This window comes from Schistosoma mansoni, chromosome 1 (genome assembly GCF_000237925.1).
Source record: "Schistosoma mansoni strain Puerto Rico chromosome 1, complete genome".
In the NCBI taxonomy this organism is placed as follows: domain Eukaryota; kingdom Metazoa; phylum Platyhelminthes; class Trematoda; order Strigeidida; family Schistosomatidae; genus Schistosoma; species Schistosoma mansoni.
In genome coordinates this window covers 50,810,667-50,882,755 of record NC_031495.1, presented here as the reverse complement: position 1 = coordinate 50,882,755, position 72,089 = coordinate 50,810,667, and the positions used below count along the sequence as shown (strand labels likewise).

At 33.6% G+C, this 72,089-nt stretch overlaps 1 protein-coding gene across 1 annotated transcript; it reads left to right on the top strand.

Moving 5' to 3' along the window:
• Positions 1 to 21,827: 21,827 nt before the first annotated feature.
• On the top strand, positions 21,828 to 63,798 carry Smp_161400 (jumonji domain containing protein-related including hairless; the record flags this gene model as incomplete). Its single annotated transcript, XM_018794760.1, has 13 exons — positions 21,828 to 22,959; positions 31,389 to 32,569; positions 35,112 to 35,223; positions 35,980 to 36,408; positions 39,607 to 39,785; positions 39,930 to 40,147; positions 44,104 to 44,204; positions 45,693 to 46,139; positions 47,495 to 48,252; positions 54,412 to 54,604; positions 59,055 to 59,296; positions 62,118 to 62,403; positions 63,536 to 63,798. The coding sequence occupies 13 exons, from the start codon at positions 21,828 to 21,830 to the stop codon at positions 63,796 to 63,798; spliced, it is 5,541 nt and encodes a 1,846-aa protein (XP_018649140.1).
• Between the last annotated feature and the right edge of the window lie 8,291 nt (positions 63,799 to 72,089).

Genomic DNA, 72,089 nt, shown 5'->3' with positions numbered 1-72,089 from the left:
TAGACCATCGGCTCAGTGGTCTAGTGAGAGACTTATAGTTCTTGGGTTCGAATCTCGCGAGGCGAGATCATGGATGCGCACTGCTGTGGAGTCCTACAATAGGACGAAACGGCCGTCTAGTGTTTCCAGATTTGCCTTGGTGGTATAACTTCAATTGACTCATGATTTCAACTATATAAGATTGTAATGGTTGTTATTTTGATGTCATAATCTGTTCATTACATGAAACTGCAGTAGGTTTATAATTCTATCTTGTATGATAGCTTAGTGATATCATAAGGTTATCGAAACCTCATGTAGATAGATGCAAAGGTGGTTTAAATAGACAAGATAATGATAAAAAAAATTAAATGGTGCAACAAAAATTAAATTTTACGCTAATATTAGTTGTCAGAGTCTACCTTTTTCCACGGGGATGGTGGTTGGAGTTAAAATAGAGCGATAAGAAAAATTGGTGTGTGAAAATTAGTGTAATCAGTGAATAGTACTCAATGTCATGTTTTTCTCGTACTGAAGTTAGTGCGACACAAGATTTCGGGTAGCTTTGCCGATGAGTACCAATTGACCTGAAACCTAAGTCAATGACTCTGACAATTACTTAAAAAACTTGATGGAATATTTAGTTAACGAGATTAAATTTACATTTTTTGTGACCAGTCTATTTCACGATTTAGATGTTATAATATTTAATCACTAGTCTTAGGCATTTCAAGACAGTTCTACTGTACGGGGCGGAGACGTGAGAACTATGAAAGCCATCACCCAGAAGATACGGGTGTTTATTAACAGTTGTCTACACAAGATACTTCGGATCCGTTGGCAAGACGCTATAAGAAACATTCTACTGTGGGAGAGAACAAACCAGATTCCATCCAGCGGAGGAAGAAATCAGGAAGAAGCTATGGAAGTGGATAGGACACACATTGAAGAAATCACCCAACTGCGTCACAAGGCAAGCCCTCACATGGAATCCTGAAGGTCAAAGGAGGTGAGGAAGACCAAAGAACACATTACGTCGAGAAATGGAGACAGACATGAGAAGAATGAACAAAAATTGGATAGAATTAGAAAGGAAGGTCCAGGAAGGGGTGGGTTGGAGAATGCTGGTCGATGGCCTATGCTTGATTGGGAGTAAGAGGCGTAAGTAAGTAAGTAAGTCTAGGCATTTCAGTTTAAATTGAACCAATAAGAAAACATTTGGTGAATGCGATTTTCACCATAGACTAACACCAATTGGAGAATTATTAAAGACAAAATAGTGTTGGCTAGTTTTATGGTTCCTGTCTAAGATTTCTCATTAATATACCTTTGTTGAGAGTGATTGGCTCTACCGACATTTGACTGTAATTACCTGTATATTTCCACTTGTAGACAGGAATCTTCCGTTTTGTATAATGAATTCATCAATTAATCCAAATTAATCATCTAGCAAGCAGTTAAACTAGACAAATATCACAGCGATATATATATATATATATATATATATATATCAAGTAACCAGAATCCATCTAACTTCGTATATTAAGATGGTAGAGAAGATTTGTAGCTCAGGTGGATGATTTTGATGGAGTTTTGTTCTTTGAGCTGGATGGTTTTAATAATGGAACCTTCATTGTTATTCTGAACGACATCATCAGCACAAACTCTAGTTCAGAGAACAAAACTCCATCAAAAACTCTGTATATTCTCAAGTCAATTGATCAGGTAAATAGTTTTAGAAACAGGTGAATTCACTCACCTGTTTAGTTAGATTGATTATGATAGTATGTTGTATGAGGTTCATGCGGAAGTTTTGCCAAGTAACTTATATATTAGATAAATATAAATACACTCATAACATAATGAAGTTGAGTATTGTAGGTTAAAACAGTTTAAAATTTAGTTCTTTGGATTGTTATTACTGCTTTTAATAAAGAATCTCGTATAAGATACAATGCATATTTAATAACAAATAACAAACCGTATTTATAACGATTAGTTTTATTTTATGAATGGAAAATAACAATAAATTTTAATGCGTTTTTTTCATCTTCACCATCGTTATTATTACCATTTTTCTTGTAAACGTTCTTTGTTTTCTGAATGATATTACTGGCACAAGCTGTCAATAAACAAACGGTGTGGATAAATATATTGAATGATTTCTTTTTAAAACAAAGAAATTAAACTATTCAAAACATGGTGATTATTGTCGTGATGTAAGCACACACGAACACACACACACGACTAGTTCTTACATGAATTTGTTGAAATATGGAAGATTGTAAATACAATCATATGGTTATTCGAAAGGAATGTTATTTTCATGTATATATTATTATGAAATACAATAATACGTTTATAAGGATTTACATAGTAAAATGAATATCTTAGATGAATGAAAGTTTTATGGGATCAGTTGGTCAGTCAGTTAATCAGTCAGTCAATTAGTTATAATCAATCTCGACTAGGAATCACTGAATGAGATATCAAGTGATACAGAGTTCAAATCTCACTTACAGGATCCATCAGTTTCTTTTGACTTTGTGGGTATGTTTTGCTAATGAGTACTGATTACCAAGAGACTTAAATTTCGAGCTTCACGACGAGTGATTTCAATCAGTTTAATACCAACATCTACTTTGGTATACAGTGACTTGATTTAGATTTAATTGATGAGATTTAGCAAATACATGTTCAATTTCGTGGATAATATTTCAGATGAACGAGCATTTAGTTACTTTTCTATTCTTAAAAACTTATGTAAGTATGGTATTTTTAATGCAAATACAAAAGCAATATCTTACTTCTTTGTATAATGGTACCTACTTTCATTCATAGTCAGAATTAAGAATTAATGGAATTAGATTTAGTATATTTTTATCAACTATATGATTAATAATTTTATTATTTATACATTCTTGACTAAAATTAAGAGTTAAGTCTTTAATGTTGCATGAGAGGTTTTCATTTACAAATGAAATCCGAACACAGAGAATCATAAATTTTACTCATATAATGCGTGTGGTAGAATTAACTAGATCAAAGCTTCTTTAATTCAACTCATAATTTGCAAGTTCAGTGATTTATGTACTGTATTGAATGACACGAAAACAAAGTGATCGATTAAAGTAGTATCTATCTTATTTCATATATAGCATTAATTGACATGGTAATTATTAGATATCAAACTAACATCGATGAAAAATTATTTATGTGAATTAAATAATTGGGACCACATGAAAACGAAATGATCAAGTATCACATCTTCCTAATTAGTATTTGTTCATATTATGAGATGATGGGATGAAAATACAAAGGTTTGTTGCATTTCTTTTAGTTTACAAACAATGTCTAATAGTTGGATATATAGACAATGTTATTGTAAAAAAAATTCAAGAATGTTTGCTAGAGGTATGTAACAATTTTCTAGTTAATCTATCAATTGATGATAACAATGATCTTTAAGCGCATTTCACTTCTTAAATCCTTAACTTTCATAAGAGATTTCAACCTTTCTTTTGATAAATTCATATAATAACTTGATGGATTTTTGTTCTCTGAACTGGATGGTTTGGTCGTTGAGCTTTCATCGTCCTTCTGAACGACATCATCAGCACAAACTTCGGGTAAGATATGATAACCTACATTCTTCTCAAACAATCAAATATTATGTTTCCATTCACAAAAATTCGTTATTATTCTTTATTACTTTCTTATTTGTTTGTATTCTTATTAAAAACAATAGAAATGATAATAATAAATTTCAATAGTCTGACTTCGAGAGGAAAATCCTGGAGTTCTAATGAGAAGCAATGACCAGTGGAGTTCAAACCACGTCTGTTGTGAGATAGGAACTCACTGAAGACAATTGGTGAACGGTTGCTCAAACTTCGTGGATTGGATGCCGGCTCAGTGGTCTAGTGGTTAAGTGCTCTGGTGCGAGACTGGTAGGTCCTGGTTTCGAATCTCGCGAGTGCGAGATCATGGATGCGCACTGATGAGGTGTCCCACAATCGGACGAAACAGCCGTCCAGTGCTTACAGGCTATCCATTGTGGTGTAGCTTCAATTGACTCACGCTTTCAACTATGAAAATATTAAATCTCCACAAAACTCTTTTTAATAATAGTCTATTAATTAGCTAGGCTTGATTTATTCATAGTATCTAAAATTGGTAACGATTTTATTGATTGATCATCTGTTTTAAATATTTTTTTAAGAAAAAAACAAACAAACAATTAATGTATATAAATGAATTTAAATTTTTTTATTTCTATGGCTTATTGATATAGATTTTGAAATAGTATTGATTTGAATGTAACCAAATAAAATTAAATATATACACACTGTATCTATATACATATTAGTCACTACCATCTTGTTACATCCTAAAAATTAACTAGATAATTATGTAATGAATGCTCTCGTGAATAATTATTGATCGATTTATATATATATAAACTCAAGGTGAAAATTTTCATTGTTCAATTTCTTTTTAATTCAAACATTATTGCATAGAATAATAATTGAACAGACTAAAACTTCTCAGAAAGAGGTTTTTGTGGAGATTTTAATAATTTTACAGTTGAGTTCATGAGTCATTTAAAACTAGACAACAATTTAGAAGCTGGAAGAACTGTATGGCCGTTTCGTTCTAGCACGGGACTCTTCAATAGTGCGCATCTACGATCTCATCCGCGGGATTCGAACTCAGGGCTTGCCGGTCTCGCGTGAACGTTTAACTTCTAGATCAATGAGCCGGTATCCAACAGTGTTAATGTCTAACTTCAACCAGTCCACGGAATTGCGCCACTGTCCACCATTTTCTTCAGTAAGACCGATAGACCCTGGATTCGAATCCCGCGGGCGGGATCGTGTATGCGCACTGTTGAGGAGTCCCATACTAGGACGAAACGGCCATCAAGTTCTTCCAGGTTTTCCATGGTTGTCTAGGTTTGATAGACTCATGAACCCAACTATTAAAAAAAAAAACTAAAACTTGTCAATAATAATATTTTCGACCATTTAATACAAAAACTGTTGATTTTTAAGTTAAGCATTTCAATTATTCCATTCTAAAAAACAATGGAAGTTGACTATTCATCATAAGTGAGATAAATTTTAATTTTATTTCTCAATCTTTAAATAATTCTTTGAAATAGTCTTCTAACACTTGGTCCATTTCCTTAAATAATGTCTAACTATCTTAAGTAATAATAAAAATACCTTTATTAAAATCACTTTTGAAGAGAAGTACAAACAATCAGTATGACTAAATTCACATAGTATTGTTTGTTTGAATCTTCCCATTCATGTTTAGGACTGCAACTGGTCAGTCTCTAATTGGCATTTGTGCATATTGTGTGTATTGCCTCAATATAGCCTTATTTCACAAGCACTGTACAAGCAAGTGGCTATCAGGACTCAGTAGATGAGTGGATAACGTGATGACGTTTGAGGTGAAAGGTACTGGGTTCGAGTCCCTGAGTGAACATCAACTCTGAGATGCACGTACACCCAGTTGACGAGTCCCGAATAGGATGAAATGTGCATCCTGGATTCTACTACTAGCCACTATCCATCTTTGCTTCCAATCAGTATGACTCATTTATCTATGAAGGTAACTGGAATTCATCTTGTAATTCTACCTCTTCATATGTCAAAGACTTTTTTTTTCTAAAAAATCAAATTTGAGTCACCCAAATTATATTTGTTGACTTACAAATATGTTTATTACTTCAGCAAAATTTCTATTTCAACAATGTTTTATCATTTATGACAAAAATTAGTAAAAATGTATATCCATCTCTGTCATTTATTATTTACACTCTATTAATTATGGAATTTTAAGACTAATATTCAAAAAAACGTTTGGTATTTGGATGTAAATAATAAAATTTTTTTGGTGGAAATGTAAATGATTTATATAATGGTTCCTATTTTTTTCTATTAAATTCTTTTGGCAAACATTCCTTATCATTTGATATTAACTTTCTGGTGTGTGTTTTTCTTTAAATCGGTTATTCTAAGTATCTATTGACCAATATTGATATTTATCAATTATGGCATGTAAAAGAATTTTGCTGCATAAAATCGGGATTGAATTGTCTGATGACGTAATTATATTTGTATAAATAGGTGATGTGTATATTACTTATTTAAATGTACTAATATTTGTATGGAGGCTTCAATCAATATCTATCCCTTTGGTAAAAAAAAACTACTCCAATGAGAATTTTACACATTTTCTATAAGTACTTTTTTATACGATTAGAAATTTTTGCATTGTGTTGAGGGGATTGTGTTGAACTTTAAGTTTCATATCACTGACTAATTCAGGGTTAAAGTTAGTTGCTAGCAAATAAGAATTGTAATGTTCGTTGGTATCTTAGTGATTATTTTAAACAAAGCATCATCAAAATTATTCGGTTTCGTGTTGGGTTTTTTTCGTTAACTGCAGTTTATGTAAGAGATGGGCAAAATTCTAGGGAATTATTTTCTTCAGAATAAAATCTTAGAAATATGAAATTTGAGTTTACATTTAATGTTTATCTGAAAAAGTGGGAAAAGTTAACTATCCTCATCTTTTGAAAGAATCTTCCCAAAGATTTAATCACTAAATTTCAACGCTCAGTAGTAAATATTCATGATGCTTTAAAGATCATGCAAGTAAACGTTCATTTTACTAATAAATGACACATGTTAGTATCTTAGTTAACGATATTTTGTATGTGAGATCTAACCGACATAGTATTTTGGTTCACGTGACTCTAATAAGAAGATATTTGCCTACCTACATTTTAGATTTCATTGATAAGTCAATTTAAGTAGCTGAAGTTTTACAGGTTAGTGAATGATTGTTTGGTGTAGCATTTACTAGTGCGTATGCACGTGTGCGTAGTAAGCTCTACATACCACTCCTCAAAAAAGAGAATTTGTTTAGTATTTGAAATAAATATGTTAACAGGTATAACTTCTCATTGATTCAATCAAATTTTTCAAATTAGCTTTATGATTAAGTAAAATCTCTTTGTGATTAACAAAATTCTATTAACAGTATTATTTGTTCATCAAGTTTTAAATATCTTCCAGTAAATTGCAAATTGATCCATGAATCTTTTGTATTACTCACAGATTCATTTATCATTTTAATGTTGATTTCACCTTTTCCATTTGTATGAATCAAATGATCTTTGCAACTCTTATGACTTATTATCATACTTTCTTAGTTTCATCATATCACATGGTGATACGAATTAATGACCTGTTCTACTAACTAGTTATTCTAATAATCGATAACTGAACTTTGACAAAAATAGAATTTCATTATTATATCGATTCCTGATTAATAAATCAGTTAGTGTATTATGAATAATTCTAGTCTTAGTTGTTATTTTAATTTGTCTTGCTTAGTTTAATTTTAATCGAGATCATGAACTAATCAATGTTAGACCACCATTGAAAGCACGGAAGCATTAAACGTCCATTAAGCCCTAGTGTGGGACTGTTCAGCTCCCCAATTTAGTTTGTTGATCATGTTTTATTGATTTTTTTCATTACCTTGAACTTATTTAATTTACACATTAGGTGAATGTCGTTGCGTTTTTTTATGAATGACTTCAATTACATACAGTAGGAACACTTTTATTGTGGCATAAGAAGGATAATTGTTCAGGTTATTTTTATATTTCGTTAATTGTATTTTGCTTATGAGACTTCTGTGTGCGCATGTGTGTGTGTGCCATCTTTGGTTGGTACTGACATAGACAAAATCAGTTTGAAAATAATTTTGAATTAACAATAAACCAACATATATATAAATCTAATACCTGTCCATGTCATATTCGTTTTATTTTTACTATCTCTGTAAACTTAAACTTTGACTAGCATCTCCGGCAAAATGATATGTGTACACTAATGAAGAGCCTTAAAAGAGTATATAACAACTGTTCACCACAGAATGGTATTTTTCAATGGTTCACCATCTATCGGTGTTAGTTCATTATATACATTATTTTCAGATTGGATAGTCTTAACAATTCTATACAACAGAAAAACGTTAAAAGAAGTCATATTCAAATGTGATAAACATAACTTTTTTATGTATATGTTTTATCACTTGTGTGTTTTGATGATAGCATTGTTCATTTACATTTTCGATATTTATGAATGTGTGTGTGTCTGCGTTTGTACATTTATAGGTAAGGAAATAATTTGTATATAGCTAGATTAATCCATTTTATGCGATAACGTATCCATATATTGTACGTGAATGATAAATGTGTGAAAATTAATCAATAATGTCAGTTAAAAGGGATCGTTGGTCAATAGGTGAACAAATCACCCACAAAAAAAGAAAAACTTGTTTGTGATTGAATTTTTATGAGAACTAAAAGGAAGAAGTAAACATTTTTAATTATGACATTTGTATCTCAGCAGAATGATTCTAATGTGGTTGCATTCACCGAGCTCCCTGATTTTATTATGAAGTTTTCATTGTATTTCCTGATAAAATAATCTACGCAAACTCCAAATAGAAACGAGCTATTAGATTTTATCGACATATGACTAACAGCTTGTTTTGTAAACCTTGAACTTGATTGGTTCGAATCATACAAAGAGTATTCGTTCCTAGAAAACTGCAGGTGTGCGATGGTGAAAAGTTTCAGATAGAACGGGACGTAGGTCACATAGTTAACATTTGTAGTTATTAGTTTATAAATATATTGTTTGTCAAACTTCTTGAAACAAGTACAAAAATGTGAGATTCTTTCAATACTAACATGAACTAATGCAAACTTAATGGTACATCGAGTAATACACTCAATGCTTCATTAGTTATCCCCATGATGAAGCTCTGGAAGAAGTCAGAATTGTCTTAAAAGCTTGACATTTAATAAATTCAAGAAGCAGAATTTGAAATGAAACAACTTTTTATTTATTTATTAATATGCCATGATACTGAGACACATACAACTAGCAGGTCAAGTATCAACAAGTCAGATAACAGGAAAGGTCTTTGCGGAAATATGACTTAGGAAACTATTATCTCAGTTATTCTAACCTACTAGAACTATCCACTATCATTGAAAAAGTCTAGACAGCTTCAACTTATCTCAGCATTTTTACCATATATTTACCAAAAAGAGGTGGTGTAACAAAAACTGTAAAATTTAAAAAAAAACTGCTTGCGCTGGAACCAATTTGTATAATACCTATCGCGTATCCATTAAACAACTGCATTCTGATATAACTATAAATTTGTAAACTTTCATCCAATACATTTTTAATTGTTTTGACACCTTTTGCTTTCCATGACTTACAATTAATCACCTTTAAACGTGTTAATCAACTTTAAATGAAATTTGTTCAAGTCATGTATATGATGAATGTTTTTTTTTAACATGATGTGTGACTGCATTGTTGTCTTGCATCATCTACATAACCATATGAGACTTTTTAGACCAATACAAATCAGTACAAATTGTTACTAAGCTGATCTTTCTGGTATTCCGACTGGTTCAATTCAGTAATGTTATTGATGAGATCATTGTTATCAAGTAATATAACAGTATACATATAGAAGAAAAAAATGAAATGAAACTGTATTCAGTTATACAAGTTGAATTGTACTAATAGGCTTTAAGATAAATACCAGTAGCAATTGATCGGTTTCTCAAAACTGGTTGTCTGTTATCGATTTCCTTTTTTTTGGTTTAATAATCATCAAACTAGATGGATTCACTAGTATCTTAGTATACTTGGTAGACATAAAGTGGTTGAAGGCAAACAGTTAAGTTCATAAGAAACTGATACTTTAAATACACCGTATGGTATAGGACATTATGTCTTCTAAGGATTTCTCATAGTAGCTAACTGCCAAAGCCTTTGCATTCAAGTGATAGAAATTTTTGACAGACGAATTCTTAATAAACGGTTTAATGATAAATGTAACTAAATCTAGTTTATCCTACTCATTTTAATGTATGATCTTAGTACTTCTTATAATTCACTGTTTATCAAAAATTGGTAAAATATTCAGTAGATAGACAAAAAAATCAATACTTTCAAAGTCAATATTATCTATATTCGCAAGTATACAAAAAGATCAGATATTTGTAACATACTGATTACCTTAGAATAAATATTCTTAAGAACCCTTCCAACTAACATTCAATCAAATATTTAAAATAAATTTTAATATGAAATCTCAGTCACTGAAATAAGTATCATTTTTCGTTCAGTAATATAGTTCCAGCTCGAATCATACATTCAACGCTCAGCTACAGTGTAACATTTCATTCAAAAGTGAATGAAAATTGTTTTAAATTTGACAGTCAATTATTAAAGACAGAATTCAATTGTGTGTAATTAATTATTGCCTATCGATTGGCTGTGAATATAAACTTGAAGGAATCATGCGTACTTCAGAAAAACAAGATAGAATACGAACTATTCAACTTTATAGATTTACATCACGGGCTGACTTTAGCTAGACAATCATCGGAAACCAGAAATCACTGAACAGCTGTGTCGTCCTTATATGGGAACCACAACGACAGACATCTGAGACCCCATGAAGAATTGAGCCAACGACCTTCAAACCTCGCGGCAAGCGTATAAACTTCAAACGATTGGTTGGCATCAATTTGTTTATATTTTCATCTTTAGTCACTTGGTGATATTATCAGACCATCCTCTATTGTTAATAATGATGATTTTCTTATCTATCTGGGTTAAATCCCTGGAGAGGCCATGAATACTCACTACTAAGGTGTCTCCTGCTAGAATGAAACAGCTGTCTAGTGAATCTCGAATTTCAATGGTTATGTGATTACTCTTAATCTTTTACGTATATTGTTAAATTCGACAGTCCACACAACACCCCATACTAAAAAATTATTGAATTCGTGACGAAATCAAAGACTTAAAAAATGTTGATGCTCAGTAATACAACTTAGAAATAGTCCAATGGAGAGAACAATTTTGGATAGTATTGTGTAGTGATTTTTTTTCAAACTGATGTAGCCGCACATTTAGCAGGTGAATCTTTTTATTGATCATATAAATAACATTATACCATAGCAATATTTGTGAAGGAAAATTTTTGGTTTATGTATTTAATCGACCTTCAGAGTAATAAAATAATGAGTAGTAGATATTATTCATCATACACTTACCTTCTTAGCCATGAGTTTATTTTACTGGATCATTTGAGGTAAAAGGTTTTTTCTTTTAGATTATTTTAATCACTATCATAACTGTCTCAGTTGATAATTAACTTACCAGGTTATTGTTTTCAGTCATTTAAACCTTAACTAGTTTTCTCTCTCCCTAATAAATTACTTTTTCATTATAAGCTTACAAGATGTTAATTAGCCACTACAGATCAATTTCTAGTCAATCGTTAACACTAATCGAATAGTTCTCACCCACCGTTCAATATATTTTTCTGAATAACGGAGGCCTTCTGAAGGCCTTCTGAAAAATTTCATTTTTGTTTTCACATTTTTTTCATCGAAGTGATTGTTCACTTCAAATGAACTGGTTTAGATATATATATATATATATATATATATATATATATATATATATATATAAGTTTATTTAGTCAGTAAGTTAGGACCTAAATGACTATGTACTATTATTAACAGTTTATCAAATGAATAATCATTGTTTCAGTCATTTACATATTCACTTCTAGTTCAACACGACAACATATATCAGGGTTTTTCATTTCTTACTACTGATATATATAAGTGAATAGATGCACTGAGTAGCGATCAATGTGATGTTTGTTTGGTCCTTAGTGCCGATCGGTGACAACTACTTACATGACGTCGAAGTGTGGCAGATTAACACTGTGAATATGATTTAACTCAAAAATCGCCCGCAAAAGTATACTGTTTGGTCTGGAAAATAATTGATTGAGTACAATCAAACTTATCGCATAACTTGGAAACAATACCATCTACAGTTTTTGTCAAGTAGATTTGAAGAGTCTTCAACTTGGATGATACAACTAACCACTAGTTATCTTCTTATCAATCATAACTATCCTACAGGTGACGTCTTTTGGTAGTAGAAATTTCAGACAATTATTTCTAAGTGAATAAGTGGCGTAAATAAACAAAAATTTTTTGGATGGTTTCGTAACGGTTTCAGACTATGTAACTGGAAATCTACAAATGCAACAGTGAAGAAATTAACAGTTGTTCTATTAAATTTTGAAACTTCTCTTTAGTATACTATGATAAATTCTCCGGTGGTTGAACGCAAGATATATAGATCTGGTTCTGAGCGTGTCGCTATTGAGTTGTGGTCTAATGATACACATCTCCAACTTGCGTTCACTTTTTATAAAACTCAACAGTCATCGTCATCCCGTTTTCATCTGTCCTGCTTCATTCATAAACTCCATTGGTAATGACTTTCCACCAATATTGTGGGAATCCATCTGTAATCTAGTTACTAGTAGGTCTGTGTTCATCGTCTACTCGAGTATTTTGTGAAGGTCAGTGTTATCGAAAGATAGTTTTCATTAATATCCAATGATCTTCAATGATTCTCCAAAGGATGATGATTCTTAATCAGTCATTATCTTCAAATTGAACTATTCTCTACAACCTATTGAACTAGATGAATAAGAATGGCACTTTGACATCAAAACATTTATTTATTTATTTGAACACATAAATATTGGCACAAGGAGGCATCAGATATATATGCGCCACACAAAATAATGTCATTTCATTCAATTGTGTGAGGGCTATGATGCTGCCCGGGTGCATAGACAGAAGCAGGTGGTTTTCTTAGGGGTCCATGCCCGGAGACTTTGACCTAAAGGTCTGATCCACAAGGCAGTGGAGCATCGTGAGGAGATGCAGTCCCATGGTAGCCGGTGACCAACGATTGATTCATACACCATTCGTTCTCTCAGGATACTGCAGCCATGTGCACCATTGATTTGGAATCAGGGTTTTCCAACTCCCCTAGGTGGACTTTCTGTGTCCACCAACCCGGTTAAAGCGCTGGACATTCGCTTTTCGTCCTCTCAATTTCGTAAACAACACCCTGCCACGAGAAGGCAGTGAGGAGGACTTCCCTGTCAGAGGTTATATATTCGCGTGGCCATGTGAGAGCATTTCGAGAGAGAGCGGACCCTCTCCACTCGGCTGTACCAGAGCATTTGGGGGCGACATCAAAACACATTAATACTCATTCAATACCTCTTCAGGTATCGAATTCTGGACATTCAGGTTTCACTTGGAGTTAAATTACTAGCTAATACTCCTTACAGAAAATTAATCTATGAATAATACTACCTACAAATTAAATCAATCTTTCTTTACAAAATTGTTTCATTAATTCATAAAAAACCCTTACTTATTTTCATTCAATAGTTTAATACATTTTCATTTAATCGATAAAATGAAATTGATTAGATTATTGTTCTTATTTTTCTCACCCATTCAGTTTTATATTAACATTATATATATATATATATATATGGAATCATTCATTATTTGGACCATGTCATGTATGTTATTGACTATTTGAACTAAATATAAATAAAAGATTTTTTTGTGTATATTATTATGGTTACGTTTAATAATCTTCATTTATTTCTTTTATTTGCTTAAGTAACAAAAAAATAAATAAAGACAGATAATCGATACTTAGAAAAAAAGGTCATTTACATAAGCAAATATTATTATTATTATTATTATTATTATAAAATGTATTCTTATAATGGTTTATATATGTATGAGCATGTTTCTCTCTCTGTGTGTGAATTCATGTGTGTACGTCTTTGTGGAAACGTGATTTTTAGATAAACATGAATTTTTTGAAACTCCGCCTGTAGCTCCTCCAGGGGCTACTGCCGGTCCCAAGCCCGGGTAAAGGAGGAGGGTTGGGCATGGGGTTAGCGACCCCATCCCGTAGAAAATCAACTCGCTAAAAAAACGCTAACCAGAAAAAATCATTCAAACCATTCAAACTCTGCCCTGGGAGTAGAAGGAAAAATGACGTCTCATGATGAAAGCCGAGTTCCTTCGGAAGTCATGAGGCCGATGCACCTTCTTACAACCAGAGCGACAATTTTTATAGGTACATGGAATGTCCGGACAATGTGGGAGACCGGCAGAGTCTTCCAAATTTCTGCGGAAATGAGGAAATACAACCTGGAAGTGCTTGGAATCAGTGAAACACATTGGACGCAGGTTGGACAACAACGACTGTCTTCAGGGGAACTTCTGTTATACTCCGGTCATGAAGAAGAAAATGCCCCACATACACAAGGAGTGGCACTGATGCTGTCTAGAAAAGCACAAAATGCACTTATAGGATGGGAATCTCATGGACCGAGGATCATCAAAGCCTCCTTCAAAACAAAGAGAGAGGGCATTACAATGAACATCATCCAATGTTATGCGCCGACCAACGACTACGATGAAGACGCTAAAGACCAATTCTACGATAGGCTGCAGTCGATCTTCGAGAAGTGCCCAACCAAAGACCTGACCATTCTGATGGGAGATCTCAATGCCAAGGTTGGAAAGGACAACACTGGATACGAAGACGTCATGGGACAACATGGACTGGGAGAAAGGAACGAAAATGGTGAGAGATTTGCAAACCTATGTGCCTTCAATAAACTGGTCATAGGTGGCACCATATTCCCACACAAAAACATACACAAAGCCACTTGGATTTCACCGGATCACACTACACAAAATCAAATCGACCATGTCTGCATCAACAAAAAGTTCAGGAGGACGATGGAGGATGTGAGAACCAGAAGAGGAGCTGATATAGCATCCGATCACCATTTGCTGGTCGCCAAGATGAAACTAAAACTCAAGAAGCACTGGACAATGGCGCGGACAACATCACAAAAGTTTAACACGGCCTTTCTTCGAGATGCTGACAAACTCAACGAATTTAACATAGCCCTCAGCAACAGGTTCGAGGCCTTTCATGACCTACTCAATGGAGAGGGAACCACCATAGAGAGCAGCTGGAAAGGTATCAAGGAGGCAATCGTTTCAACATGTCAGGAGGTTCTGGGCCAAAAGAAGCACCATCACAGGGAATGGATCACTGTTGGTACACTGGATAAAATTGAAGAAAGAAGGAACAAGAAGGCAGCAATCAATATCAGCCGAACAAGAGCGGAAAAAGCCAAGGCACAAGCCGAATACACAGAGGCAAACAAGCAAGTGAAGAGGAGCATCAGAACCGACAAACGTAAATATGTGGAAGATTTAGCGATGACAGCGGAAAAGGCTGCAGGAGAGGGAAACATGAGACAACTGTATGATACAACCAAGAAACTTGCTGGAGATTACCGTCAACCAGAAAGACCAGTGAAAAGCAAGGAAGGCAAAGTAATCAACGATATTGAAGAACAACGAAACAGGTGGGTAGAACACTTCAAGGAACTCTTGAATCGACCAGCTCCACTGAACCCACCCAACATCGAAGCAGCACCCACAGACCTCCCAATCGATATTGGCCCACCAACAATTGAAGAGATCAGCATGGCCATTAGACAAATCAAGAGTGGCAAAGCAGCGGGACCAGACAACATCCCGGCAGAGGCACTGAAAGCAAATGTAACAGCAACTGCCAAGATACTCCACATCCTCTTCAGTAAGATTTGGGACGAAGAACATGTACCAACAGACTGGAAAGAAGGACTTCTCATCAAGATACCAAAGAAAGGCGATCTGAGCAAGTGCGACAACTACAGGGGCATCACTCTCCTCTCAATACCAGGAAAAGTCTTCAACAGAGTATTGTTGAACAGGATGAAGGATTCCGTGGACGCTCAACTTCGAGATCAACAAGCTGGATTTCGTAAGGATAGATCGTGCACAGATCAAATCGCAACTCTACGTATCATTGTGGAACAATCAATCGAATGGAATTCATCACTGTACATCAACTTCATCGACTACGAGAAGGCATTTGATAGCGTGGACAGGACGACACTATGGAAGCTTCTTCGACACTACGGCGTGCCTGAGAAGATAGTCAACATCATACGGAACTCCTATGATGGACTAAACTGCCAAATCGTCCACGGAGGACAACTCACCGACTCGTTCGAGGTAAAGACCGGTGTTAGGCAAGGTTGCCTACTCTCACCCTTTCTCTTTCTCCTGGTGATCGACTGGATTATAAAGACGTCAACATCTGGAGGAATGCACGGGATACAGTGGACAGGCAGGATGCAGCTTGACGATTTAGACTTCGCGGATGATCTGGCTCTTCTATCACAAACGCAACAACAAATGCAGGAGAAAACGACCAGTGTAGCAGCAGCCTCAGCAGCAGTAGGTCTCAATATAAACAAAGGGAAAAGCAAGACTCTCCGATACAATACAATATGCACCAATCCAATTACACTTGACGGAGAAGCTTTGGAGGATGTGGAAATCTTTACATATCTGGGCAGCATCATTGATGAACACGGTGGATCAGATGCAGATGTGAGGGCGCGGATCGGCAAAGCAAGAGCAGCATACCTGCAGCTGAAAAACATCTGGAGCTCAAAACAATTGTCAACCAACACCAAGGTTAGAATTTTCAATACAAATGTCAAGACAGTTCTTCTGTATGGGGCAGAGACGTGGAGAACTACGAAAGCCATTATCCAGAAGATACAAGTGTTTATTAACAGCTGTCTACGCAAGATACTTCGGATCCGATGGCCAGACACTATCAGCAACAAGTTACTGTGGGAGACAACAAACCAGATTCCAGCGGAGGAAGAAATCAGGAAGAAGCGCTGGAAGTGGATTGGGCACACTTTGAGGAAATCACCCAATTGTGTCACAAGACAAGCCCTCACATGGAATCCTGAAGGTCGAAGGAGAAGAGGAAGACCAAAGAACACATTACGCCGAGAAATAGAGACAGACATGAGAAGAATGAACAAGAACTGGAAAGAACTAGAAAAGAAGGCCCAGGACAGAGTGGGTTGGAGAAAGCTGGTCGGCGGCCTATGCTCCATTGGGAGTAACAGGCGTAAGTAAGTAAGTAAGTAAGTAAGTAAGAATTTTTGAAGATAAAACTATACATTGTATAATTGATGAAAAAAAAATTATTCAATTTAGTTTTTAAAGAAAGTAATAGTAACAGAAAAAAACGAATTTTACAATAAAACAATAACAATTTGCTTACTTAAAATTATTTCAAACTAATTTGATTACAAGTGTTGAAAAAGTTACATATGATAAATGTACTATGGGTATTTCATTACAACGCCTATAGTGGAAAGCAGTGACCAGTGGAGTTCAACCACGTCTGTTGTGAGATATCAACTCAATGAAGACAATTGGTGAACGGTTGCTCAAACTTTGTGGATTGGTTGAGGCTAGATATTAACACCGTTGGATGCCGGCTCAGTGGTCTATCGGTTAAGTACTCTGGTGCAAGAGTGGTAGGTCTTGGGTTCGAATCCCGCGAGGCGGGATCGTGGATGCGCACTGCTGAGATATCCCACAATAGGACGACACTGCCGTCCAGTGCTTTCAGGTTTTCGATGGTGGTCTAGCTTCAATTGACTCATGATTTCAACTATGAAAAAAATGAAATCTCCACAAAACCCCTTCTGATTACAATTTAATATAGACAGAGTCCAGCTCAAAATTCATCCATTACAAGCTTACTAATCAGAGTACTGGAAATTCAGAGAAATGATGGAATATAAATTCAGAATCATAACTAACGGGATTATGTTTTGTAAACTAGGCTGAAGAGTATCAGATAACAATGAGTATCTATTACCCCACCAAATAATAGAAACTAAGAACTAAAAACTTCACAACGACAGCTTTACATTTAAATCAAAAAGTTGAGTCCCAACGATACCAGTTTATAGCTACAGTCAGTTCGTGATATTGCTCTGGGATCATTTCCTATTTTCATAGATGATGTGTATCTCATATTCGACTTAGTTAGATTCCACCAGCCACATGTTCTCACTAGAACTTCCGGATTGCTTCTTTAACTTATTTACCAATGAGCAGATCCTTAACATTGACAACAATTCCAAACCATTATCTGTCTGTAATATGTCCGTGATATACACTACAAGTTCACCTATCTTATGTGCAGTCACTTGCTCATTAAACAATTATCTCGTTAGAAGCTGTGATGAGTGGTGTTGAACCATGTCGTGTTCAAGGCAGTTACCCACCAATGAGATTAGATGATAGTTGAGCGATATGGAGAACTGGTTGAAGTTAAGCAATGCATATCATAGAGTATATGCTCAATGATCTGATGGTTAGGCCCTCACATATGAAACTAAAAGTCCTGTGTTGAAACCTTGGTTATGTCTTAGATCCATACTTCTGAGGAGTTCCACAGTAGGATGAAACAACTTTCCGATGTTCCCTTGTTTTCAATGGCTATCTAGCCAACATAAGTTTGTGATGTAAACTATGAAAATTCTACAATCCTCACAAAACCCCTACACTGATAGTAATGTAGAACAAAAATAAACAGAAGTCCAATAAAAGATACTTGTAATTTGAGTCTAACTAATGATATAAATTAATCTTCATTGGTAAAAATCCTTATCAATCAAGTCCAATACGTATCATTCACCATTTTACTGAAACCCTGAGGATGTTGATTGATACATTATCATGTATGTGAGCAGGGATACTACTCAAATGGCTAAAATGAAGAAAGTGGTTTGCTTAATATAGAGATCTGACAGTCTTCGACTCTAGGTAGTAGGGAAATTCGGGAGATGTAGTTTTGTGGTAGCTCGTAGCTAAATTATTTCTACACATCATCTGGTTCTTTAGGCTCATTTACACTTTTACTTTGGGATAACGAATTGCCGAATTTATTAGGTAGATCTGCTGAAAATAACCAATCTAGTTTATAACAAACAATTTTTTGTCATATCCTAGTGAGTAGAAAAATTGTATTTCTGAAGTTTCATGACAATGTAAGCCACTTCTTTAGAGTGAATAAACAACCGAATTAAATTAACAAGTTTAAATAGTACAAAGGAAGCAATGTAGAATATTTTTAGTACAATCGAAATCATATTCTGTATTGTTTCCTTTGTACTATTTAAACTTATTAATTTAATTCGGTTTTTTATTTACTCTGAAGAAGTGACTTATATTAAGTCGTGAAACTTCAGAAATACAATTTTCTACTCATTGGGATATAAAAAATATTTATCTATTATTAACTCTCTACCCAATACTCAATTTATTCGAAACTATCAAGTCCAACTTTGGCATTTATACCTACAATCTAGTTTATATCCTGCCCATCCCCTTTTTATCATCTCACTTTTGTGAAACACCCCTTATCGTGTGGGTTAAGTGAGTAAGACTTCACTGATAGAGGCTGTAGACTTGTGACTGTATGAAATCATTTCGAGCAGGAGGGACGGGATTTCTCATCCTCGTCCTTACTAGGGTGTTTAGGGGCAAGTACAAATACATACTTCTTCATGTATTGATATACTTCGTCATTAAGTTAATAAATGTAGACTGATTTTAAGTTTGTCAAATAGAACTGCTTTCTTTCGAATTTTCAAACATATATTGAGTGTTGAGAATCAAGTATTTTCTCCATAAAACCAACCCAAACTATTTAACAGATATCTTGATTTTGTTTCACTAAGTTAATTCAGTGAATAATTACTAGAACAATTTATTTTTTGCTCGAATAAATCTTAATTTGAACATAGAGAAATGAGTAAATCTGACCTGTGATCTTGTCGTGAAAAGGTCATTTACGTTTTATACGTGTTTGTTAAATGGTTACCTAGATTAAAAAGGTCAAGTAAATGACCTTTTCAGAAATGAATAATTTCCAAATGAGTTGTAATGAAAACTTTTAGAAATAAGTATTTAGTGATTTGGAAATTTAAAACGAAGGGAAAGAATGTTCAATATGATATGCAAGTATTTTATAATATTAAATTCTTCCCTGTTCAAAATGTTATTCAAACCCTACCGATCATACAACACAATATGACATTATTAATCCAACGGATTTGAGATCGTTGAATGTTGTGGTTTACATTGCTGACTAACGTTAGTTAACTGAAGGTTGGAGGCCAGAAAGTACTGAACAAACTGTTTTATCCTCATGAAATCATAAACAATGCACATCCACGACTACACATTCGATCTAACACCTGACCTTTAGTTGGACAATTAACCTTAAAATCACTGAGTAAGGAATCTGATGTTTACATTTTTAATTCAAATTAATTGGCGATATATCTCAACCAGGAATCAATACCAAAGGTGGGTAGCTGCCTCAAATACGACATGGTCCGGCTTCACTGACCACTGCTTCTCATTAGAAATCCTGAAATTTTCTCTAGGCACTCGTTAACACATGATTATTATTAACATGAAGAGTTTGTAGAGGTTTTTATGGTTTATAGTTTACGTTACAGACTGATTTGATTTTAAAGACCATTCAACTATTATGATGCAATCTATTTCTAATTATGAAGTCAGAAATTGATTCTGGAGGTTTTCATTCTTTTGGAACTTGTTAACGTAGTTTATCTATTAAGATGAAAAAATTAAAGTGTTCACATCCACATCAATAGTACACTACAGTTTTATATATATATGTCTGTGAATTTAATAAGATTAAAAAATGTTTTCAAAATGTATACAGATTTAAGGGGTTGATTTCGATCAATGTCCATAAACTCATACGATTATCTTTTATTATTTAAAGCCTATTACATGTTTCTAATAATAATGTGTAGAGGAGATTGGTGCTATGACGGTATAATGGTGATGTTATTGTCCATAAAGGTAGTGAGATTTTTATGAATAAAGTCACCATGATAGATTTTCCTACTCAACGACATATTCCCAGCATCCACGTACTACGGAGTATATTAAATATCAATTCAGAAGTATATCAGATGTTTTTTGTTACAACAAACCGTGTGTGAGTGATTATCTAACTAAATTATGAAGTCAATTTTGTGATTCTATTATCTTCAATCCATTAGGTTAAGACTATATTTGAAAAACCTAGATTACGACATCTTATCATCTGATATTTCTGCAGACTATACGGTATAGTTAATATTCCCATTATCAAGTTTATCCAGTATTCAAACATTTTAACAGGTTGGATACATTTTTTACTTATTTAATTATAGTTGAGTTTTTGTTGAAGGGGAATCAGTAAAAAGACACATTGTCCTTATAAGAAACCAATAAAAGAGCTCATAAGTTAAACAATTCGTAGAAAATTTTCTAATTTTCTGATGTCTATTAACAATTTCTTTATCATTGGTAAATAGAACTAATTTTATGATTGGTTTAAAATAATTGACCTTGTCCATTACATGAATGATTCATTAACTGTTGGTTAAATTAGAATATAGACAGAATTTTTAATAAACATTGTAATGGGCTGATAGACAAATGGTCGAAAGTTCATTTTTATTTTAGCAAAAAAAAAGACAGTGGAACTAAAACGTATTATAAAATACATAGAGTAATCATTGTGTTATTTTATTCATATTTAGTTGCTTACTAAGGAATCATTGAATATTAACTTCTTTATGAATAAATGATGTATTAATAAAGATTTATCAATTATTTATCGATTAATCAATATGCATAGATGTCAATATTTTAATGTTGAGCTATTTCAATGATAGTGAATCACCTTACCAACATGGATTTGTAAATTGTTGATGGTTTACTATTTAACTGAACTGGATTAATTTGATCTATTTTAATTATATTTATAATTCATCCCTCAGTCTGGAATTATTTATCAAATTAAAAACAAATCTAACAATCATTTATAATAATGTTACCAAAGAAAAAACGTTGGATGGCGTCTGCACATACTTCCTCCACAAATCTAATTTCTTCTCCTTCTACAGTGAATACCATTTCAAATATTGGTTCAAAAAAGCTATGCTGTGATACACCTATACAAACAGTTGAATCACTTTCTAGATCATTACCAAATTCAGTAGTTTCTACTCAACTTCCGGTTAGAACCTTAGCAACTGGAAATTTAATATCAACTGGAGATCCATATAGTTTATCTATGCTCCAACAACAATCTCTCGTAGATCGGTCAACATCTAATTTGACTACCGAGTATTTACACAGTGACCATAAATCACAAGTAGTGACATCTAGACAATCTAGTCATCCTGTTAAGTCTACTTTACCTGGACGCCGAAATGATGTGAATCCAAATTTGATAACGACAATTTCTCACTATCCTACGGAATTATTGCAACAACAGCAACAACAACCTGGATTACTACTTCAGGTATTACCACAGGAATATCTAGCAAATTATGCTCAGAATTTGGCTAAGCTTAATGTCAATAAAAATTCTGGAGATTTAATGCATCTTCCTTCTAATAACTGTTCTACTGGATCTAAAATAAACAAGATGGACACATTATCTTCTGTACAGAATACTGGATATTCTCAAGGTTTATTACATCAACCTGATACTCAGGGACGTCAGACCCATATATCTACTCATAATAATTTACCGAATCTACCACTCAGGATAAAAAGTCCAGATAATTCAAAGATTCAGCGGACATCTCAGTCACTTAGGTCTAGTCCTATGCTTAATTCACCTGTGTTCCAATATCCAGCACCTAACAACTCACAGAGATTTTCTCCTCCTCCACATCCACCTCCTAGACGTTTAAGTGGTTCTGGCGAACAAACAAGACATAATAAACCTTTGACACAAAGTCATCAATTGCCGAGTGGATTTGATTTACCAACAATATCTGCTGTAGCTAGGGCAGCAAGTATGTTATCCCCTTCTCAACTTGAAGCTGCAGCTGTATTACTTTCCCAGTGGGATAATGTTAACCAATTAGCATTATTAGCTAATAATTCCTCATATAGAAATCTAAACAACATTGTTGATTCTTCCGGGAATAAACAACCAGTCAACTCAAGTCATAATTTTTCTCCACCGGTTTCTTCTGAACCAAATCCTGTTACTAGTGGTGGTTACATTGAAAATCATGTCCACGTCATGAACAGAAGCGGGTAGGTTTTTATTTTATCTTTTCATAAATGAATGATTATCAATATATTTGAACATCACAATTTGCGCTTTTAGCTCTGCTATTATTAAGTAGTTCTAGTTATTCAGTTATTTTTAAAACATTATCTTTGGAGAGTTTAAGGCCTTACAATATTAATTCATGAGAATCATTAACTTATAATCTATGCAATGTAGTGAGATGTAACCTTGATGGTTAATAGCGATGATAATTAGGAGACATCATTGGTCAGAAAGCTTAAATGGTTCGAATTAAAATCACACGATGTTATTAATGCACCTATTCCCCATCAATATTTTTTAAAATCTGAAATATTTTGATTAATCGATATCCATTTGCTCTTTGTTTAATCACGTTTTATACGTTCATCTTTTTCACATTTACTTTCACTGGTTTGTTAAGATAGTAAACAATTTCAACTGGTTTTAAATAACTAATCATTTAGAGTTAATCATAGGCGACGACTAATCGTTACGATAGCATTTATTGGTAGTGTGTTGTTTTGGTTTGCTTTCTGTATTTTGGTTCATTATGCATGTTTAAAGTTTCATGAATGTACTCTAGTAATAATGAAAATTTTCGGACAAGAATCGAAACTCACCATCTGGATATCAGTTAATCATATGTGCACTGATTCAACTTACAATATCATATCAGTACGGCAAGATCAAAGTAATAAGATGATATAGGCAAACAGCAGTCGATTCTAATGACGTTACGTTCTCGGAAATGGATTGCTTTTTTAAAAACATGTGTCGTTTATGATAATGAAAACAAAATTTTAAAATTAGATCGTCCAACTTCATGAATGGATTACCATAAGATTTTTCTTTATCAACAATATTTGTCTTCTACATACTGATGGATAATTCTAATAGTAATTTCGACTCTTTTTACGTACTTTATATTGTTTACAAAACTTTGTCCAAAAGCCTTTGGTGTTATTTTTCATTCAAGTCTTACATTGTTTCCCTTTCTCTTAAGACTATTTAATTACTCCGGTTAAGGTGTATCAAATTAGACTGTTCTATCGTTGGTGGAAGTCTTAACACACCTAGTGAGAATTTGTCCAATATTTTGTCAACATATCCCACCAAAATCTAAATGCCGGTAAAGGAATAAGCATACTATGTTGTAGTCTTCGTGCTAGTTTATAACTTTCAGACATAGTTATTAGGAGTGGGAGGTATGCGTAGATTATTGGTATTCGGTCATGGATATCTTTACCACAATGGATGAATGAATAGTGGATCGCTGACTGAGTAATACTGAAATTAACCGAAAAGGTATGGGGGAGGAAAGTGAATCGATCGATAACTAAATTAATTTACACTTACTGAAGTAGCTGGGTAATGTTTTACATACTAAGTCATATTTTATTTCGATGCATGATACCAATCGAAATAAAACAATCAGTTTAAAAAGTAACATCGGCACAATGAAATCATTGACTGGTTGATCTGGATTTTGTAGAGTCGTAGATATCCCTTTTTCAAATCTGAAAAGATAAAAATAGATTGCTAGATTAAGACATGATTTAGAATCAGTCACTATAACAGAAATCCATTCATTCCTAGACTTTTTACCTTGAATATATTATTATTAAGTAATGGTTTATGTGTGCTTTTGTTGTGGGTTGTAGTAATGTGCAGGTGTCCGAGGGAGTTATATATTATGCGGGATTATAGTCTGATAAGTTTATTTAGCCTGCCTATCATTCAACTATATTCATTTTATTTACTTCTAATCCACTCAGTCAATCAGTGTATAGTCTGATGCAGATATGCGTTTGCTGAAGTTTCCATACCATACTAAAATAATGAGATGAAACTAATAAGATGAATAGTAAAGCGGTCGAAATATTGTGATAACAATGGTAATGAGAAAGACTAAACATCGGGTATGTGGCTCGGAAAGACACGTACTTATAAAGCAATACTGGAATTTATTTATCTCACCGATTTAATGTGTCAGATTGAAAAATATTCTTTATTATTAAGTGCAGTTTTATGCTGATAACTCTCCACTGCCATATTACATGTCATTTTACATTCTTTAAATAGATAAGGAAATTCAGAATTTTAGAGAAAAATAATTAGGTATATCATCGGATGCAAGAATCTGTAATGTTAAAGTAGTAATTATGTATAGATTAAGTTGTAATTTTTTTGGTCGTGGTCTGTTAAATCTAACTTTGTCATATATGTAATTATCAGTTGTTTAATAGAGAGATTCTTTAATTATCAAGTTAAACAACCAAGTGAAAACAAATCATACTCATCTTTGGTAGGAGGGAGAGGAGCTTGCTTGTTAAGAAGTAATTTAAGTTGTTGTTATTAACTATACTGATCAGTATTGAGATATAAATTTCGACTATCTGGAAATTTTTGAATTTTTAGTAACCAAATCCTGACTTTCTTATTCTTAGCTTCGAATCTCAGCATTGTTTGATTTCACTGGTTAAAAAACTTGGTGGAACAGATGCATTCACTTCTGTCTTCCTCTAAACAATGAACTTCAGTATGATTACGTACTCTTTATTCTTTGAATCTATCATTTCTTTTTAAATAGTATTTCGCAGTATTTAATCTTTCTCACCACCAATGATACTATTATTATCTCGTTTACTTTTGTATTCAGTGTATCAATTTTATCTGACCGTGCTGATGCAGTGTAGCAACCTGAGTCGATGCACACTTATGCTTCGCTTAATATTGATTATGATTGACTGAGTAACTGATAAAAGTTGTAGCATTTTTCGGCAGTATGATTATTACAATTTCATGGTAATGAACTAGAAAATTATTAATCGTGCACAAATAAGATCATCATGTAAAGATCCGATAATACTGAATCCATTCTATCAGGCTACACAAAAACACACACATAAACAATATTGATCACATGTAATAAATACATTTTTGTGATATCCTAATGATCAGAGGGGGTTTTGTGGAGAATTTAGTATTTTCACAGTTGAAATCATGAGTCAATTGAAGCTAGACCACCATCGAAAACCTGGAAGCACTGGACGGCCGTTTCGTCCTATTATGGGACTCCTCAGCAATGCGCATCCACGATCCCGCACTCGCGAGACTCGATGAGTAGAAAGTTGTATTTTTGACGTTTGATAAATATTTACTCTCGAGAAGTAGCTTACATTAAGTCACGAAACGTCAGAAATAAAATTTTCTACTCATTGAAGTATCATAAAAAGTATGTTTATTATTAGCTTCCTACCAACCTCGGCACTGATACCTACAAATTGATTATACGTGTTTTCACTCTAAAATAATAATGAAGAAACGCGTTTTTTCGATCTGTTGTAGGCCTAAATATCGAAAAATAGTATTAATTTCGAACATATCAACCATGCATAGTATTGTCTGTGAGTGAATAAACGCCTATGGAGTCTGCTTTTAATTTTGCATATACATAAATCGTTAGGAACAATCTGTCATCTCCTGAATATTCTCGAGGAAATTTCTAATATTTATTTTCTTTACTCCAGCTTCAGTGTTTTCCTGGCATATGAAGTAAACATTCAAACGTATATACCTTTCGTGTTTATCAATAATAAAAATAGATAATGTTGATGGTGAGGATTGAAGCATCTAAGTTTGAATATCTACGTCACACTTTATGATAACATTAGTGCTGAAGTAGTTAAAACATACATTTGAATTTTCTCCCCGTGAATGCTCAAGAAAGAACTAACTATTCTTAAGGTTACATGCGTATAAACAAATGGGGATTGTCTGGGTGTTTATTTACTCACAAACATTCCTATACTTAATTGATATGCTCAAAATTGATGCTTTTTCAATGTTTACTCGTTTTTTCGATAATTTCAGCTGGTACACTTCATCGGTATTGATTGTTTATTGCATTTACCATGTACAAATGAGTGTACTTTACTTCTAACCACACTGTAAGCATGACGATTTGTGATACTACCCGCTTGTCCCAAATAAATTTATTGGGGAGGGATACCAACCCTCAGCTTAATGACTGAAAGTAGAACATAATCACTGAGCCACTACTTTACTGGATAAGTCATCTATTTTATAATAATAATAAATCAACAGTAATAATTATTATTATCCATAAGTTAATTAAAACCTCTCAATAAATCCATGTTATTTGTTGTCAAAAAATACCAAATTTGATTATTCATTTACGGATCAAAAAGTTCAATTAAGAAACGTCATCAGTTGTACCAATGAAATTGAAATAAGACTTTATCTTTTTGGATGTAAAACTGGTTCGTATCTGTGACCCCACCAGGGGTTGGACCGGTGGATTCGGAGGATCACGGAGAGGACTTGACGTTTGATCTTTTAATATTTAATCATCGATCAGGCAAAAAAAGGTGACACTTCATTCTTTTTAGTATGGGAATCAGATTTCCATTTTACTTTAACTTTTCATATATGTATAAGGCGTGGTTCTTAGCCTAGCAAGTAAATATTTACATGGTTACTGATTTCATTTATTTATTTCACTTTTCAATAAAAAAAAATTTTTTTTAGTTTTTTCTGTCATTTGTTCTATTTTTAGGTTAAAATATATCTGATCTATGTTTTTTTTTTAATGGTTAGGTAAATAGTGTTTTTTAGTATGGGAGTTGTAGATTATGAGATTCGGCCAGTCATTACATGGTTATTAGCGTCTTCGACTTCCAGAGTTCTAGTGCAAAGCCCTGACATTGGGAATTTATTGATGTCGGACGAGATGCCACCAATGACTATGGACAATAGTCACGCAACATCACGAGCTGACTGAAGTTGGAAATGTAAAAAGTTTGATTCCAACTTACTGGTCTGAAAGTTATGCGATCACTGTGATACATCAAAGGCATTTTTCTAGTGCTGGTGGTGTAATAGTGCATAACACTGGGAAGTCTCGTACTAGGACGAAACAATTGTCCAATACTTCCTGATTTTCAATAATTGTTTAACTATAATGAGTTTTTGATGTTAAACTATGAATGGTGGTTTATTTTTTTCTAAATATTATTTTCTTGAAGACTTATTCAATGTATACTAATGAAACAAAATTGGTGGCATACTGAATAAGGTTTAGATAATTTAATTTTGTAATCAAGTGGATAACGTTACGGAGTTCAAGACAATGTGTTTCATTTGGGATACCATCATACCCATCACAATGCGAACAAATCCAGATGATGAGACCACAACATAGCCAAACCTATTTTTTGAATTTTACTATTTAAAATAGCTAAATGCTATCGATTTAAAAAAAGAAATCAGTTTTGTCATGTACGTTTGGTCTACATAGAGATTCTTGTTGTGTCTAGGTATACAGGTATAATAAACTAATTTGATATAGTGTCATTCATTTGCACAGTACAGATTTACATACTCATTTTTGGCCCAAACACTTTGTATGTAGGCTTTCCAGGTCGAATTAAGTGGGGAGTGACTTGAGCCTACAACTTACTGGTTTTACCCAAATATTCTGGTCAATAAACCATCTATTTGTTCATTCTGTGTAAATAATACATGAAACTTATGAGCGAGGTAGAATTTTTTCACTAGTTCATCTTATTTAAGGATAAGGAATAAACTTGAACTCCTGATATTATAAGTAAGAGTCTAGTATCTTTAATGAATTTAAGGATAACCGAATAATTAGGTATAATAAATTCGGTTCCTGTTGATCTAACTTTTATTTTAAAGAATATACTTCTTATCTAGACGTTATTTAGAATATAGTAAAATAAAGAATTTACATTCACTCTATATTTCTGTCTAAATTTTCACTGTTTTATTTCTATGATTATAAGTGTCTGTTGTTTATACATTCTACATGTCCTTTTCTGCAGTTTTATTTTCATTATTTATCCATTTTGTTGATTAATTGTTTTTTCTTTTTACTATAAATTATGGGAACTAGACTTGAAACTATGTCATATGGAGATAGTTTTAAGTGTTGTCTATCATTAGTACGTAAATTCATTGGACACACACACACATACCGGCTTATTTGATTTATGAACATGAGTGAACAGAGTTCATAAATGTAGACAATTTGTAAAAATTTCCATTGAGGAATGTAAATGAAAACATATTTTTCTGTATTTAAATTAGATAATCATCGTATAATTGGTGAAAGTAAAATTTATTCATCAAGAGTACAGACTTATGTGTACTAGGATTTGAGTTAAAAGTTCTTGTATGTGTGTGAGTACGCGCATATGTGTATGATGAGGACTACGGATATTATTCAGTTGTCTAAACCAAATTAGATGGAACAGGAATTGTGAACTTGAGACTTAGTGGTTAAATGTTGAGTTGTATAATTAAACGAACAGATCGGTACTAATTTATATATATATATATAATTATGCACATATTGTCACGCCACGTGATCCTCTCTCTGTCTATGTACATATTCATAAGTATGCAGTAGTGGAGCGACTATAAAGTATTTATTATTGTCTATTAACTAGTTCAAAATAATATTCATCATCGTAATAAACAAAAAAATAGGGATGAAAATGAGAGATAAATTAGTTTACAAAAAGAACTAAGCCATATTATATATATGTTTAAATCTTCTAAAAATAGTATTGGGGTTTTTTGTGATTTATTGAATATGGTTTGTTCGTTATAGTTATTGATCAGATGTAGACTTGATATATACATTTATTTATCGGAATTTATCGGAAAAAAAAATACTTAAACTGAATTTTTCACACTGTCGTCACGTCGTAATCATTCATTCCACTTATCAATCAGGAAATTAACCGTATCCGAATGAATGACCAATTTATTCAGCACTATATTCATCAATGATGATACTGTTTAAACTGTTTCTTCAAGAAGAATGATGTCTCTGACTAAGTATATAAATAATACGTATTCTGATTTCATAGAGTAGATGGACTGTACTTATGATTAGAATTCATGATATACATTTCATCCAATTTAGGACTTATCAGCCATATTTAACTACATTCTAGTATGAATGTTCTCATTTGGGCATTAACTAAGTACCTTTTTCAACGGGCATAATGTTTATATCGTTATTAGTAAGGATTTGATCACGAAAATATTATTAGTATTGTTATTGTTATTACTATTATTATTACTACTAGTATTCAGATTGTAAGAACATTCTGTGTATTACAAATCATAAACATTTTAAGAATTAATCCACACCACTATTTTTTCGATTTTTGTTTACAAATTAATTAATAACATGTAGATTTACATTAGTTAGATTACTTATTAAATTGACCTGCATTTAAGTTATGGTTTGAATATGTATTAGTCTTCTTCATGTATAAAACAGCCTAATAATATGATCATATTATAAAATATCTGCCCTGTTAATAAGTTGGTTAGTTTATTAGCTTGGTTATATGTATTTTGGAGTAATTAGACTCTAGGAGGTGACATATTAGAATAATGTTGGACTCTCTACTGTTCCCTACTTTCTACGTTTGCGTGTGTTTTCTATGTCTTGGATTGATTGGCGTTATTTTTTATAATATTTCCTGACGAGTTACATTTCCATTTTTGAGAGAACGGATTTCCTATCCAGTGTTATGGTGAGAGAATTCACCAGTGAGCTATTCAGTAGCGTAATTCATGTTTGAAGACTGAGATTTATACACTATTCATTCATTAAATCAATAACCATTGTGTTGTATCGTCTAGTCCTTTGTTTTGATAGGGTTTCTCTGATCAACTTTAAGGATAATAATTAATTATAACTCTTTTATTGATCTTCAGGATAATTAAATTATGGTCTACAACTGTTATTATAGCATGAGATCCATCTATCTATTCGGGTCAAGACAAAATATTTCAGGCGATTCTTTAATTACAGGATAAATTTAGAAGTAACTCTATCCTTCTTTTAGATACGAATGACGTCGCTCAAATATTTGTAAATTAAGTTATCTATATACATATAACTATTGCTAGTGGGTTGTTTATCACGGGTTCAGGTCAAAGTTAAACAACGGAATATAGCACTTATTTATGTAATTGAAGAAACAAATGTTAAATTATAGTTGTTGATATTCATGACAGTTATCAACTTTCACAGTTCACCTGTGCTTTCCCCATTTCATTTAGGTAGTAAAAGTAAGTTCCATTGTTAATTGTACTGGTAGAGGCTTTCAAAGGGTATTACTGATTTAAATTTATAACCTGTATTTTCTTGATTTTTACTTCATTGCCCCCACCCCAATTTCATCCCAAGGACTGGAACCGATTGCAAATCACGAAGAGTTAATGATTTATCAATGACCAATACTAGGACAATCCCATCCGTCTCAACAGGAACAATGTCTGACTTAAGATATCCTAGTATGAAAAATAGTCTTTCTTTACCAAGATCAATGGATCAGTTGACAAATCGTTTAAATTCACGTTCTTCAACTCCTGGCAACGAACCAATGAACAAATACGATCATATGTGTTGTCCACCCTGGTCAACAACTGATCAAAGAGCTTACTCAACAGATTCTTCCCATTCTTATAAATTACAACCTAGTCCACATGATCATACAGTTGAGTTAGCCGATTCAAGACTGGCTATACTACACGATGCGAAATTGGCATCTTTGAGTGTAGATTGGCCTTCCTGTACAATGCCTCAAAACATACCTATGAGTAAAGCAAATCGAATTAGATCTTCAGGTTCTTTGTCGTCACCAGTATGCCTGACGCCGACTTCTTTTTCCAATACTACTTCAGAATCTTCATTTTCTACAAACCAATTACATACCAAAGCAGCAACAACCAGTTCATCCCAGTCGTTATCATCTGTTTCATTTGTTACTTCTGAATCTCTTGTTAGAAGTCCGACTTCCGATCATTGTAGTCCTACCATTCCTGTGAATTTCAATCCGAAAGGACCCACCCTACAGACTGAATCACCCATTTCATCTTGTTGTCAGACAATCAAATCTTTATCTCCAAATACCGGAATAACTAGAGTTCTCAACTCTAGCCAGTCACAATTCTCAGCGATTTCTGGAGGAAAATCTCCAACTGGTTATTCTTTATGTGGACAATTTTTACCTACGAATACAAATTCAATTAATAATAACGATACCATTGAATTGTCTAATCACATAGAAAGTAATCGAATTAGTAACTGTCCAGGCAAGCTATCTACGCTATCTGAACAATATAAACGACATCCCTTAGTAGGTACACCAAATGTAATGCCAACTTTGTTGCCACAACCTAAACAAGAGTGTATACGAACAAAGTTCACTGTTGATACTAATATATCAGATCATCGATCGCAAAACACTTCAATGCCATTGAAAAAACGACTTATTCAACGTTATGAAGCTGATCGTGTAGATATGAAACCATCAGAGTTATCAACATGTAACCTTGTTAAGACTGAACTACCTATGGATAATTCTCATAATAGATCAACTAATGCAGATGATTTAAAAAACAAACAGTATTCACCTGAAAGCCGGATCGCAATGAAAGATAATGTTGTAAGCTTTTATCTAATTTTCCGTTTTACGTTAGTAGTAATATATTTTTACTGTATTAAAACCAATTATGTATGGTTATCTCACATAAACAAACACATTATCTCACATGGTTTACTAGTTATCGTCGGACGGGTTGAACATCTAATACACTACTTGAGGATTCATATAGATGGTGATATATTAAGTTATGAACCAGTGAAGTTACGTACAATGTTTGCTTTACAAGAGGGGTTGACATCAACTGATCTTGAAACACAACAGATTATGGATAAGGTTTCTGGTACACTAGGCTAGTCGGATAACTGCTTTGCACATAATTCATAGATTACCCACTGATATCAAGGGTTTCGCTGTTTTGGTTGTGTTATTATAGTAGGCACTGATAATGTTATCTAGAATGACAGTGAAAGCTCTGCCGTTCATCCATCTTATTCAGAAAACACATCACGAAGAAATGAAACAGTTCCTGAATATTTTCAGAGGTAGCTGTTGTTGTCATCTTAGCAGAGTTTTACAGCCGTTGACTTTAGTGGGTCTAGATATATTGAGAATCTCTACCTAAAAGAGATGTAGGTTTGATTACACTCGCCATTTGTAGAAGTAGATGGATACACATGAAAGAGGTCTAAAAAAACTCGTACAAACTTAATTCTTAATTGACGGTTGTTTCTAGAAGGCGAAGTTTTTTTTATATATTTTTGACGTATTTCAAGCGTATTCCATAACAATTCATACATTTTAACAAATTACTAACTAATTTCAAATCTACCGCAGTTTTTTAATTAATTCTTACTTATTTGATTGAAGTTGAGAGTGTGAATCGTTGGATTCCGTGAGACCTGAAGTGCTTGGGTTCCCTCACTGGTCAGTTTATCGATACGCCACCCAGTTCTCTCTGATTTTCACTGTTACTCTAACTGGTTTCAACATATAATAAATATTACCTACATATGTGTTAATTAATATAAAGTAAAAATAATTTTGTCGGGCGTGAGCACGATCAAAATTTAGACACATACTTTAAAAAATAATCCTGTATACACCCACGTTTATAGTGATTTCTTGAAATGAAATAATTGGAGATGACTTTGAATATTAGTAATAATTTGATAACAAGTCAAATATATTTTGTAATCTGTCTAAAGTTACACAAAATGAACACCATTGGTCATCTGAACAGTCATCCTCGATATTTCAACTTTAAAGACTTATTGAGATCTCCACTGAGCAGCATCAAGATATATTTTTGGTGCATAAGATGAGAAAAATTAATTGCTTGGTGCTAGTGTTCTTTACTGGCCTTGAGAATAGGAGTGAACAGAGAAAAACCACGGTTTTATGCCATTTTTTGGTTTGTCTTCCAGCCAGAATGAACACTAATGTTCATAACCTGGGGTTACTAACGACTAATAGGCGATTCGGTTCTAGCTCTTTGTGTAAACTGGCGCTAGAGATGGGAGAATAGAGCACATTAGACTTTGTTAGATAACACGCTTTAGAATAAATTTGTAAAGACAGTTGTAAATTTTGTTAGCATTAGTGCACTGAGATCTCAGTTACACGTCTTCAGGATGCAACTCACTCCAGTATTAAGCCTTCCCAGCATTCTGATTAAACTTGTCGTTTTCTTTATTTACATCAAGAAAGTGGTGACCTTGTAAAAGGCGCTTCGTTTAAGCATAACTAGGTCAGATATTACACTGGGGGTGGATAATTTCAATTAGTTAACTATTTAGGGACTGAAAACATTATCACTTCCAAAACGGTTTTATGTTTAAAGAAGAAAATATATGTACTGTTTGTTACTTTAACGCTTCAATAGTCTTTTGTTGAAGCGATTTTACCATGTTATCATTGCTCAAGGGAATATTGATTTCTATCCTCTCAGTTATTTACTTTTCAATCATTGAATTATTGGTTTTTATAACATATTCAACTTATATTACTTGTATTCTTGACGACGTATTGTTTCTTATTTAAAATATAGTTGGAACAACTGACAAGATTTTACAATGATTGGTCAACTTGGTAGTAAACAACGTCTTGTCTAGTTCTTTAAGGCTGTTGATAGTTGCAATGTGGTCACCAGTCTGTGTGAATTATACTTGGATGCACTATTCTTGGTTGTAGGGTAGCTGTTCAAAAGGTCAGTTGTTACCTTAATAGCTCAGGGAAAATATATCTTTCTGTAAAACTGGGCTAGACAGATTTGTATCTCGCGGGAAGCATCAGTTTTCTAAGCAAATCATGTAGCGTTTTTGATGAGTGCAGCTAGAAGGAAATCTACATTCAGAACTGTCTACAGACTGCCTTCAACTGTATAATAGTCTTTTTGTATTGATATAAATATTTGTGATTATTAGAACGTGATGATAGACGTTACTTTATTATCTTGTAGAGTCTAGATATATTTGTCTTTTCAATTCCATTTCCTTATTTTATACTTTCTTGTTTTGTGCTAATGATGTTAAGTTTATTCATTTCCCCCCATGATAGTTATTTTATTTATATTTATTCTGGTTGGTTTTGTTTTCTTATTCAGATAGAAAAATTAGATTGTCAAGAGAGAAAATTTAAACGAAAAAAACGTACTAAATATGAAACAGATGGAATGTCAAGCTTAAACACAAATAAAAATAAACCAACTAAAATCCGTACAAAATCTTCATTAAGTTCTATAAGAAAATCTAATTCAAAAAGTACACGTCGATTAAAGCATTCATTGAATGATGATGTTGAATCGAAATTGAGTATGAATAAACAATTGTCAACGATGAAACTAGAATTCGATGATGTCACTAATGACGATGAAGATGAGGATGTCATTGTTAATGATAATAATGAAGAAGTGGTAAAAGAAGAGCAAGAGGAGAACAATGACGATGATAATAATGTTGATGATGAAAAAATTAGACCGACAGTTAGAAGACGACGTTCAAGAAAGCATAGCTCAAGTGCGAACAGTACATCAAGTTTATCACATACATCATTATGTAATGATTTAATGAGAGGTAGTATAAAAAAACGTATAGCTGCTGTTAATGGTAATCTTATGATGATGGTTACGGCACACGCTCAAAGAAGCACTAGTTCAGGTAGTAATAACAGTAATAGTAGTAGTTCTAGTTTACAAAGTGTTGGTGGTGAAGTCAGTGATGATGATAATGATGTATGTTTAAATTCTTCATCAAATTCATCTGTTAATACTACACGTTCAAAATGTTCCACTGATCGTCAATTATCTTATTCAAGACTACAATCATATAAATCTACTTTAAAATATTTAACTATGAATTCTAATACCATCACTAATAATAATAATAATAGTATTGGTAATAATAATGATAATATTAATAGTCAATCATTAAATTCAAATGATGGGTCACCTGGTATTACACATTCATCCATAGATAGTGCACAGACTGTCTATGGTGTTGGTAGTGGTGGTAATTTAAGAAAACCGAAAAGAACAGCTACTTTAGCGGTAGCATCTGGTACTACAATTGGATCGACAATTATAACGGCAAAAAAGCCTCGTCTGTCATCTGTATCATCATTAACAACCACGAAGCCAACGACAATGATGATGGAAGGAAAAACAGTAAAAACAACATCGAAACAACATCGACGTGGTGATAATGGTAAATCAAGAACTACCATTCATAGAGAGGATGGTGATGATTCAACAGTATGTATGAAATTTAAAACGGATTTATTAAATCAAGATGATTATACACTGATGTGTGAAAATTCTATGGCAGATGAATTGTCAGCTGCTTTAGCTGAAGAAAATTTTCAATTTGAAAAACTGGTTGAACAACTTCCTGGACCACCTGATTGTAAGTGATTGTAAATCATTAAAGTATATGACATCACTTATCTGTCTACATTGTTTTTATTATGCTATTATGAGCCAGTGTTTAATGATTTATTTCATTCATTTTAAATAAAGATGTGTAAGAAGCTGTCACTTTGTGATTGATTACACTGTGGAATGATACTTTTTCTAAAGCGACTTGCAATGGAAAATGAATTGGTAGCGGTCTTCTTAACCTTGGAGTTTGAATGCAAGGTCTAAGAGGCAATTACTTCAGAAAAGTTACACGCAATCTTTTTGTGAGTAGTGTTTGGTGTGATTCCTTCGTATTTTTATGACCTTATGGTTAGTGATGGAAATCTTTTGGGCTATGGAATGGAGGCTTAGTGGTTAAGGTGTTCGACCTTCAACCGCTAGGTCCAAGGTAAGAACTCTGCTTCACTTATCTCGGCCTTGGCAACCAGGTATTATCTTTATCCCTCACATTTGGAATGTGGCTCATATCCATGTATTCAGTGAATGAGCTGATAATAATTATTATTGTCATCATTGTTAATCTCTTCCTTCCGTTGTGGGAAGGAAGTGCCACTACGCATGTCGGTGGTATGAGTGAAATGCCTCATTGTCGTCACGTTTCAGTACAGTCAGAAGTACGACTTCAGCCTAGGACCTTAAGTTTCTGCTGTCAGCTTTACCGCTTTCCATCTGATCTGCTTGGTATGATGGTTAACAAGTTTGGTAGCTAATGTAGCTTGCTCAGTTAAGTTATCACGATTTATAAGCCCGACGACCACATCGTAAGGAGCTACGATCTAGATTAGCTTAAACTATCTGAACCCGTTAAATGCATGTACGAATCCGTGAACTCGTTCCTGAGTCATACTTCTACTATGAGAGGTTTTCAAATCGATGTAGATGGGCAATGACTTTTAGAGGCGTAGACATAATATATAAAAGTTTGACAATCATCGAGAAACTGTTCTGTTTGAAAATAATTTAAAATTATTCTTTCTCGTTTCTGTAATTTCTTGAAATTTAGTTCTGTCTTGTACTTTTGAATTTCAAAAGTAGAGATAATATTGTTAATCCGTCAAATTGGCAATTATAGATTATGAGCCTTATATATTTCCCCTATACTTCACTAATAATTAGCAAAGTGACTGATGTCAAATCGAGGAGAGTTGACAACCAGTAAGAAATGAATAGCTCCTTAACCGTACCTTGAAATTCAGTAACAATGATCATATCACTCGGAGAAGAGCTGATATAGCTTCAGATCACCATCCACCTGGTTGTGGTCAAGATAAAACTGAAACTAAGAAGCAATGGACAGCTCGGAAAAGAGCATTACAAAGATTCAATACAGCCTTCCTATGAGATACTAACAAACTCAACCAATTCAAGAAAACTCTCAACAACAGGTTCCAAGCTTTACAGGATCCACTGAAAGAACAAGAAAGTACGATGGAGGACAATTGGAAAGGGATAAAAGAAGCACTAACTTCAACGTGTCAGGAGGTTCTGGGTCGCCAGAAGCATCATCATAATGAATGGATCTCTATGAAAACCCTGGACAAGATTGAAGAAAGGAAGAACAAGAAGACAGCAATTAACAACAGTCGAACACGAGCAGGGAAAGTCAAGGTACAAGCAGACTACGCAAAGGCAAACGGGCAAGTGAAGAAGAGCGGTAAAGCCGACTAGCAGAAATACATGGAAGGACTAGCGACGATTGCGGAAAAAGCTGCAATGGAAGGGAATATGAAACAACTATATGATACAACGAAGAAACTAGCAGGGAGATATAGTAAACCAGAGAGAGAAACCAGTCAAGGAGATAGAAGGCAAGCCAATCACGGAGATTGAAGAACAGAGGAAAAGATGGGCAGAATACTTCGAGGAACTGCTGAACAGGCCAGCTCAATTGAATCTGCTGGACATCAAAGCAGCACACACTGACCTTCCTATATCTGTCACTCCACCAACGATCGAAGAAGTCAAGAGGGCCATCAGACAAATCAAGAGCGGGAAAGCGACAGGACCTGACAATATACCAGCCGAAGCACTGAAGTCAGACATTGAATTAACTGCAAACATGCTTCACTTTCTATTCAAGAAGATTTGGGAGGAGGAACAAGTGCCACTAACAGACTGGAAAGAAGGATACCTCATCAAGATACCAAGGAAAGGAGATCTGAGCAAATATGAGAACTACAGAGTCATCAGTTTGTTATCAGTACCAGGAAAAGTTTTCAACAGAGTGTTGCTGAACCGGATGAAAGACGCAGTAGACGCCCAACTTCGAGATCAACAGGCTGGATTCCGTAAGGATCGGTCGTACACTGACCAGATTGCGGCACTACGGATCATCGTAGAACAATCAGTTGAGTGGAACTCATCACTATAGGTCTACTTCATTGACTATGAGAAGGCGTTTGACAGCGTAGACAGAAGAACATTATGGAAACTTCGTCAACACTATGGATTTCCTGAAAAGTTTGTCAGCATAAAGGATGAATGTTAACTGGAAAGAAGTGGAAAGGATTGCTTGGGACAGGGTTGGATGAAGAATGCTGGTGTGCGGCCTATGCTTCTCCACGAGGGATAACAGGCGTAAGTAAGTAAGTAATAGCCTGGTGGAAATGTGGTTTGACTCGAGTCACTAACTGTATATTAACACAAGAAGATAAAACTAATAAGATAAATAGTAAAAGAGGTCGATATAGTGTAGTAACTAGTGATAGCGAGAAAAATTAAAAACAGAGAATATGGTCCGAAAAAACGGAGTGAAAATGTATGTATGAAGAAATACTGGGATCGAAGATGTAGAGTAAGATTAAAAACGAATGAATCTACATCACTGCCACATTCTGATCCACGTCATTGACATTTCCAACCGTCGGTCACAATATTCACTTTGATCTCAACCACTTCGTTCGTATCTGCATCAACATGGCTCAGATCAACAGTCAGTCAGTTCATGAATTGTTGTCACGTTTTAGTAAAACCTCTGCTAGATTTCTTTCAACTTACTCTTACGCCAGCTAATAGTGCTTGTTGAGGCAGACGGTATTTAGGGATACGTAACAAATGTCCCAACTACCTCGGTGGATGAAGATATGCAACCTTATTAACTGATTTTAAAGTGAATAATCTGTCATAATTGAAGCTGTTATCTGTTTTCACCATGTGCTTATTTCCTTCAGTTTCTTCCTTAAAGGCATAACAAATTTATTCAATAAGATTTATAACCAATCTATTGATATTGTTTCTTTTCCCCTTAAAGTAAATCGAACAGCCAATAAATCACTACACTCTACACATTCATTAAATTTTTATAAACGAAGTCAACGTGTTTTTGTTCAACTTATAAATTGTAATGATCCAGGATTGAAACAAGTTCCAAAATGTCGTGCTTGTCGTCAAACTAAATTTTCCTATCATAATTCACCTTCAATTAATACAAACGGACAAATGGATTCAGATAATTCAGATGATGATGATGGTGATGATGATGATGATGATGACGATGTTGATGAAGAGAATCCGAAACTTATAATCAGTGATATCCCTAGTCCAACCAATAGTCAAAATTTTTCGAACGGATTAAATAAGGATATTCAGTTTAAAAAACCCCCTGGTCGAAGAACTACTTTGGGTAAAAATACCCGTAAAGAAAATATCAACGACAAATCGAAGAATAAACGAAATTCTACACATCCATCAATGTCAGTATTCTGTCGTTTTTGGGGATTTAGAAAGTGAGTGTTGGTAAATATAGAGTTGCTTGATTTTTCGACCATTTTCTTGTTACCAATTTTTGTTCTCAGTATGGTCAATACTTTTAATGTTACTGTGACACAATATTGATAAATAAAATAATCGAAATTGGAAATAAGTAGCAAATTGTGATTATCATTATATTTCCGTACACTAATTTATTATGGAACGTCATATTTCTAAATAAACCTTGATTGAAATTAACTATTTTGTGCAATTTAAACTGTAGTCACATATTTGAATCTGGGATATGAAAACTCACATTTTCAACTGGAGATTCTCAGGGACATCATGATGTTTTCTAGAAGTATGCGTCCATTTCACATTGTATCATAATCACTTAATCCACAATAAACTTCTTGAGTTTCTTTTGTCATCTTAATTATTCGGGGTTAGATTAGAGAATTATTGAGAAGATAGTAAGAACTTGTGTTAATGCGTGAAATTTCCAAATCGTACGGCACAGTATCATAAGTAGCATACTTTCTGTGTAAACATTATGATGGTAAATGATTACCAGTAATAAGTTCTGATGGATTGCAGTTAAAAGGTAGTGATATTCATTCAGATTTTGTTGCTTAAGTGCATTATAGAATAATATATTTGTAAGTGTTTGTGCTTTTCTATGGTTGTCGATCCCAAGGACTTCAACTAAATAATCTATATTATCATGTATACATCCTGAGCGAACTACCTCGATATTCTCATTTAGCCACAGGCTTTTTAAAATTGAATTCGAATTATGACTAGCAGTGGAACTGAAGACGTATGTATTTTTTCTATTCGGAAATAGTTAGGTGGGTTTACTTGGATTCCAGTGTTAATGTTCACAATAAGACTTTGACCCAATGAATAACTTACATTCGAAATGTCTTATGAGTCATCCACCGAGCTACTGATTTTAAATATCCACGAATTCATGTAACAGTCACTGATTCTATTGGTAAACTGAATCTTCCCGTTGGGTTTCTACTTTTATCATGAGCGTCAGCGCTGATGTGTAAGTGCATCCAACAAATGTGTCCTAAATAGGACCGAACTTGCGTACTGGATTCCGATACTAGTCCACTATTCAACTGTAGTGTGGGATAATGTGTCTAATGTTAATACTTTAGAGATTATTGTCTCGATTTTTCCTTTTTTATATACTAATCTATGACCTATTAAACAGTAACTCTGAATTATTATTCCACAGTTCTAATTTGAAGTGTTACCAAGTTATTATTTTTTTAAAGGTATTAATTTGCTCAGACAACTTGCTCATATACAAAAATTGATGTCACATCTAATCTACGCTGGAAAATCACTATTATATTTTACATATTATACTCTAATTACAACACAACATAATTATCATAATGACATCTTTTTGAACCTGTAAAATATGATCAATGATATACTTAAGCCTCAGAGACCGACCGCTCTTCGAATAGTCTCATGTCATTCTAGGTATGAAATGAAATGAAAGTATCCACCTACACTTTAGGGGTAATGGTCGCTATCAAAGCTTATTAGTTAGCTGGAAATAGTCGAAAGAAAACCATGAACCTAGGTTTCGTAATGGCTGGTACTCATCAATTAGACTTATGTGCCATCTTCGGGGGAGGGGAACTGATACTCCCTGTAGGATTTGAACCCTCCACATTCAGTTTCACAGTCCATGACGTCGCTATTGAACTATTCGGACAGCTATTGAAATTCTATGGCGCCTAGATTTCTCCATTGATTATCATTACCTCATCGACTAACCTTAATTAACATGAAATCTAGGTCCAAGGTTTCCTATTGAATATCCTCAACTACATAAAACATTAAACAGGATAACTGAAAATCTGGGGTGTATGAGCTTGTGATTTGTTGAGATGGACTGAAACATAGACGACCAGTTTATAACCTAATAGCTACAAATACATTACGTGCATTTGTTTGTTGAATTTGTAGCCTAGGTATCAATTATTTATCCTATTACTAAAGGATAATATACTAAACGTTGTTGTCAAGGTTACAATAAATCTAAACGTTTTCAAAATCAATAATGTAAGTAAATATAATGAATGATATTGTAACATTCAAATGTTGGTAGATTTGTGTCTAGCGTGAAGGTGCGTTGTTTGGTGTGAGAAAGGTAGTATGCAGAGCCGTGTTTATAATAGAGAACCTGGAAGAGAAAAAGAACAAGATGGTTGTTTACAGAAATCTATATGTAGAGAACCGACCTGGAATGATCGGTATGCAAATTTCCATAGCTGGGTCCCATTGAGTAGGAAGAGGAACTTGATTCACTCTTTATCCACAAGTATTAGACGAATATGTTCTTATGACGCAATGAATAACGAACTACTTCAACTTTGACATATACTCATCAGAAATGGTTATCCACCTAGATTCGTCAATAGGAACTTAACATCGAGACAGTATCCTTAAAAACACCAACAGTTCAAAATAAAACTCTTTTTATAAATATCGAATTTGAAGTAGATATGGCAGCCGAACTCTTGGATGAACAAATTGCTAAATCCCTTAGTGAAATCTTCTACTCAGCTAAGCTCTGTGTTGTCTTCTAAGACCGACCTACCATTCACGGATGTGTTAAGGCTAAACTTCCGCTTTGGGCCAAATCGATGTGCATCTGAAAATTTACTCTCTTCTGTGGAGCCGGTTACACTGGCCACACAAAACGATCACTTTCTAAACTCATCTCAAGTCATTAGCCGGTGTAGCTGTTAAAAGGAGAGTGGAAAACAATTACCAGTTCAATATAGGAGCAGTTAATCAACTGTTAACATGTTCCGAAGGCGTCTTTCTTTAAAATAATATACACAACCAAAGGGACTAGATCAAGGGGAGGTCAAATCAAAAACTTATGCACTGCTGAGGAGTTGGCGATCCACCGACTCAAGACTGAACTGTATATACAAAAACGATAAGTTCAGCCTTTCATCATTCCTTGACCCTAGTTCTCCTCTGTGTTATGTTTTGGTACTGTCTTTTCAATTATTGTTTTGTAATTTTAGACAGTAATCAGTTATTATTATCCTTTAACAATTTCTCATGATGATTATTCAGCTATTATTATGACCTTTATGCTTTTTATTCTTTTCTTCATATATGTTAAGCGGACAACTATCTTTTATAATTCTGGCCCGTAAACTATTTTCATCCTTCTATTCTTCTCTAACTCCCTGATTATTAAGTAACCGCATCTAATATTTGGAGTCTCGAATCACTTTATGATGCAATCTTTTCTATCCTTCTATAGACATCTATTTATCACATTAAATTCATCAGTCAATCTAAGCTAGACCACCATTGAAAACTTGGAAGTACTGGACGGCCATTTCATCCTAGTATCGAACTCCTCAATGTGTTTATCAAATAACCATAGATGCGAATGTACAGCTTAAGTAAATGATTCTGTTGAAAATGAAATTTCCTCGGAATTCTCTTGATTTTTATTCAACGACACAAAGTATTATTTTAAATAAAATATTATCACTATTCCTTTTTTAACAGTTCATATATTTATTAGATTTAAAAGGATAAAAATTAAAAGAGTATATTATTCCCGGCAATGTTTTGGTTCCCAATTTTTTTGTAACTAATAATTCATAGTTGAAAGCGTGAGTTAATTGAAGCTAGACCACCATGGAAAACCTGGAAGCACTGCTTGACGGCCGTTTCGTCCTATTGTGGGACTCCTCAGCAGTGCATATCCGCGACCTCGCCTCGAGAGATCCGAACCCAGGACCTACCAGTCTCGCGCCAGAGTACTTAACCGATAGACCACTGATAATAATTCATAGTTTCCATAAATTAGTTTCATTAATTAATAAACACAAAAACAATAAATGACTTTTTTCTTTCCCTTCTATTTTTAATACTAAAAACAAACAAAAAAAAACACAAAATTCATCTACGAAATAAAACAAAATACCAGATTATGCTATAATAATCGAGGTGTGTTGAAAATAGCTGATTTTTGTCGATCCACAGAATCCGATGCTTTAGAACGTTCATTATGGGAAATGTATCATCCAGGTAATGGATTTAGTCTTATTGTTTGAATTGTTATACTGTTATTGTTATTTATTTAGTTACTTTATGTATGTGTGTATGTTATTTTGTATTGAATGCAATTAAAATCCACACTATAATGTTCAAGTGATTTTTTCTTGTTGTTTCGCTGTATATAACAACCTTCATCTTTTTAAAAAATTTGCGAAACATTTTCTTGATATTGTGTTCTTTGTTCTAGATAGATGGATGGTTTAATTGTAGACTACTCACTATTGTCCTTCCTGGCTAATACCATTAGGGCTTAACTTATGTTGAAGTGTACAGAACAATAAGGAAAGCACAAACAATTAAACTGTTTATCTAGCTTGGTGAACATAATATAACTAAGAACATTCACACAAGCTGAAAATCTTCTCCACTATTTAAAAACTTGTAAAATGATTTGACCTTTACAATATTTATTTAACATTGATGACTTCAGCTTTAAAATTCTTCGACTTTCAATCATTTTATTATACATTCGCAAACTCTTATCCACTAGGCTTTTCTGAAGCTTTGTCTTCTGCCGGTACCAATTATTATTTGTTATTTACAAAGTTGATCCAAATCACACGTCGAAAGTATAAACATGATACTTGACCATTGAGTTATCTTTGTTATAAACTATTGTCAACGTATAATTGTTCCGTACACAATTGTTATGTAATAGATTTGATCTATTTCTGTGAAAATATTACATATAATATTAATTACTGAGCTTGAAAGATAAATAGATAGATAAGGGTGGGACTGGTCCTCAATCGTCAAGAGAAATTACTTTGCAACTGTGAAAATATTGAAATTAACTCCATGTTTTAGATTTACTAGACTATCCAATTTCCCAGTGCTATTGGAGTTGTGAATGTGGTTGTTTTCCCTGTTGTCCACACCATAGTAGGATGTTACTTGTCGTGAGACCTTGAGAGAAAACTTTTTAGAAGTGGTTTCGACGACCTATAAGCGTGATTGAAGCATCCGAAGGGACAACTGCTTGTGGGTGATCACACATGACCTTTTTGTGAGTAATTTTAGATGTGCTAACTCTGGATTTTTTTAAAGGCTTATCGCTATTGATCGAAATCCATAGGCCAAACCAATCCTACGGCTGACCTCTTTTACTCCTTATCCTTCTGTCGTGAGAAGGCAACATGACTGTAAATTGTGTTTGTCTAAAGAAAACACTGCTGTCATCATAGTTTAGTACGGTAGGAAGTACTAGTTCTCCCTCAGATTGCAGGTTTAGTTTTACCCATCTTCAACTAATCTATCTGGTATAGTAGGATCCAAGGGGACGAATGCCACAGGCAATATAGATCGAATGAATTATTACGGTACTCTAACCTGACCACCTCAAGGTAGTAGCTACAGTTGGGTTCCAGGTTAAAGTACAGAACACTATAAAAAACAATGAATTGATGACTTTTTCCCTCAACACTGACAAGTGATCTTTTTTATCATATTCCTTTACAGTTTCACCATTTTTAAGCACAGGCGCCGCTAAATATCTTTTGGAATGTGCTGGTGGCTTATTCTGTCGTCTTCTGCATCAAGAATTAACAAGTTTGAATAATAATCATGCTTATCAAAGTCAAAATGAAAAGATCAACTCATTGACTGGTAAAAATAGAATTAGTGGTCATACGATGGAATCGAATAACAAAAATGATGGCATTATTAATTCAGTTGCATGGAAAAGACCAGTAAAAGGTGTACGTGAAATGTGTGATGTCTGTGAAACAACAATGTTCAATACACACTGGGTTTGTGGTAAATGTGGTTATTCAGTTTGTACAGATTGTTTGAATGAATCGAAATCGTCCAACTCTGTAGGTGGCAGCAATTTGGATACACGTGATCATGTGAAATTCAATGAAAATGGTGCAGTGGAAAAAAAAGGCAAACTAAAATACATAAGAGGTTTGTAAGACAACTTTTTTTAACAATGTTATCACTTTGCCACTTTTTTTTCTCATGATCCTAACTTTTATCATGATACCTGATTAAATAAAAAGTTGTTTATTTGACGTAGAGGTAAATCACTGATTAAACGGATTGATTTCGTTTGGGAATGTAGACTGTTAGATGGCAACTCAGTAATTTTATAAATAGTGTGATCTCCGCAACACTTGAAGTTTCTCAGTTCGATCCCTTACAAAGTTATGTGAATATGGTTGTGTTTCATGAGGCAGCCGATTTAATTGAGTAAGCTGTAGATGGTTTTTATTCACTGATGGAAACTAGATGGTGAACTAGTTAAAATTAACAATCCGTACTGTACATTTGTTTTGTCCTCAACAATGGGCACCCATGAACCAACAAGTGACTTAAATCGAACCTCCACGAATCCTTCTTGAGTGGGTTACTTTCAGACCACTGAGTTGCGACTTAGTGGTCCATGTTGTCTTCTTTAGTCACTTAATTTGTTTAGTATATTTCAGGAACTTTATAAACTAACTGTCTTACACAACTTCCGTTAGTGTAGTTTTATTTGCTTAAAGTATCAACATCTGATATGTAGCTAAATAATTTTGACCCATAGAATTAGATGTGTTTTCTTACCATTTAAATTTATTTAAACACTCATACATGATTATGTAGTTAATCTTTCAGCTAACATTGCGGATTGACTAGATAGATAATCACTGGAAACCGAGAAGCACTGAGCAACTGTATATGACTTCTAAACAATGCATATCCGTGGTATCAGAGTATCATGGGTTGACTAAAGCTATACGTGCAAGCCTTTAGATGTCACCCAGTGACCTGAAGGTTAAGCGCTATTTGTAAGGCCTGAATGTCCTGGGTTTTACCTCCTATGTGCTTGTGGACGTGCATTACTTAGGAGTCTTATGCAAGGACAAAACAACTGTTTAGTGCTCCCCAGCATTCAATGGCTAACTAGCTACAATCAGACCGTTATATAAACTGGATAATCCAACAGTCATTGCAAACTATTAATAAGGGTTTGTAATTTCTTGGTGTTAGTATTTAGGACCGCAACTAATAAGTCTCTTTAGCCATGTGTGAAGTACCTCATTACATCAATAGTCTACATGTGGACACCTACACTGAGATGTAGCACACGCACTTGACGAGCCCCGGATAGGATGAAACCCTTGTCCTGGATCTCAGTAGTAGCCAAATACTAAATGTTAATAAAATCCCAACTAAAATGTATGCTAATATGGTGAACTCATTATTATTCATATTATTCACACTATTATTATTATTATACTGGTGTCGTTTCCCTTTTGCTACAACAATTTTTAAAGGTCGTGGTTGCCCATATGGTTGGGCATCGTGTACTACAACACGTCAACATCATGATCCAAATAAGCTGCTATTAACTTCTCTGTTACCGTCTGGTATTATTGGTCGATTAATTCATCGATTGCATCGCATAGCAAACTATTATAAAATTAATTTAGGCTGTAATTGCTCTCCTTCTTCTTCAACAGTGGGTAATGACGCAACGGATTTATCAAATGATACATTATTATTCATGAAACCAATGAAATCATTGAATAATCGTGAATGTTTAGATCGAAATTCTCTTGATTTACTAGCTGATATTGCTTTGAAAGCTGATATGGGGAACACTGGATCACTTACTACTGGTAATAGTAATAACAGTAGTAACGGTATTATAGATAATGTTGTTGTGGAAACAGAATTTAATGCTTCCCATAATAACCCTTCTTTTATAACAACAGATAATGGGGTCAGTTTATCAGACAATGACAATAATAATGAACGTAAGATGATAATGATGGATTTTCCATCTCATAGTTGGATTCATTGCACACGAAGGCATATTAATCAAAGATCCTGTTATCAAAAAATAAATGATGCAGCTAACACTGCTAAACATAAAACTAAGCATAATGATAATCACGGATTTGATTTTCACAGGGAATCAAATTTGAAAATTTATAAACCTTCAGAAATAATCAATCGTCATCATCATCACAATCCTGTTTTCTTACGTTTACATTGTCCTGATTCCGTTGGAAATTTATTAGCATTTCAAGTGAGTATTGTTTTCGCGCATATATATCAACAGTGATCAATAGCTGTATTCATTTTTCGATGTTCAGTTGATTGTGAGGAAAAAAGCATTCGAATCATTTTTTTGTTCTAATTAAGCTGCATTGCAACTGCTAAATTACAATGTAGTTTACTGAAAAAGATATGATCAAATGTTTGCTTAGCGGTTGGTTCTTTTGTAACTTAAAAGTATCTAAGTTAATAGTGGCCTTACAGACGATTTTTATCACACAATGTATGTACATATTTATTGGATAAGTTATTGTATGATAAATGTATTTTATCGTTTAAATCACGAACTGATCATAGCTAGACTACCTGGAAAGTTGTTTCATCTTCGTGTGATATTCCTTAGTAGTTCACATCCATGACTTCACATCCGGGAGCTGAACCGAATATCTCTGGTTTTATGCGCAAACTCTCAACCATTTAGTTACCATCCGACGGAGTTAATAAGTAACTTTAATCAACATAAAATATTGCGCAACCGTCATCTAGCTAAGATCAATTCGTGGTTTAATCTATGAGAATTTTTGAATCTCCAGAAATCCCCATATATTAATAATGATCATGTGTTCACTGGTGACTAGCTTTAATATAAAACTCTTGAAGTTTTAGCCAGAAGCCGTGACGAATGTAAATTTCAACCATATCAAGTGTGAGACAGTTATTCACCGTAGGGAACGAATTAGGGTTGCCTAGCATTGTAAATTGATTGAAGTTAGACTGAGAACGATTGGACCCGTGCTCAGTGGTCCAGAGGTTAAATGTTTGAGCGTGAGGTCGACGATCTTCGGTCCAGTTTCTGGATGCTTGGTCATGGATGTGCACTACTGAGGAGTCCCATACTAGGGTGAAACAGCTTCCCATTGCTTCCAGGTTTTCAATGGTGGTTTAGCTATGTTTTATTCTCAGTTTAAACTATGGAAATTCCATTATTCCTGCAAATCTCCCCATTTTAATCTTTATGCTCTATATCCTAGTTCCATCTAATTTAAGACTAAAATTGGACGTAAACCTATTTTTGAAATTGTCATCTGTCTAGTTCCAAGTATGTATTGTCTGGTGATTAAGTTATGAGATTTTCACCAAAAAAGGACTAGTCGGTAAATAACGTGATTATGATAGGAAGTATTAGTAAACTGATACCAATTTACGAAATACAAACAATTGAACGACTTCCAAAGCAGACCTTTTTAACTTATGTTACATTGATTATACTGTAGTCAAATTCCAAATGTAGTAATTCAAGCATATAGTTTATGTGCTAAAATGAAACAATTCTATTTCCTCATGCGTACGTTTTCACCCTCTCTTTCTCTCTCGATGTTTCTCCAACATGCTGACGAGAAAACTATCTCCAAACTGTATAAATCTTAGCAGATATCAAAACAGAATACTTATGTACTTAATATTTAGCCCGCATTGAGTTACGCTGACTAGCCAACAGATTTGTATAAACAAAACCTTTAATCCATTGACTATTATTTCGAATTCAACTTGTTCTATTGAAATCGAATGTGCCTTGGTGTTAATCAGAATAATTTCTGCATGATTTATTGTCACCTTAATAAATGCATTGAGTGTATGTAATCTGTTCTACTAATTCTTTGTAATAAAAATATATCTTGTTTAATTTTACCTTATATTATTATATACAAATATCTGTACACGGAAAATATGTAGATGAACAAAATAAATAATAAACACATATATATACATACATAAACATTCATGGATGCATACATACATATAATTTGGCAAATAATCATTTCAAATCAGCTGATGTAGTTATTATGTTTATTATCAATAGTGTTATAAATGAATCTTTACATGATAGATATCTACATGTGTATACAAACACGACGTAACTGTTAATATTTTTTCACCAATTTAGTACGATAATATACCTTGGATATCGATCAGTTAATCAGTTAACTGATTCAACATTATCAATATGTTTCTTCACCAAGTGTTACTGCTTTAATTTATTTAAGCTGGAAGAATGTAAAGTTTCTGAGATGAAATAGTAGTAAATAGTGGTGATAATAATGATAATGATTTCAGACGTAAATCAGCTTCTTACGACTACTGTCGATTTCTCTAGCTGCTTCTTCTCGTGGTGACGATTATGATGATGATGATGTTTAAGACAATAGGACTTGGCGATACTTATGAATTTTTGTAGGAATTTGTTAAAAAATCGATATCTTTTCACCAAAGGGAGCTTTTTATCACTCAGAGGGTACTGAACATCGGTTTCGGGTTTTTTTGAGACGTTTTGTTGGATGGGACCTGGGACTATAGACTATAGAATCTTGGATTAAGCGAGGTGACTATAATCCACAAGTACACATTTTTGGATATTCTTTCAAGTGTGTCCTTCAGTCTCTATTGGCTCATCATGAAAAATAATAGATTTCAACTGAGGATAAGGACCCAATTAGTTCAGTGGCAGTCATTCACATCGGTGATCAGATTGTAGCTTGATCATTAGATATCAATCCGAGTTAAGGATTAGACAAACATGCCATGTATTCAATGTGCTTAACCCAACTATCGTTTACCTCGATGTGCGGTGTTTGCCAGTTCATGTTGTGAAATAGCTAACTGTGGCCAAACCAAGACATGGGTTTAGCTTACGAAGTCATCGACTATTGGCTTGAACCATATAGTTGGGTTTAGTATATCTGGTTGGGATTCGAGCTATTATCGTAATCAATAGTTACAGATATTAGATGACATGGTTCACAGTGGTGCAGATGCATTCACTTCGTCTTATACTTTTTATTCAGCAATTACTTTTTTTCTTCATGAGTATACTGTCTATGGTTAATCTTTTCTATTACCATTATTACTCTTACTATTTGTAATACTCTGACATTTGTCTTGATAATTCGCTATGCTAATGGTGTGTGGCAATTTAAACCCAATACTCATAAATGTGCCAGACTCTACTTTGCTTATGTCTAACAGGACCGGCTTGCTACCACTCAATAAATTATCGGTATGACTATAAATATCTACTGCTACAAGTATTTACTATGGACGTAAAAAGAAAAGGAACCTTTTTTATGCTATATCATGTAAAAAATTAAAATACTTTATCGATTTTATTACGATTGTTGTTTTAGTTTATGACAAATAAAAACACAGTGAAACATTTGCCTATATTACATTTTTTTTCTTTTCGAAAAAAAACAAACAACATAATACATACCATCATGAAAATTTCACTTTGCATCCTCTCATTTTCTCATTCACGCATATCTTTAATTAAATCAAACTACTCAACATACAATGTTTTGGTTAAATTAACAACAAATTTTCTGTGTAATCAACTGTGTCCATTTGATGTGTATCATATCTTATATGCACGTATGGATAAATATATATGGACACTTGAGTATAAATCAATGAGATTAGTTGCTTTTTGAAATAACGATTAATTGGGCTAAACACGTTAAGAAATAGGGAGGAAACGGGACCGTTTTTGATCTGTGCATGAGATGACCATAAGTGAGGTAATCCTGTCTGTTCTTTATTTGGTCGAGTTAATATTTTGATTATTTTTATTAAGACCACAAACCGATCAGTATAAGACTACCATTGAAAAACTGGAAGCACTGAATGGCCGTTTCGTCATATTATTGGGCTCTCCAGCAGAGCACATTCATAATCTCACATACATGGCTCAAACTCACGACCTTCGGTCTTGTACGCGAACACTTAACCTCTAGACCCCTGTGTCGGCATCCGACGGTGTTAATATCTAACTTCGTGTAATATCGTGGATTGGTTGAAGCAGCGTGACCATAGATGTGCACTGCTGAGTAGTCCCATACTAGGGCAAAATGGCAGTTCAATGCTTCAAGGTTTTTAGTGGTGATCTGACACTTATCGGTTCATGATCTCAATAAAAGCTCAACAGTCTCCACAACCCCTTTGCTGATAATCTTAATAATTTTTGACAATAATTATTTAATGTAATTGTCTGTAGAAGTTTGAAAAATGTTTGTTTAAGTAGTTATAGATAGAATGTAAATTCTACCAACAGTGTCTATTTTGGCTCAATTAGCCGAAAATTCCCTTTTCAGGAAAACAAGAGAAGGAATTCGATGAGATGGAGTGCAAAAAATTAAAAGGTAACCTATAATGAATTTTAGTGGAAACGAAAGAAGATAGATGGTTAGAAGTCAGACAAGTAAACAATTGGTTGGTAGCTCACTGATCTGAAATTCAAGCTCTTGCTACGAGATCCGAAGGTCCTTGTATCGGTCCTCGATAAAGTCATGGATGTACACTCCTGAGAATTCTCATGGTAGAGCGAAACATCTGTTTAGTGTTTTGTGATTTTCACTAGTTATGTAACTGAAGTCGGTTCGTGATGTCAATAGCATGGAGCGGATACAATCGCAAAATAAAGAGCATGAAATAATTCTTAAATTTTAAACACAGGAAGATTAATAAAATGAACTGAAAATATATGAATCACTGGCAACGATTTGGAGTCATATCACGGTTCCAATCTTAGTGTCTCCACGTACATCCTAACCAAGAAGATCAGTTCTCTCTAACTCCTTAGCCCATATTTAGAGTACTGCTTGAGTATTAGGGCGGTTGTTGCTTCGTCGTAGCCCATATAGTCGAACAATAATCTTTGAATGATCTAAAAAGAAGACTGATCTTAATGATCTTGTGGCGTAACTACTGGACCCAAGAGGTAACTGCTTGAGGCCTATCACACGCAGTCTTTATGTGAATAGTTTTTGGTGTGTTATCTCCGTAATTTCAAAGGCATGTCATCGGCGGAGAAAATCCGTGGGGTACGATGAGGTGTTCTAGGACCGACTTTTTCCATCTTCTTTCTTCTGATGTGAGAAGGCAGTTTCACTATAACTGATGGTTGTATAGGTGAAGAGTTCCTTTATCGTCACAATCTAGTACAGTCAGGGGCACAACTTCACCCTTGAACTTTGAGTTTGTTGCTTTCATTAAGATTGATAGTAAATGACTCAGATTGATGTCATACTTTAGCGATTGTGTAGAGTAATAGACTAGAAATCATGTCACTATACGTTATTGTTCTATTCATTGTGCAATATCGTTTATTGATATTCATCTAGATTATTTTCCAAAAATTCGAGACCTGTATTAATTATATTTACCATTTACTTTCTCTACGTAGCTGGTAGTTCAAATTTATAATGTATCATTAAGGGAATTGAGTTATTATGAAATATGTTTATATTGTGTAATATTGGTTTAATTTTCAAAATAGGTCGATCATATCTTCTAAAATGTTTTAAAAAATGGCTAGTCTATTAATTTATTTGCTAATCAAAATATTTTGAAATAATTTAGAAAATGTGCAGGTAAAATGGATGCTTTTGGTAGTACTTTGTTCTTTGAAGTACACTGTTTAATTGGTAAGCTTTCATTATCATTCTGGACAACACCATCAGCACCTATCTCATGTAGTTGTATAGGTTGATGATTTTCGTCCAGAGATGCAATGTAAGGTCCACAATTAAATTATCAGCCTTATAAAACACAATACCACTAAATAGTTAACTTGTCTTATCACAAAATGGTATAAAATACAATTTCATTTTAAGAACTAGAAACTAATCATATTGATCAAATGAATAGTGTTGATAGTTTGAAGCTTTGTCCGTTTTTTTTCAATGTAAAGGTAAACAACTGAAATATCACTTACACAAATATACACAAACACACACACGTATACGTCAATTTCAAATGTTTGAACGACGAATGTAATATTCATTCTCGATCGTTGTTCATAAGCGACATTTTTATCTATTTGACTACTGTCGCCCCTCCCTCACTTGTATAGGTAACGTTCAAGCAACAATATGTAAAGTCTGTTGTGTGACATTAAAAAAACTGTATTATCAAGCTTTGATGTCAATTTGACAAGACAATTTTGTTTTTTTTTTGTGGAAAGTTGCTCCTCGTTGATGTATTTCTTCATTTTATCTTTCATACCTTTTTTAGTACATTTTACTTGATATGGATTATACATTACTTGACTTATATTGTGTTTACATGTGTGGCTAAAATATTTTCTGTTTTTTTGTATCCTTTCCTTTTTTTGTCTTCTCAAACCTCTATCTTCTAGTCTGAATGGAGACGCAATCATCCGCTTGTTATATCTGGATGTCAACGTAAATTTACCCAAGAATTATGGACTCCACAAAGTTTTTCAAATGATTTCGGTGATATGAAAACTACGTTAATTGATTGTGCCACGGGTGCTGAAATATCACGTTATACGTTAAAATCATTTTGGGATGGTTTCGAAAAACGTGAACGTAAGTGTTTGTTTGTTTGTTTATGTGTGTGAGTTTGTATTGTTAAAAAATGTTTTAATGTAAAACAAGAATAATAATTTATTTATGTATGGTGGTTTAAAGATCAATGAATGAAAACTATGTCCATATCGATGAATCTTTCTGACTGCTTTTCATGTATGTAGTTATTTTAGGCATTTTAATTGATCATTGAATAATGCCAAATATCATGTTTGTTTAGTCCTCTAATGTTACTGATCAAATTCTATCGATCAATTTGTAATGTGGTTACTAGTCCAAGTGACAGAACACCGTGTACAATAGTTGAGATGTTGCATAGTTGGAGGTAGTCGATAGGAAACCCTTCTTAACCTAGGTTTTTTGCCGAGCAGTAATCGTTATTGGGGTGTACGTGGAATTTTGAGAACACTGATGCTTCCTGTTGGATTCAAATTGACGTTAACAAGCTTTGAAGTTCGTCACTTTACCACCGAGCTATCCAGCCCTGATATATGTGACTACATTTCACTTATCAATACTGAATAAAGTCAACAGGAATAAGGTGTTAATTGTTTCTTCTCTTAGCCTTCTATACTGTTCATTGACTTTGTTTATTTGTCTATCTCTATAAGTTTATATTGAACATTGAATTAAAAAAGTGTAGAAATACCAATTAACTAAGTAACTAACTATCTCTTCTATTTCACGATACAATCATATTCAATCGATTCAATCTTTAACATAAAATTCCATTTATAATGATGTTTTTTTTTAATTTCTAAAAGAAGAGAATTAATCAATAAAGATTTGTTTTCTTTTATTCTCCAGTATGTTGTTATGTATGAGGAGAAAACAGACAGATAGACATAGATACATGGTTAAATGATAACAGATCATTGAGAGAAGATAGATTGTTAGATTGATAGATGATAGATAAACACACAGAAAATGCAATATGGAGAATAAAAATCCTGTTAACACATATGTTGCGAAAATTATTGAGATGGATTTATTTTTAAAGAGTAGAGGATATATTAATCTAAGGTTCATATGTTTAGATTGTAGGTGTACTGTAATTAAGAGTCTTCAGTTTTGACGCAACAGATGTAAACAGTGCTGACTGTCAATACAGTGGTTGAATGGCTCAAGGGTTAAGACATTTAATTATCATTCAATAGGTTTCATTTTAGAGTTCAGCTCCTCCTTATTGATTTTGAACATCCGGAAAGTATCACTCACACTCACATATAAGGAGTAGCGGAGAACGAAACAGGATGACATGTACTTGGTAAATGAGATACATCATTATCAGTTTACACAAAATTTACTTGTAACCACTTCTTTTTTGTATTTTTTATTTGAGGTTTATATACTTTTGGGTTTTTTTCATTCTGGTAGATACATAAACAAATGCATACACACGCTTTTATTCTGAACAAGTTTGAAATGATTACTTTCAAGCTATATATATATTTATCAGCCTACTCACTAATTAGGCAAAATAACTGGGATTACAGATTACTATTTTGCCGGTCCATACGTTTAACTGTCAAGTGGGAAAACATTCACCTAGGTCTTTCACTTTTTTCCTTTCATTGGTAATTTTCAATTCAATCTGATATCAATTCTGTAGAGAATAACTGAAAACCAATAACGAATGAATGGTTAGCTATCTTTTGATGGTGTGTATATTATTGAAAAGCAATGTACACTCACGAGCTTTCGACTGTACACTGAAATTAGGACTAACATTGGCCAAGATGCTATTAAATTAATTGTTCATTTGGGATCCAGTATTTTTTTAAATTTAGTCAGTTTGTGAAATGGTTTGATTTCTCATGCACCGTCATCGTTGGAATAAGCGTTTTCTCACTATCCTCTCGTCTCCATGTGGTCATATTGTTAGAATTTTCCAAGGAAAGTTGCTATTTCTCTCTAGTTAGTAAGTACATGAAAAATTATTGCGAGCATCTGGATTTATTCGCAACTATCTAACAGGAACATGTCACTGTGGCACAGCACAGAATCCACTATGAAAAACAGGAAAATTCAGTGAAATTTACAACTTGAGAATCAATCCCCCCACACTTCTGCCTACTTCACTTCAACCATTCATGGATAGGAACATTAGTATCCGCTGTACAAATAAAGTGTAGCCCATAGCTGAAGAAATAGATTTGTACGTAACATAACTATTGATTAATAAGTTAGTTTTTAATAATTTTCTTCAACTGAATAACTCTCCAAAATTCTATAAACATTCACTAATTAATCAACAGACGTAATTTTGCTTTTGTTTTATCAATTTATGATTTGTGTGTATTTGTTAGTTTATTTTTCTCGTTCTCTCTTCCTCTCTCTCTCTCTCTCCTACTATTTGTTTATTAATTAATGTGAATGAATTAACTCATTTGGAATAGAGTTGGAATGATTAGTTGATTATTAGGTTGTTATCATTATAAGTCAATAAATACCTTTACAAACTGGTGCAATAATCTACTTTGTTCCATTGTGATGGACTATTTCAATTATTAGAAAGTTGTATTGTGTGATCCGTATTGTATTCAAATGAAACAGTGGTACTGTTGCCATTTTATAACTGAACAAGAACCTGTGTGGCTCAGTGTAAGGGAGAAGACAAGGCTGTAGATGAAAATGCATTAATCACTGATTTTATCAATGACTTACGAACTAGTTAAAATGATATAAAAAAGTTAGTAGGTACCGAAGCAAAAGGTGTGGGGCTCGAATATCAGTCAGTGTAAACATCAACACTAAGATGGATGCAGATGCATCCAGCTGACGAGTACTAAATGCGACGATACCACTGCCAGACTTTATTCAACGTTACTCTATTTTTGTTGTCTCATAAACATGTTTTCAATTGAAGCTGTTCTGTTGTATTTTGTTTGTGATTATTAGAATCTATGTTGTCATGAATTCCCCTCTCTTTTATTATTCACGTTAGAAATTTCTTTAAATGCATTAATAAATAATAGTGAAATGTTTGGAAAGGGAAAAATAGAAAAAAAAACAAATGATCATGTATAACGTTTCGCTCCGAAGCTGAAAGAAGACAACTTTATTGATTTCATCAAGTTGACACTCTATTGCTTACTATGTCACACTAATTTTCTGTTCTGAATATACACTTTTTTTGTCCAAATATTAGACTATGCACATAATGAAAATGAAATTTTATTCTTTTATTTTGCTGGTTATATTTTATTTGTTTCGTTCGATTTTCTTTCCCCCGCACTCCAACAACGAAAGCAAAGTAGGGAGTAATTTATTCTACAATTTATATTTGATAATCAAATTTTAATTATCTAAAAAAGAACCCAATGGGTAGATAAATAATGGTCGTTGCCAGTTCCTTTTTTCTTTTCATGATAAATGTTTTTAATCAAAGATGAGTTATATAAATGCATAATGTATATGTTTATCTACAGAGGTGAGAAAAATATACATAAATGGGATTTTTAATGTTTGTGCGCATATGCTCATCCGCTGACCCATTTGTATTTGTTTATTTATCTGTTTGTGCATATACAGAAGTAAACGTGATTGTAAAATGTGTCTTTTTTGGTCTTTAAACTGACACTTATGTAAATGTGAATTGTCTTAAGATTGTCTTATCGGAAATCAAAATGCTCTGAACTAGCATGTTAAAATCTAACAAAAATTAATAATTTCGGTAGTTGAGATCATCAGCCAATTGAAGCTAGACCACTATGGAGAACCTGGAAGCACTGGACGGCTGTTTCGTACTATTGTGGTACTCCACAGCAGTGCACATCCGCGATAAATGATATTACAACAAGTTTGTAGTTTACGGTATTTAAACAAATTATGTTTCATAGCATCGATATGGTAAGTAATTGATAGAATAATTAATTAGGTAAGAGAAAGTTGGGAAAAGAGATAATAATAATAAAGTTAGTGTACATATCTGTTTATTCAGCACTGATTCACATACATTCTACTCCATACCTAATGGTTTGACGGCAATTGCTTAAACTACTGGACAACGTGCTACAGAGCAGGATTACACTTAACTTCTAGACCACTGAGTTTGCTTCGGATGGCGCTAATGACTAACTTTAATCGACTCACGATATTGTACAACATTCACCCATTGCCTGTGGTGAATAACTGTTCAATATGGTTGAACTCCACTGGTCAAGGCTTCTTCCTAGAACTCTTTGAATTATATCTCTAAATTATCCAGTAGTGGGCAAATGATTATTATCAATGTAGGACGGTTCGGGGAGATCGTTCAGTTTCCATATGGTTGAATTATGTAACCAGTAAGCTATAGGACAGTAACTATTTTGTTAAAATAAATATCACTTATTGTTGTTTACAATGGAATAATGACTGTTTTTAGCTTTGTTTGCACTTTGTAAAAGATGTCTTGAAGTAACGCTACAGCATATCCGTTTTTTCTTGTTTTTATTGAAAATTATAGGTCGAATCACCAGTAAAGATGGTCGTCCACTTTGTTTAAAACTGAAAGATTGGCCAACTACAGATGATTTTGCTGAATTGCAACCAAAACGTTTCAATGATCTCATGTTAAATCTGCCAATGCCAAATTATACACAACGTGATGGACAGTTGAATTTAGCCGCTAGATTATCATCATTTTTCGTATGTCCTGATCTAGGTCCAAAATTATATGTGGCTTATGGAACAGTCGGTTCATGCTCTGTAAGTATACAATCTTTATGCTTTAACATAAACATTTCATTAACTTTTATAGAGAAGGAACGATATCACATTATTCAGCGTCAGTTGTTATCCTTATTTTATTTAAGTATAAACATTTAAGACAAAAGTGTACCAGTGAATGCCGACGCCGTAATCCCAATGATTAGGCGTTCACCACGAACTGAGAAGTTTATTAGATCGACTACTGGTTGATTTTTTTGTAGCGCATTGCTTAAGGTACCTCATACTAGGACAAGACATTTGTCTAGTGCTCCATAGTTTTCCAACTCACTCCCACTAGAATCGCCCTGTGATGAAATCTACCAAAGAAAAGATATTTTTTGTTTGTCTTATGACAACTATGAATTCGGATCAGTCATACATCGATTTTATAACTGTTTGTATGTATGTGTATTTGTGTTTATGTACAAGGCAAACTTCAATTATGTGTTGACTTTCAAATAGAAGGAATTAGTTATTAATAATCTCTCTAGTTTCCTTTGACCCCATTGAGTAATTTAAAACAGATGTCTATCAATCATTTTTTCCATCTCATTCAACTAACAAAATCAAGTTCATACACTCGGTGTTCCTCCATGTTGAAAGATCGAAATGAAACAAATGCCAAATGTCCAAATCTTTGTTTAAATTAATTTCTCACTGTTACTTGTGCATTATGTAATAATTAATCAATTTATTAAACGTTACATAATCTGTTTTTTTGTCTTGTATGCTACAAAATAGTATCTGTCTATCACAATGTGGACTTGAATCTAATTCTCATTGTACATGTATATTTAATATCTTTGTTTATGTCTGCTCCATTAAACATTACCCTGTATATGTGTATGTATGTATGTAGGTATGTATGCATAAGTATGTTTATTGATGTGTGAATTATATGCATGCGTGATTAATTCCAAATTGGCCGATTTTGTTATGAATAGATCGATAGATGATGATGATAATATTTAAAATACCTGTTGGCTTTGTTCACATCTTTTTTTTGTTGCTGTTGTATTGATCGTCATATTTAAATTTTGATTTGATACAGTATCGTTGAAAGGATGTTTTGTTGTGTATTTTTGTTTGTTTTTTTTTGGAATGACGGATATTATTATTTTCTTGTAATGATGGAACATTAGTTAATCTGTAGAAAACAAACCAGAAAATAGAATTTAGACAAAAAAGAGTATTTTACCTTGATGTTTATTTATAGATTGTATATTACTAACAGATATTTATGTCTTTTATTAAAACTAAATAATGGATAACGCACATCTCATTCTATCTAGAAATTGTCATTTGGATGTGCCTGGAGTTGAATCCAGAAACTTTCACTTCAAATGATAATATATTATCTAATGAACTATTGAGTTCAAATGTTAGCCCATTCATATAATCATCAGTACTAGTTGCTAGCTCGGTTTCCTACTAAAATTAGATAAGGATAAACTATTGTATTGGGCTTTCTAACTATAGGTTCTTTGAAAATTTAACTGATTCTGCTATGACTTAATAAAAAGTAGGACGTATGCTAATTTGCTGTGGTCTTATGTCTGGCTTTTATCATGTGAGTTATCCACCAATCGGAATACGACTTGTCTAATCTTAACACTGTGCCAAATCAATGACGTTCAACTGGTATGAGCAGTCTAACGTCCTTATTGGCCCCTTGTCCGCCTAGCCTTTCCAATTGAGTCCAGAACACCAATTACAGCTTCTGCTATATGAATCTATGCGAATCATTTATTTCAAGCATACTCTGTTTATATACTAGACAGACAGACTGCATTACCCATAAAATAGAAAACAATACTTGTACAAGATCAAGCCAAATGTGGCTGTAAACGTGGGATACAATAATCAATAAACTGAATATAATTTAGGGACAGTAAATCGTACAGTAATAATTCATAGGTCAAAATGAAGCTTATAATAAGATGAACAGAGATATACACAATCTAATTACTCAATAGTTAAACAACAAGAATACATATAGAATAATAGTCCATTAATAGGTCCTGGGAGTTACCTCTACTTACGTCTTCACTAGGATATAACATATTCACTTATAAATCTTTTGTACTAGTGATATAATCTGTTCGACGATTGCAATACAGACAATACTCGTGTTATTTTGCCTATAGCTTGGCTGCACAGTTTAATTGCACCATATATTTATTCTCTTCCTAGACAATATCATCAGTAGCAGCCCGAAAATCTTTCTTAACTTGACTTTAACTTACAATGGTATATAAATTAGAACTTGTATTCAGATTTTTTCGCTTAATCCCATAACTCCATACCTTCCAGCATATACTTACTTGCTAACCTAATTATGCCAGCTACCCCAGGTGGAGCATAAGTCCCCGACCGGGTGTCTCCAACGTTCTCTGTCCTGGATTCTCCTTTTATGTTGTTTCCGAATGCTATTCACTCTTTTGATTTCTCCCTTGAATCCCCAGAGTGATATGTTCTTCGGCTCTTCTCTTTCCCTTTTTCATTGGATATCCCAATTTAGGGCTTTTTTTGTTATTCAGTTTGGTGGTCTCCTCAATGTGTGCACTATATACCTTCAGCATCTTTTCCTAATTTCCTCTCGTATAGAGAAGTGTTTATAAATACTTGTACCATTTTTGATAATGGTTGTAGTAGTTCTTCATATTTCAGCTCTATACAGTGAAATTGTCTTGACGTTTGTATCGTAAAATTCTGACTTGGATGTTGGCAACAGACAATTATTTTGAGTTCTATACCAACATCACATTTCAACTGATTTTATCTACATTTTTTTCATTTCTTTTATTTTTGTTTGCAGATTAGTACAACAAATTTGCATGTAGATATAGCTGATGCTGTAAATGTTATGTTGTATGTGGGACAACCGACAGATTCACTGAATGAAATGTTAACTAATGCTGAATCAATTGTGAACACATTAACAAGTGCACATATTGATGATAATTATCTGGAAAGAGTTTTAAATTGGTTGAATAAAATTAAATCACATCAAACTGATGTACATACTAATGAGAATAATAATAATAACACTAACAATACTACTACTACTTTTAGTTCTACTACTCATGAAACTGACTCCGAAGGTAGGTTATGCCATTATTTATTTCTGAACGTTTCTTATTGATCAAATTACTTTTATTATAAAAAATGATGAATGTAATCTACTAGATAGCTAAGCACTTTTTTCAAAGTCAGTAGTGGTCGTTTCTGTGTCAATGTTTAGTATTATGAAAACCTATATTTAATATTGGGTGGATAAAAGCAGAGAATCCTTGGATCTTGACGGTTTAGTAGTTGACATTGGCTACCAAGGGTGTACCTGAAATCTTCGGGGGACTTACACTCTTCGTTAGATTTGAATCCGTTTAACCTCAGTATCATAGTCATAGTTGTTATCACGTAGGTGGGTTTTCGGTAATCCACTGAATTTCTGTAGGGTTGATACGTAAACTAATGTTTATTGGTATCTTGATTGGTAGAATTTGATCAGTAATCGAAGATTACGGTAAACATTACAGTGATCAATGATCAGTCAGTGTAAATTTTCGCTTGGACTTCATTTTACCGTTGTCAGTTAGTCATTTAAAACAACTAGTTACTCTGATTAGTTTGTTTTGTGTAATAAGAAGACAAAGATCATCAGAACTATATGAGATATTAGCGTAATAAAATTCGGACAATCTGATCACATATATACTTGTTAAGACCTATCCTGGTAATACTGATTTATTATCCAGTATGACATGTTTCGAAATATATTGTGCTAATATATGACATAATTCCAATAATCTCCATCTTCTTATTGCATTATCCAAATTAGTCAGCTTTGTTAGCTCATTTTCCTTCTTGACATTCATTGAAAATCAAGGTACACTAGGAATATGTTTGGTTATTCTGTATGAAAGTCTTCGCTAATGTGCCGTCACGATCCAAATAAAGATGAAACGTGAAGTTTTAAGTTATGATGGCGGGTTCATTATCTTTGGATTATTGTCCAACGATTTACGTATTCCCGACGTCAATTATTTCCTGTACTCAGGAAACCAATGTACATTCTCATTATTTTGTAACGGATACGGATGAAGTCTACCTATCACTACCTCTAACTAGAGCTTCATCACTAAGTCCCATATTATTATTATTATTATTACTATTATTATTATTATTCCATGGTTTGATTGTATGAAAAGTATATTCCCAATTTATTTGTTATAGATATCCCAGGAGCATTATGGCATATATTTCTACCGGAAGATTCAAATGGTTTAAGAGAATTTTTATCAAGAGTAAGTGAAAATGAAACTGGTACACCAGTGGAATCAGGCAGTGATCCAATACACGATCAATTATTTTACATGGACCAATCATTATTAGATCGTTTATATGATTGTACGGGTATTCAACCATGTACTATTGTACAATTTCATGGTGATGCTGTATTCATTCCAGCCGGTGCTGCTCATCAGGTAGTATTTTAACTCCTTCTTCCTTTTTTGTTGTCATACTCAAAGTTAGGTCGTACTATTTTTTTCTTAAAAAAAAGCAATGTGCCCTCTGTATATTTCACTTCTACTATTCCGCGTGATGTTATAGTTTATACCTATTTACCCTTGTTAAAACAAGATCACTATTAAGCAGTGAAAGACAGTCGCTAGCAGTGGAATCCAGGATGAGCATTTCGTCCTATTTTTGACTCGTTAGCTGGATGTGCTTACATCTTAGAGTGAGTTGGTGTTCATTCCGGGGCTCGAAACCATCACCATTTGCTTTAACGTCATCACGGTATCCACTTAGCTACTGAGTTCAGATAGCCACTACCCTGTGAAATGGGGTGGATTTTAATTCATATATGTATTTGTTTTCCCACTGATGTTTAGAACTGCAATTGATCAGTTTCCTTTGGCATATGCGCATCCTTTGAGGATTATCTCGATATTGCTATTAAGTTACAAACATTTTACGCAGCGGTGGATGTATGGTATTTATATATTCAGATTTACCTTTATATACTACTTTAACATGTGTTTATCCAAACACTTAGTTTGTGAGACTTTTATTTTCTTTTAAAAATTCTAAACACTTCCATTTGACTTATTAACTTTCATTATATCTTATTCTGTTTCGAAGTTATTGTCAATTAGTTAGTAGGTCTATTTTATTAGGATTTTTACCGTGGACGTTTTAGTTACATGGCTTGTTGTTTATGTATAGTGCATCATGATTCTGTGATTTGTATTTGGAAAGTACATTGAGTGTTTTTTTCTCCTGTTCTGATTTGTGGCTTAGTTGCAGAGGTATTCTATATGGATTGATAACCGTTAAGGTATCAGTTCGCTGAGTTGTAGGGATCAGTATCATTGATTCAAGCATATTTCACCAGGTTGAGGTTATATCAAAGACACGTTAGTAAAAAAAGAAGAAACTGTCTAATTTTTAGATTACTATTAAATGTTTAGTGAATCAATGTGATTATTTTTCTGAAGGTATATACAGCGTTCACTTTTTGTCAAGTTGTTAAACATGAAACGATGGCTTATTGACAATACTATTCAAATTTCAACCGGAAGTAGTAGTGGTAGGTTGCAAATTTGAACGCGGATTCTTCACCTTCCTTGGTTTGTGCAAATGGATAGCATCACTAGTCCTTATAGAAATGGTGTATTTTTAAAAATTGTGTGGGTAGATCTGTATTTAGTGAGTGATTTTCCTGACTTATTGAAATCTAGTGAATGATGGTGATGTTAGACAGCTGATGGTAGTTGTTTAAGGAACCCTGGATGCCCCAGGTTTCGTGCTAGTTGACACTCACCAGTACAGAGTTTTCTACCGGTTGCCTCTAACCACCTAGCGTAGAAGAATGGTGCACGTGATATCAAGTCACTGAGGCTAGTGGTTACATTGAAATTTGATTGACAACATTCGATTAGCAACACTGAGGGACTAGAAAAGCATGATGTTGGTTCACTAGTTTATAGACGCTTCAGAATTGTGGACCCATGACTTTCGGACTTCATGGATATTGCTTAACGCTTTCACCAGTGAGTTAGCATCCAGGTGGTTCACAGTTCTGATTTCAACCAACCACCGGGCAATAGTATCACATTGTGTTTATTGGTGACTTAGTTCTAAATGAACTCTCAAAGTATTGAGCAGCTGGGGAGAGTTCACGAAATGGATGAATTCATGGTATTTTGCTACTATCTTGGATGTTTTTGTTATTCAAACTTATAAATAGGAAGATTCTGTGAAATCCGAGTTATATATGGAAGTTGTAGTAGGAGCAAAACAATCGTTATCAGTAACTTATTAGGATGATCGTAGTTCTGTATCTTGAATTGACTGAAACTGGAAATGTGAAACATTTGGTTTCCAACTCATAAGTATTGAGGTGTTCTTCAGTACTCAGTCATTTTAGGTTTTCAAGGTCATGAGCTCCATCCCCGATAGGATCTTGGATGAGCACTGTTAAATAGTTAATTACTAGAACGAGACAGCTATCTAGTGCTTCTTGAATCTCAATGGTTACCCCAAAAAGGTCATTTTGAGATGGAAAACCACAACAAGCATAAATGTTTGTTTTTTAGAAACTATCCTCACATGTTTGTTTATTTAACCGATTTTTAATTCGTTAACTTACTCTTCATTGATTTATGTATATTTATATATAATAGGTACGAAATTTAAATAGTTGTATCAAAGCGGCTGTAGATTTTGTCTCACCGGAACATTTACCTCAATGTTTTCAATTAATGGAAGAATTTCGTCAGCTATCACCGACACATCAAAATCACGAAGATAAATTACAAATTAAAAATATGTTATTCCATGGAATAAAAGATGCTTTGTCTGTCCTGTTGACAAGTAATGATAATAATAATAATAATAACAATGATGATAATAGCACCAACAATAAAGAAAATTTAGTCAACCTTCAATCAGAAGTGAATTCAGAGCTGAGATCTCATACACGCGATAGACCATTTTCAACAACATCATCTACATCAGAGATTATAATTAATAATGACCATAGAATGATATCAAATAATTCAGTTATAAAATCAGATTCAAGATCAGAGTCTTCAATTCATTATAATTTACAAAATTATCATGTCACGAATTCTGTAAAGTCAATGAATACAAACAGAGGTGGTCGAACTAGAGGTAGACCTGGGAGACCAAGAGCAATTGATTTAACTAATCATGAAAACATTAAACTATCATCCTCTAGTTCCCCACCACCATCGTCTTCGATCCCACCGTCGAATCCGATGTCGAATTCGAATATATTTCCGGTTGTACCTGTCCTTAGTGTAAATGCTGTTGTTCCCGGTAGTGGTGATTGTATCAGTGATAATGATTCAACGAATAATCCTGGTAAATTTTCAAATTCGTTTAAAATTTCTTCTAGAGACTCACTTTCCACGATATCTTCATCATCATCGTCATCATCTTTGTTGTATTCTTCAGATATAATTAAAGATATTAAATCGAATATTATTACTACTATTGCTACTAGTAGTACTAGTACTTGTAATACTACTACTACTGTTGATTGTGATAAAATTCCCACGACTATGATTGCTAATGTTACTTCCTCCTCATCATTGTTGTCTACTTCTGCTTCTGGTCTGTCTGTGAATTTAGATGCCCCACAACTTATCCCCTCTGTCTCTTTTCCCTGTTCATCTTCTTTTTCATTGTCGTCAACATCAGCCTCGATATCTTTTTCGTATTCTTCTTCCTCCTCCACCCCTTCATTTGTATCTTCTGCATTGTCATCTCTATCTTCAGCGTGTACTGCACAAAAACAACATGTTTCTACTAACCGTCTACTTAATTTAACCAATAATGACTATTTGTCATAATTATCCTATACATACGTTGTCCTGTACTCTATAGTCTGTCCTCCACATAATTACACATACATACACATAAACGTATACAATTCATGATATACTGTAAGTGTTTTAGTCAACGTAGAAAGGTCGAAGTGTATACTTGTTGATTTTTGTTTGGTAAACACACTACCTGTACAAGTGAAGAAAAGCAAGTTTTCTGTATCTCAATTATTATAGATATAACTGAGTCTATCGACTTTTCTCTTTGTTCAATTAGGCGCCAATGTATGAATTGTAATTTCTTGTATAGTTCTCACTTTTATTATTTATTTTTCTTGTTTTAATAATGCTAATAATAATAAATAGAATATTATTAAAACTGATGAATATGTTATACTGTCCGTCCTACTTTCTCCTCTTCTTCGTCTCCTCTTTTTTCTATTACTACATATTCCTCTTATTCTTGTGTGTTCTCCCTTTTCTTTTCTGAAAAAATCCATTTCCCAAGTTCTTTCATGTTCCTTATGATTCTATTACTCTTTCTCTCTCCAGCTCCTGTTCTGATCACAGCACAGAAAATGTGCTACTAATAATATCACTACTACTAATTCATACTGCTATTACTACTATCAGCATTACTATTATTATTGGTGCTTGGTAGCAGCAGTAATATTAGTGGTCACAATTACCATTACCACTACCATGTCTAGCAGTAGTACCAATTAATATATATTTTCAACTAGCATACATATTTTTTGGTCTTTGTAGTAAATTCGGCACATTTTGTATACCCCGGTCACTTTTATTTGTATCTGTATGCTCCGTATAAGTGTGTAAAAAAGGTGTTTCTTTTACTGTCCTACTCCTATACTAGGGACACACACACACAAATATGTATGTATACATATATACATGTGACACTGAAAAATCCATCCAAGTACATGAGCATGTCTAATTTATTGTTTGTTTGTTTATGGATATTCTTTCTTGTTTGTATTTCCTTCACCCTCTCTTGATTTACAGGCCTTTTCGTCACAGATTCCAGGAGTATGATACTAATAATAATAATACTATTTATGATTACTATCGTTATTATTATTGTTTATTGTTATAATGATTATTACATAATCAAGATAGGGTTGATTTATTCTGTAGGTAATTCTCTATGTCTACCACACGTATGTCATATTTTACATAAATGTATTTCATTCATGCACATAAAACTGTTTGTCGTGTTTTAATTGCCTTTAATTACTCCGTGTGTTTGTATAGGTTCAAACTGATCCAGTGGTTTTGTGAAGTAAAGTTGCTTTATATCAGAAAGCGTTTTTAAGGTATCGAGTATCGAAATACATTGTTGACTTATTTTGTGTATATATACAACTTATCAGTAAACGAGTATATTCTCTTTGGTTATTTTAAAAAAAATGTTCACTTCGGATGTTTCTACTCGTTCAGGTCAGCAAAACTGTTGAAAAAGGACAACAATTTAGTTTTCTCTAGAATCGGACTAGACTTTTATCTTACGGAAAGGATTACTTTTATTCATTTGTTCTAATTCTGACTTCTCATTAATGAACTTGTCTACATGTATATCGATGTATACTCTCCCAAGCGTAGAGAGTTACACATAAACACATTGTCACATGTGTATATATCAAGCGTGGTCATGCAAATATGATGTTTGACTGATATCAGTCGACCAAATCACGACTCAGACAGTTACTCATTGATAATACTATGTTATTATCACAAACAGAAAATATAGACCAGTGACTTATTATAGTAATTCATTTGCTGGGGATTAGTTTGTTGCTCCTAAACCCAAATAGATGAAGCCACATTCGAATTTGTGACTCAATGGTAGAAAGTTAAGTAGTTCAACTACGAAGCTACTTATCAGTATGTGGTTGTGGCGATTGTTAAGTTTTTGATTGAAATAATGAATCGATTGATTGAAAATCTGGAAGCACTGGATGGCCGTTTCGTCCGAGTATGGGACTCAGTAATGCGCATCCATGTTACCTCTCGCAGGATCAAACCCAGGCCCTTTGGTCTCGCACGCGAACGCTTAACCTCCAAACCATTGAGCCTGTATCCAACGGTGTTGACGTCCAAATTCAACTAATCCACGAAAGTACGAAATCCTGCGAGCACGATCGTGAGTGGGCACTACTGAGAAGTCACATACTAGTACAAAACGACCGTCCAGTGCTTCCAGGTTTTCAATGGTGGTCTGATATCAATCGATTCATGAATCCCAATCAAATACTAGGCTCGTTTTGTGTTTTGGGATAACTTTTCTGAAGTATTGTTTATTAAAGCTATGGTTTATTTTCGTACTACTAATAGCTTGAAATAAGAACATACTCACAACGTATATTAGAAGAATATGTGTTAATGCAGGCTATAGATTTATTAAGCGATTTACTTTATCTCATTCATCATTAATTTACTTTGTCCCACTATATGTAAATTATTTTAGGAAAAGAATAAGTGTCTGGTTGAACTGTATGCTACTAAGATATTTGGAAGTAGAAGATTAATAGTGTTGAACTTGTGATATAACCAAGTCTTCTTTAAATTTATAATTATCTGCCAAGATACTGGATATATGAAATCGCTTTGTGTATATATGTATGTGTGAATCCTTATGAGAATACTTACCTGGCCAAGTTGAATTCTGTGGAATGAGGTGTCAATTTTGGCCTACTACTTGAATGTTAATTGCTTCAAATATTAAGCTACTGGTCTAAAACTGATATAGTTGACAAAAATTGACGTTTCGGGAAGGAGGTTGATTTCATGTGTTATTGATGTGCTTCTTATTTGACTAGAATTTAGTATTTAATTAACTTTATCCATTATTATTAAAGATTATCATCATGAAATCATATTTATTATTATCATAGAACTGTACAGAAGGTGATAATGGGATAGATTTATGTTTTTTCTTTGTATAAAGATAATAGTGATATGAATTAAATACTAAACTGTTAGCGATTAGCATGGAAATTTGAACTTTGCTCTGATTATTTTTCATTTCAACAATCAATCAGCCATCACACAAACAGTACAGTTCAAAGTCGAATAGATGACTTTGTACTTTGTTATTGTGTTTTATAAAATTTTGTTCTAGATTAGAAAGACTTTCAAATTAGTTGAAATCATTTTGTAATAAGTTTTAATGTAATAAAACTGTAAAGAAAAGGTTGGTTAAACAATGACTAACTATTGTTGGCTTTCTATGTGATGCATAGTATAGTTCAATTTCAGTTGTAGTAACTGTGATGATCGTTGTAGTAATTGGGATGCCTAAGTTATAAAATCGTATTTAATTTCAAAGGTTAATGTAGCTTAACAATGTATTAAGCGGGTGGTTGAATTAACTGACAACTGTTCAAATAAATTATAATATTCATAATGTTTTTACACGAAATTATACATGTCAGTTTAAGGTTGTGGAGATTATTGAATTTTGTTTAAATCATAAACTAATACAAGTCAGACAACCACTGAAAACCTTGAAGCACTAGACAGCTGTTTTTTCCTAGTGTGGGACTTATCAGCAGTGCTCATTGATGACAGCGGATGCGGGAGTCGAATCCAGGTCCTTCAGTCTCCCGTACGAATGCTTGACCTCTAGATCACTAAAGCAGGATCTAACAGTGTATAAGTCTTATTTCAATTCGTCCACAACAGTGTGCGACCAACCAACTTTGATCGGTTTGTGGTTGCAGTAAAAGTATAGTACTTGTGCAACATAGATTTCATAGAAAGAAGTATTCTAGAAGTATCATTGAAGTATATGGTTCACTTGTTGATAATGTTGGATCTCTTTAGTAGACACTCGATCCGATTTTATAGCTGTTTGCCAATAACCCTAAGCTAAATCCACACGGAAAATTGAACAAAAGAGAGGAGGGGTGAAGTACAAAAAGAACGCTTTACACCAACGTTAGTCAATGCACAGAAAAAACGAGGGGATTTACAGAGTTACACACAACCTTGGGATTCTGGAAACTTCTAGAACCATGCTAAGTCTATTAACAGCATGTCTAAATATCCAGTCAGAACTGTGACACGGGATTCTGCATTTTCTAAATGTTTCTGAGAAGACTCTTTCCAAAGCTGATTGGACAAAACGTCAAGCATATCTGGGCCGCTAGAGATTTTGACGAGGGATATTCTTGGGACTCTTCCAACAGATAATTATTGTGTCGATTCAGTAATTGAAAGAACAGGTTCCGAAGAAAATAGTGAAGTGTGAACTTGTTATTTGTTTGTAGATCATTTAGAAGAGTCCGCATACGCGAACGAGAGAGACAGGTATAAAAGAAAGAAGAAAATGCACATGTAGTCATTTAAGTATATAAACTTGATTCACTTACACAGAATATTCAGTGCACTTTGAAAAAATGTCGGAAGTAGATAGAATGATCAGAGTTTTGGTAACTTGCAATGTTTATGTAATTAACATAGGTTAATGAAATTTTCAAATAGCTTTCTGTCTTACGCCAAATAATTAGGTAGCTTATTGAAAACGAACCTTCCCGTTCCATAGACATTTATCCTTATTTCGTTAGCGGGAAGTTTTCCAGTTCTCAATGAATTGATTACTGGTTATCTGATTTATGTGACACAGGCGCTTACATATAGTCTCACCTATATATACAAGATGAAAGTAACAAATTAGAATACTACTGATATAATAATAATAAACTGAAGAGTCGTTTAATCGCAACTGGTAGACAGGAAAGGGTCGAAATGTAACAAACGTACAGTCTTTACAATATCGTGCAGTTGAAATACATAGCAAGAAAGAGTTATGATTTGTAGTTGGATCAATTACTAAATTTAGTCGTGGTCAATAATAAATAGTGTTAAAATACTACTGCACATACCATAACTCATCTTCTTAAAGTAACTGT